This window comes from Schistocerca piceifrons, chromosome 8, assembly GCF_021461385.2.
Source record: "Schistocerca piceifrons isolate TAMUIC-IGC-003096 chromosome 8, iqSchPice1.1, whole genome shotgun sequence".
NCBI lineage: Eukaryota > Metazoa > Arthropoda > Insecta > Orthoptera > Acrididae > Schistocerca > Schistocerca piceifrons.
In genome coordinates, this window is record NC_060145.1 from 401,148,004 (window position 1) to 401,220,092 (window position 72,089).

A 72,089-nucleotide genomic window follows, 5' to 3' on the forward strand; every position below is an offset into this window, starting at 1 on the left:
TACACCCATGCCCAAGGCAGGACTCGAATTTCCGGTGGGAGGAGAGAAAATTTCACATATAGCTGCCAGCGGTTTACTTCTGAAACATGAATTACTTAGACATAAAATTTTTCTGGGTATGGTACCGCCGCGGGGGATTAGCCGGGCGGTCTAGGCGCTGCAGTCCTGGACTGTGCGGCTGGTCCTGGCGGAGGTTCGAGTCCTCCCTCGGGCATGGGTGTGTGTGTGTTTGTCCGGATAATTTACGTTAAGTAGTGTGTAAGCTTAGGGACTGATGACCTTAGCAGTTAAGTCCTATAAGATCGCACACACATTTGAACATTTTTTTGGTATGGTACCGCGTCATAATGTATAAAACTACTGCTGCTGGAGAAAAACGAACGTTTTGGCCACGGTTGCAGCTGCCCTCTTCTGGGTCTGCTGGCGCGTTCTTGCTACGCAGTGTCCCTTATATTTTGTTGTTACTGTTCAGGGCGCATGCCATTACGTCATAATTTTAGAAAGACACTTCCTTTCGCTGGTCACTTCAGTAAGAAGGAGAGGGATATTTATTTTTATAGGTTATTGTGGTGGAGGGAGAAGGTAACCTGTGTTGTCTACTGGCTCTTGTGTTATGTGCCATGATTGGTAGTCACCGTCGAATGAGAAGTTGGCTGCTGTTTACCAACTGCTGGACGTCGGCCGAGCGGGGGCAGTTACTCGCCGGTAGTGCTCGTGCCTCGTGTGGACAGTGCTGTCTGTTGGGCTCTGATTGCTGGCAGCCAAGATGGGGCAAGCCTGTCGATCCTCCCTGATCATATTATTAGGGTATTTATGTATTTCAGTGGCCTCTCTGATTTTGCGTTTCGTCATAAACGGCTGAATGGCCAACACACAGGCTTCCCTTGATTATATTTCTTTTCCGCAGTCTCGCTGATGTTCTGCCACTGTGTTGCCCTAGACGAATATAGCACTCGTGTTGCCGAATACGCGTTGCTATTGGCCTGCCAGTCTCGCCGAAGTATGCCTCTCCACATTCGCATTCCATCTTGTACACGCCTGCAGTATGTAATGCATCCACCTTGTCCTTCTTCCTTAAGTGACCAATGAAACAAACTATCTTTTTAAAATTACGAAGTAATGGCATGCGCAGTGAACAGTAACAACAAAATATAAGGGACACTGCGTAGCTAGAACCCACCAGTAGAAGGCCGCTGCAACCGTGGCCAAAACGTTAGTTTTTCTCCAGCAGCAGCAGTAGTTTCATATATTATGACGCGGTACCATATCCAGAAAACTTTTATGTCGACTGAGTCTGGCCGCAGAATCCTACCCAATTATATGGATTACTTCAGCTACGGTTGCCCTCAACAAAAAGTTGTTACTTAGCGTCTATAATACTCTTTTTGCGTACAATACTTTGCATCATCTTCTGTTAATGGAACTGGATTACTTTCATGCCTTCTATTTTTAATAGTGGCCTAATTAAAGTTGAACAAAATGTGTTGCGAAACATACGCTTCTGGATTGTTTGTGTAAAGTGCACTTCAACTAGATGAATGTGGGAAAGCTCTAAAAAGCACCCTCAAACTGGCCTATATAATTGACTATTTAGGTTAGGACTGAACCAGACAGCCGTTACCTTCCCAATTTGCCAACTTTCCAGAGATGCCAACAAAGAAGCACACTTCCTGAGTGTGTGGCTGCATGCTTGCTGTGTTACGCGTTATAGAACTCAATGTGATGTCAACTTATGGAATGGAATTCTTTTATTACTTCGATATTTCACAATTTTCTTCTCACTTCTAGCGCAGGAAACTGTTTTTCGCCTTCAGACTGTTACTTATGTGTACACCATGAAGCATACACGAACACACATGTAGTATAAGATGATGGTACTCTTGAGGATCGGGGAAACACGACTCTGTCGTGAAGAATTGAATATAGTCTCACCGATTTCCGACACGTCTTGTACGCGCATGGGGAAATATAAACTACTGTTGTCATTAGGCTGTGCAGAAGGAGTTAGAGAGGAAGTATCTTTGTGGGAATTGAGTACAGACTTTGGTACTGGGAAAGGTTTTAACCGGCGGGAGGACTGGTACAGGGTCCATTCAGCTTCTTGACACCGATTGAGGAGCTACTTGACCGAATAGGAGCGTTTCCGCAGTGTGTAAGGTCGGCATTGCAAATGGAAGAGCGGTTGCTGACCACAACAGACCCTCAAAACCGCTATAAAGTAACGTCGCAAGGCAGAGGATAACACGGCTGCCGGCAGATATCGCTCGGGCGTCCACTCCATGGACGAGGAGTTCGTTGGTCATGAGTGCTGCAGACATGTTTCTCTTGCGACGGTGAGGGACCTGAGGAATTTACAGTGGACTTCGCACCCCTGGACAACTGAATGGTCCTACTCTGCATCTCGACAGGGAATGTCCGAGGCAGCGACAGAGATAACTGTGGGACAGTATTTCGGTACTGTTCTGTGTAGGCTGTGGTCAGTCTTGACTAAAAGACAGAGGCACAGCACAATATGCCCTGCAGAGTCTGAGGTTGTAGAGTCTGAGGAATGAGTAAATTCATGTTATGCGGTGACTGATAAAGCCACAGTATTTCTCGTCGAGTTCGACAATGATAAATCAGTAGCTTAGTAGTACTGCAGGTAATTTTTCATAGAAATTCACGTGAAATCTAATGAACGAACGTACCGTTTCCGTGCTAGAAACATTTGCAAACACTTTGGCAAACGCGACCACTTTTACAAGTAACTAATTAGGCGTGGTCCATCACATCACATGTTTTACAGTTCGACTCATTAGTAGCCAAATAAAATGCTCGGCGTGTTCTCTTCAGCGTGATGCAGTACGGCTTCTTCAAATTCGTATGTGCGGCGTCTGCTTGGAGAACCAGTCACGCCTGCTGACCGTGATGGTACCCTTCCTCGAAGTCGCTGCGTAACTGTGGCGAAAAGCGAATGCGACGGACTTTGTGGAGGACGACCTTGATACAGGCGACGAGAAGTTCCTCCGTTACCGTAAACTTCATCATTTATAAGTATCGTGTCGGTGTACGCTGCAGCCATGTTCCTCTAACACAGACAATCAGGTCAGAGACACAGACAGACGTCAGATGACAGTCAGATGACGTTAGCCGATCCGACGTAACACCCCCCACCCCCTCCACCATGACAACTCCCTGTTCCATACATCTATAACAAACATGTTGTCAAACGGATGTAGCATGGACATGGGTCCTATCAAAATATTATCTGCACATTGCCCTCTACAAATCCTAGAAGTCAGTAACGGGAATTTCTGAACAGCCTGTATAGCGATTTGACCTAGAAATGCTATGCTGAATTGAGGGCAGTTTCTCTTGCTGGGTAACTGATTTTACATGCATCAGAGCCAGATGTCGTCCTTGGCAAGCGGTAAGCTTGACGACACAAAACCGTATTATTGTTAACTTTCAGTGCCAAGGAATAATTTGTGTAATAATCACGGTTTGTTGTGGAAGGGGGCGGGAGCGCATGTTTAGGTGATCGGTTTCTATTTGAGCTAGGAACGAGATAAAATGGTTGTGGTTTGGCCCTTTATAGCAGGTTTTTGTATAGTCATTCGATCATCTGTCCTACAGTAGCTATCTTACTACATAATAAGCGAGGTTTGAACGACGATCCGCAGCTGGAGCCCGGGCGAATTGTGCGAATCGATTAAGTCCTTTTGCAAAAGATTTTAATTGGGGTGTCACCAGTACGTGCACCATTCGGATATTACGAGCAAAAACAGTCATCCTTGGATAACTCCGGACTGTAGCTAGACTGATGGCTTAAATTTGGTTCACCGTTGTATCAGGGCTTAGTCTGGAATAATTTTTAACGGTTTCAAAAACTTTTGCTTCATTTGAATTTTACGTTCAAAAAACGTGAGATTTCTGAAGTGTGTCAGTCATATATTGGTAAGAATTGGTTCAAATTTCACGAAGGCAGATAAATGCATAAAATCAAAACGAATTTTTTTAATTTTTTAAATCTTATAGATATTTTGCAGCTCTAAAGGTGACTGTACTCAATAAACTCGAGGTATGAATTAAAAAACGCCTTCAGTCACAATTTTTCGTGTTTTATTCAGTACACGATGCATTTCGGACCATGTGGGTCCATCTTCAGGTGTAATTCGTCTGAATACATGATTTATTTGTTCTCTTGAATGAGACGAAATATATATTCCTGTCACGAAAAGGTCTGATGTTAGACTACGAATTTCGTACGTCAAACGCGGAAAATATGTGCGAAATAGGGGAAATGATGACTAGTGTAAACTTACCAAATAATTCGCGAAAGGCGTTTTTAGCGATTTAGTAACAGCATAAGTTTTTTTTTAACCTTACGTCAAACCTTTTCGTGTCAGGAATATGCATTTCATCTCATTCAAGAGAACAAATAAATCGTGTATCAAGACGAATTACACCTGCAGATGGACCCACATGGTCCGAAATCCATCGTGTACTGAATAAAATACGAAAAATTGTGAGTGAAGGGGTTTTTAATTCATACCTCTAGTGATTTTTTTTATTCTGTATTCTTTATCAGTTTTCGACATACGGTGGTTTAAAGTCAAGATAAATGTAGCAGGTAAAATTCGTTCTTACGTGAAACGAATGGGAGGAAACGGTTTAAAGTGGATCTAATAAATAAAAATGCTTTCTTACGACAAAATTGAAATCTGACTTTCATAAATCTAACTTCATTCGTATTTTACGAGCAAAAACACGCTTTTTGTTAGTTTCCTTAGGCATGTTACTTCTGTCTTTAGAACTTGTACGAATCGGTTCAAATTTTGTAAGAAAGTAACAAATACACTCCTGGCCATCAAAATTGCTACACCAAGAGGAAATGCTGATGATAAAAAATTGTATTCATTGGACAAATATATTATACTAGAACTGACATGTGATTACATTTTCAGGCAATTTGGGTGCATAGATCCTGAGAAATCAGTACCCGGAACAACCACCTCTAGCCCTAATAACGGCCTTGATGCGCCTGGGCATTGAGTCAAATAGAGCTTGGATGGCGTGTACAGGAACAGCTGCCCACGCAGTTTCAAAACGATACCACAGTTCATCAAGAGTAGTGACTGGCGTATTGTGACGAGCCAGTTGCTCGGCCACCATTGACCAGACGTTTTCAGTTAGTGTGAGATCTGAAGGATATGCCGGCCAGGGCAGCAGTCAAACATTTTCTGTATCCAGAAAGGCCCGTACAGGACCTGCAACATGCCGTCGTGCATTATCCTGCAGGCATCGAATGAAGGGTAGAGCCACTGTTCGTAACACAACTGCAATGTAACGTACACTGTTCAAAGTGCCGTCAACGCGAACAAGAGGTGACAGACGTGTAATCAATGGCACGCCATACCAGCACGCTGGGTGATACGCCAGTATGGTGATGATGAATACACACTTACAATGTGTGTTCGCCAAAAACGAATGCGACCATCATGATGCTGCAAACAGAACCTGAGTTCATCCGAAAAATGACGTTTTGCCATTCGTGCGCCCAGGTAAGTTGTTGAGTACACCATCGCAGGCGCTCCTGTCTGTGATGCAGCCTCAAGGGTAACAGCAGCCATGGTCATCGAGCTGATAGTTCATGCTGCTGCAAACGTCGAACTGTTCGTGCAGATGGTTGTTGTCTTGCAAACATCCCCATGTGTTGACTCAGGGATCGAGACGTGGCTGCAAGATCCGTTACAGCCATGCGGATAAGATGCCTGTCATCTCGACTGTTAGTAGTACGAGGCCGTTGGGACCCAGCACGGCGTTCCGTGTTACCCTCTCGAACCCACCGATTCCATATTCTGCTAACAGTCATTGGATCTCAACGAATGCGAGCAGCAATGGCGCGATACGATAAACCGCAATCGCGATAGGCTACAATCCGACCTTTATCAAAGTCGGAAACGTGATGGTATGCATTTGTCCTCCCTACACGACGCATCACAACAGCGTTTTACCAGGCAACGCCGGTCGACTGCTGTTTATGTATGAGAAATCGGTTGGAAACTTTCCTCATGTCAGTACGTTGTAGGTGTCGCCACCGGCGCTAAACTTGTGTGAATGCTCTGAAACGCTAATCATTTGCATATCACAGCATCTTCATCCTGTCGGTTTAATTTCGCGCCTGTAGCACGTCATCTTCGTGGTATAGCAATTTTAATGGCCAGTAGTGTACATATAGTTAATGGTCGACCCATTGTTTTGTGAAAGCTGTTCCCGTTGCCATGATATGGCTGTATGCAGATAAAATCGGGTTTTACGAGAATCGCATGTGGCCAGACAGTTTTAAGTGATACAACGGTAATAAAAGATGTATTCTTACGGTACTTAAGAAATTTCAGCAAAATGTTACGTGCGAAAAATCACACGTTTGCACGTGAAACTATTACTTAAAAATACTTTCATTTTAAGCGCTGTATGTGGATACAATTAAAAGAACTGGTTATTACAGTTAATTATCATTTCGTTATTGGTGTTATTCATCAATGGCTAAATCATTGAAAAATCTTTGGGCATGCCCTGTATAAAATGACATACTGTTTGATCGAGCTATTAAAGCTTTATCGATGGCCACGCAGAAAATTAAACTAACCTGAAAACTGCTATAAAAATAATTGGCAGAAAAAGTCACCTTTTTTTCCAAACATCAAAAGTTTGACTGCATTTTCGTCAGAAACTGTAGTACTGCATTATAGAAAATTTATTTTCGAATAAAACAAGCTTAACATCGTCAGTTTTCGTGCAAGGTTGAAAAGTTAATATCATTTTGTAGTGCATACATTGTTTCGCCCTTCTTCTGGTTACCTCATCTATCCATATCCATACTTAATTTTGATTCGTTGTTGCAACATTTCACGCCAGAATTATTCACAGGTGTTTTGTAGCAGTGGTTTCTTAGTTTTCAGTTTTTATTATTGCATACTGTAAATGAAGAACGACAACAATTTTAAGATACCATATAATAATATTTAGGCTTTTCGATAGTTTATTTTAAGTCTGTTTATGTAATATGGATGTATCGTAAGTTTATGTAAGAATATAAATTATTTACATATAATACTATCATAACCTTCGCACAGTATTTAATCTTTCGTTCGGTATCATAGTTAAGTTTGCTCTTATATTGTGCTTGAATGAGGTATTAATGGTTATTACTTGCTCAGATGTTTGCGTATACAGTCCCATGCGTACAGGAATAAAATTTGTGCAACTATAAAACAAAAATTGAAAAAATCAATAAAAGTTAAACAAAAATAAAAATTACAAACTTAAAATGGCAAAACAATAAAAATAAAAACGAAAATGAAAGATATGAGAACGTTAAAAAACTAATCAAAAGCTTCCCACGGACACATGACATCTGACGTAGTGCTGTGGCTTGTATGTTCCCAGGACACAGCAAGCTATGTTGGACAGGTTCAACCACGTAACCTTAAAGGAGCCGGACTAACTACGCCCAACTCAAGCAACATGTTTCGAAAGACAATAAAGAAACTTGCAGCAGAGCAGACGTAACCAGAGTAAACAAAAATGTTCATCTGTTGACAAGCTATGGCAGTCTAACACGAATATTATGGTAGAGTAAAAGTTGGCAGCCAGAATGAAAAATGTCCCTATCATAGCAGAAAAATGGGGAGTATGTCCTGGGCAGAGTTAGGGCTGTAATAGGAGGGAACTAGTTTTTCGACTTATCTGGGAGCTTGAAAGATATGAATACTAACATTAGCGCTTTTCTGCGAGTTAACCCTGCTTTTCAAGTGTATCTTATCTGCAAGATGTTGGCACACTTGCATCCTGCAATTTATAGGCTAAAATCCTTGCTGCTGTGCCCAAAATCCAGAAGATTCGCCGGTCTTAACAATATATAATGTCATATGGCTAAAGAGCGTACACATAATAGTGAAAATTGTTTTTCTGGAGAGATAAAATTTCTGGGGAGGGATCTGTGTCGTGGAATAGGTTTAGACAATTTTTTGATTTGTGCCTGGGGCAGGCGCAGATTTTTTGCGCGCGGGGGCCATTTCTCCCCCAAAAACACCCCCGTTGCATGTAGGTGAGAATAAATAGACACAAATTCAAGTGCTTCTAGAGAGCTGAATGCATCTACAAAATGAAGTATCCAAGAGTGGAGATGCATCTATTATGGGAAGTATTCCAGAGTGAGGATGCACGCAGCCTACACTTTAATGACAAATGCGATATTGGATGACATTATGGCATGTATCATGTTAGACGACATGGCGTCATGTAACAAGCTACTTTACTTGATATGATGCAGTGTATCACATGACTTTATTAATGCTAACAAGTAGAAATGCGCGAATATCTGAAGATGTTTTAATTTAAACGTCTTTGAAGCTGCCAGTAAGTCGAAAAGCCAGTCTCTTTTTTATGCGTACGTAATATGCCCAGAACATATTCGTCTTTTACTGTGCTGTGATAGGAGCAGTTTTTATTCTTGTAACAACTATGATCGGACTACGTTAAAGACATGGATTGCAGGCTCCACGTAACAGAGTATGCCTTAGACGGTTCTGATAAAGAAGAATATGATCTAAGTAGTTCGCGTTTTGTATTTACAACATCATTGTTGACAGTTTTTGCTTTGCGAATACAGACTTATTTATGGTTTTCCGCATCTCTGTCACAGGTGACCTCAGGGGCGTAAGATATGCATCTTGAAACAAATCTCTGTGTTCTAATGAAGTCAGCGATGAACTGTTACATCACCGAAACTAGATTCAACACTATAAACATTATCTGTATTCATCTTTTATGGTCACATGATTACGAAGAACGCATTGTTGTCTTCTTCCCACTTCTTGCCAGAGCCTCGCTTTTAGCATGTAATTTGTTAAACGAGCTCTGTATTTTAATGTGAAACAACAATTTATTTTATCTTATTTAGTAGTGGGTCTGTTACTGAGTCTATTCCTGTTCCTTACTAATGATTCACCTCTCTATTTATCAGCCTTCTAAATATACTGGTGTCCAAATTTAAATCAACGAACGGAAATTTTGCAGGGCTGCGTTTGTTTTGCCACAAAACGGTATAAAGAGATCATAGTGAATTAGAAACAATGTAAAGAATACAACACGCATAACGGCAGAAAATACGGTGTTCGTTGTTTTCCAAATTTACGCATTTGCAGACACATTCTGACAACTGGTTAATGCGCTCAGTATGGGGTGTGACCGCCTCCGGCACCAATACAGACCCGAGAACCATAGGACATGTTGTGAATAATGTCATCAATCTCATGTTGAGGCAATAACGCCCATTCTTCCTGCAGAGCTGCTCAGAAGTCTTGGAAGGTGATCGATGGATACTGACGTCATGCAACCTGTTGCTGTAGTGCATCCCACACATGCTCTATGGGATTCAAATAGGGCGATCTAGTACGCCACGGCATGCGTGCAAAATCTTCCGTTTCCAGAAAAACATCGATGACTAGTGCTCCATGAGGTCGAGCATTATCGTTCATCAATACGAAGTCGTCTCAGTTATGTGACTATAATAGCGTTTAACTGTCAGGGAGGTCACAGTTCGTAGTAACTGACGGAAAGCTGTCGAATAAAACAGAAGTGATTTATAGCATTCGCCAAGGTAGTGTTTTAGGCTCTTTGCTGTTCCTTATCTATATAAAAGATTTAGGAGACAATCTGAGCAGACCTCTTAGGTCAAAACAAATTGCCAAACGATTTAGAAAAGATATCTGTATAGTCCAAAAATTGGCACTTGACCCTAAATAACGAAAAGTGCGACGTCATCCACATGAATGCTAAACGGAATACGTTAAAGTTCGGTTAGACAACAAACTAGCCGAATCTAAAGGTCGTAAATTCAGTAAATGCCTAGGAATTACAATAGCATGCAACTTAAATTAGAAGGAAAACACAGAAAGTGTTCTGGGGAAGGATAACCTAGGACTGCGTTTAATAGGCAGAAAGAAAATGCAACAGATCTACTAAAGAGGACGCCTACACTACGTTTGTTCTTCCTATTTTAGAATACTGCTGCGCGGTGTGGGATCCTTACCAGATAGGGTTGTCACAGTTCACCGAGAAAGTTCAAAGAAGAGGAGCACGTTTTGTGTGAAAGCGAAGTAGGGGAGAGAGTGTCGGTGAAATGATACAGGATTTGAGGTGAACATAATTAAAACAAAGGCGTTTTACTTTGCAGCAGAATCTTCTCACGAAATTTCAATCAGCAACTTTATCCTCCGAATGTGAAAACATTGTGTTGACGCCGAACTATGTCGGGAGAAAGGATCACCATAATAAGATGAGGGAAATCAGAGCTCGCACGGTAAGATATGTATGTTCGCTTTTTCCGCGCACTGTACGAGATTGAAACAATAGAGAATTATCGTGGAGGCGGTTCGATGAACCCTCTGCCAGGCACATAAATGTCATTTGCACAGAATTAATTTAAATGTAGATGTAGAGAAGTCTGGGCCCATAGCATATCGCAACAATTGCGCATGAGATCCCAAGATCTCCTTCATGGTATCTGACAGCAGTTAAATGTTGCTGACTCACCCGCACAATTTCATGAAGAGGTGTTCGAGTTGTCAACATAATCCCCGCTACATACCATTACGGATCGATATCGGTCTCTTTCCACAATATTTGAGTCGCGAAATCGTGTTCCTTGTGCCCTCCATATGCGAATACGTCAGGAATCACTCTCCAGACCAAATCGCGACTCATCTGTGAAAAGCATATTTGCCAACTGTTCGGCCGACCAGGAAGCGTGTTGTCGGCTCCACTCTAGACGCTCCCTTTTGTGAAGACGCGTCAGAGGTACACATACAGTAGCTCTCCGACAATAAAGGCCACTCTGCCGAAGCCTTCTGTACACCGTTTGCCCCGGTACAACACGTATACAGTTGCACTGCAGTAGTAAGGGCGTATTGTCGTGCTCTTACAGCCAAATAACGACCACCCCTCCTGATAGCACACGTGATTGGCCCTGTCCTGCTCTCCAGGATACAGTTTCTGTCTCTATCAACTATCACCTCATCCGAGAAACGAATGATTCACATTAAGCCACAGGCCCAAATCAGTTTGCGACTCTCCTACTTGCATTCGTCCTATGACCCTCCACGGCAGAGGGTCTGTAGGAATCTTCTCTGTGCCATACTGCCCCGGCTGTGACTGTGTGCACAGCGACGGTGATGCGAGATTACCCTACAAACAGTGATCCGCATGCCTATACCAGTTTCGGTGGCGTTGGCGTTGTAGAGTACACAAACACACACACACACACACACACACACACACACACAAACTGGTATAGCCGTGCATATTCGAATACAGAGGTATGTAAACAGGCAGAATTCGGCGCTGCTGTCGGCAACACCTATATAAGACATCAAGTATCTGGCGCAGTTATTAGATCGGTTACTGCTGCTACAATGGCAGGTTATCAAGATTTAAGTCAGTTTGAACGTGATGTTACACTCGGCGCACCGTGGGCGGCGGTGGGCTACAGCACCTCCGAGGTAGGGATGAATTAGGGATATCCCCACACGACCATTTCACGAGTGTACTATAAATGTCAGGAATCGAGTAAAACATCAAATCTCCTACATCACTGCGACGGGAGAAAGATCCTGCAAGAAAGGGACCAAGGACGACTGAGGAGAATCATTCAACGTGACAGAAGTGCAACCCTTCCTCAGATTGTTGCAGATTGCAGTGGTGGGCCATCATGTGTCAGCATGCGAACCATTCAAAGAAACATCATCGATATGTGCTTTCGGAGCTGAAGCCCCACTCGTGTACTCTTGATGACTTCATGACACAAAGCTTTACGCCTCACCAGGGCCCATCAACACCGACATTGGACTGTTGATAACGGGAAACGTAATGCCTGGTCGGACGAGTCCTGTTTCAAATTGTATCGAGCGGACGGACGTGTACGGGAATGGAGACATCCTCATGAATTCATAAACCCTGCATGTCAGCAAGGGACTGTTGAAACTGGTGGAGTCTCTGTAATGGTGTGTAGCGTGTGCAGCTGAAGTGATATGGGACCCGTGGTACTTCTAGATACGACTCTGACAGGTGACACGTACGTAAGCATCCTGTCTGATCACCTGCATCCATTCCTGTCCATTGTGCATTCCGACGGACTAGGGCAGTTCCAAGGGGATAATGCGACACCCCACAAGTCCAGAATTGCTACAGAGTGGCTCCAGGAATATTTTCTGAGTTTAAACACTTCCGCTGGCCGCCAGTCTCCCCAGACATTAACATTATGGTGCATATCTGGGATGCCTTTCAAAGTGCTGTTCAGAAGAGATCTGCACCCTCTCGTACTCTTACCGATTTATGGGAGTCCTGCAGGATTCATGGTGTCAATTCCCTCCAGCACCGCTACAGACATTAGACAAGTTCATGCCACGTCGTGTTGCGGCACTTCTGCAGCGTGCTCGCGGGGGCCCTACGCGATATTAGGCAAGTTTACCAGTTTCGTTGGCTCTTCAGTGTGTATGTTTTCATTGTTAACTTGCTTAGGCTGTCTATATATCCCTCTGTAGAAGACCTTTTTATAAACGTTGAACTATGCTAATGGGGTTTTAATAGCCCTTTGACTTTACAGCTGACTATTTCTACAAGAATATGACAATATTAGTATTAAGTGAAATCATGAAACACATGGTGATGAGGGTAAGGGTTTAATAAGGGGAATGGAATCGTGAATAAAATATGAAACGACGCCGTTTATTCCATTAACTTTCACAGACAAACAAAAAAGCAATAAATTACAAATTTCACGGCCAATTTCTACGTCTATATCTATACCCCGCAAACCACCGTGAGGTGCATGGGAGAGGGTCACTCCCACTGTACCAGTTATTAGGTTTTCCTCTTGTTACATTCACGTATGGAGCACGGGAAGAATGATTGAATGCCTCTGTGCGTGCAGTAATAATTCTAATCTTATCCTCACGATCCCTATATGAGCGATGTGCGTGGGGCTGTAGTGTATTCCTAGAGTAATCATTAACAGCTGGTTCTTGAAACTTTGTTAATAGACTTTCTTGGGATAGTTCATGTCCATATGCAACGAGTCTTCTAGCTCAGTCCCTTCAATAACTCTGTGACCCCCCCCCCCCCCCATCCCCACGGATTATATGAACATATGCTGCCCTTCTCTGAACACGTTCAATATGCCTTATTCAAACGTTCTGGCCCGGGTCACACACACTTGTGCAATATTCTAGAACCAGTCGCACGAATGATTTGTCAGAATCTCCTTCGTAGACTGAATGCATTTCCCCAGTATTTTACCAATCAACCGACGTCTACCATCTGCTTTAGCCATGTGCGAACCAATATGATCATTCCATTTCATATTCCCAGAAAGTGTTACGCCCAGGTATTTGCGTGAGTTGGCTGATTCCAATAGTGATTCACTGATATTATGGTCATAGGGTACTACGTTTCCTCCTTTTTTGAAGTGCAAAATTTCACTTTACTGAACTTTTAAAGCAAGTTACCAACCTATACACCACTTTGAAACCTTATCAAGATCTGTCTGAATTTTTATGCAGCCTCTTTCAGATAATATTTAATTATAGGTAACTGCATCATCCGCAAAAATCCTGATATTACTATTACGAGGGCAGTTCAATAAGTAATGCAACACATTTTTTTTCTCGGCCAATTTTGGTTGAAAAAACCGGAAATTTCTTGTGGAATATTTTCAAACATTCCCTCTTCGTCTCGTATAGTTTCATTGACTTCCGACAGGTGGCAGCGCTGTACGGAGCTGTTAAAATGGCGTCTCTAACGGATGTGCGTTGCAAACAACGGGCAGTGATCGAGTTTCTTTTGGCGGAAAACCAGGGCATCTCAGATATTCATAGGCGCTTGCAGAATGTCTACGGTGATCTGGCAGTGGACAAAAGCGCGGTGAGTCGTTGGGCAAAGCGTGTGTCATCATCGCCGCAAGGTCAAGCAAGACATAGAAAGAAGGATCCTTTATTGTATGATTATATGATAGCGGAACAAACACTGGCAGCAGTTACGTCTGTAAAATATCTGGGAATGATCACCAGGTCGGGTTGACGGAAGAGATAGAGAAGATCCAAAGAAGAGCGGCGCGTTTCGTTACCGGGTTATTTGGTAACCGTGATAGCGTTACGGAGATGTTTAATAAACTCAAGTGGCAGACTCTGCAAGAGAGGCGCTCTGCATCGCGGTGTAACTTGCTCGCCAGGTTTCGAGAGGGTGCGTTTCTGGATGAGGTATCGAATATATTGCTTCCCCCTACTTATACCTCCCGAGGAGATCACGAATGTAAAATTAGAGAGATTAGAGAGATTAGACTTTCAGACAGTCGTTCTTCCCGCGAACCATACGCGACTGGAACAGGAAAGGGAGGTAATGACAGTGGCACGTAAAGTGCCCTCCGCCACACACCGTTGGGTGGCTTGCGGAGTATCAATGTAGATGTAGATGTAGATGTAGACTGTCTGATCTCCCGCGTGTGGGCCGGCCGTGCACAGCTGTGACTCCTGCAATGGCGGAGCGTGCGAACACACTCGTTCGAGTTGATCGACGGATCACCATCAAACAACTCAGTGCTCAACTTGACATCTCTGTTGGTAGTGCTGTCACAATTGTTCACCAGTTGGGATATTCAAAGGTTTGTTCCCGCTGGGTCCCTCGTTGTCTAACCGAACACCATAAAGAGCAAAGGAGAACCATCTGTGCGGAATTGCTTGCTCGTCATGTGGCTGAGGGTGACAATTTCTTGTCAAAGATTGTTACAGGCGATGAAACATGGGTTCATCACTTCGAACCTGAAACAAAACGGCAATCAATGGAGTGGCGCCACACCCACTCCCCTACCAAGAAAAAGTTTAAAGCCATACCCTCAGCCGGTAAAGTCATGGTTACAGTCTTCTGGGACGCTGAAGGGGTTATTCTGTTCGATGTCCTTCCCCATGGTCAAACGATCAACTGTGAAGTGTATTGTGCTACTCTTCAGAAATTGAAGAAACGACTTCAGCGTGTTCGTAGGCACAAAAATCTGAACGAACTTCTCCTTCTTCATGACAACGCAAGACCTCACACAAGTCTTCGCAGCCGAGAGGAGCTCACAAAACTTCAGTGGACTGTTCTTCCTCATGCACCCTACAGCCCCGATCTCGCACCGTCGGAGTTCCATATGTTTGGCCCAATGAAGGACGCAATCCGTGGGAGGCACTACGCGGATGATGAAGAAGTTATTGATGCAGTACGACGTTGGCTCCGACATCGACCAGTGGAATGGTACCGTGCAGGCATACAGGCCCTCATTTCAAGGTGGCGTAAGGCCGTAGCATTGAATGGAGATTACGTTGAAAAATAGTGTTGTGTAGCTAAAAGATTGGGGAATAACCTGGTGTATTTCAATGCTGAATAAAACAACCCCTGTTTCAGAAAAAAAATGTGTTGCATTACTTATTGAACTGCCCTCGTAGTATTGTCTGCAAGGTCATTAACCCCTACTTATACCTCCCGAGGAGATCACGAATGTAAAATTAGAGAGATTAGAGCGCGCACGGAGGCTTTCAGACAGTCGTTCTTCCCGCGAACCATACGCGACTGGAACAGGAAAGGGAGGTAATGACAGTGGCACGTAAAGTGCCCTCCGCCACACACCGTTGGGTGGCTTGCGGAGTATCAATGTAGATGTAGATGTAGATGTAGACTGTCTGATCTCCCGCGTGTGGGCCGGCCGTGCACAGCTGTGACTCCTGCAATGGCGGAGCGTGCGAACACACTCGTTCGAGTTGATCGACGGATCACCATCAAACAACTCAGTGCTCAACTTGACATCTCTGTTGGTAGTGCTGTCACAATTGTTCACCAGTTGGAATATTCAAAGGTTTGTTCCCGCTGGGTCCCTCGTTGTCTAACCGAACACCATAAAGAGCAAAGGAGAACCATCTGTGCGGAATTGCTTGCTCGTCATGTGGCTGAGGGTGACAATTTCTTGTCAAAGATTGTTACAGGCGATGAAACATGGGTTCATCACTTCGAACCTGAAACAAAACGGCAATCAATGGAGTGGCGCCACACCCACTCCCCTACCAAGAAAAAGTTTAAAGCCATACCCTCAGCCGGTAAAGTCATGGTTACAGTCTTCTGGGACGCTGAAGGGGTTATTCTGTTCGATGTCCTTCCCCATGGTCAAACGATCAACTGTGAAGTGTATTGTGCTACTCTTCAGAAATTGAAGAAACGACTTCAGCGTGTTCGTAGGCACAAAAATCTGAACGAACTTCTCCTTCTTCATGACAACGCAAGACCTCACACAAGTCTTCGCAGCCGAGAGGAGCTCACAAAACTTCAGTGGACTGTTCTTCCTCATGCACCCTACAGCCCCGATCTCGCACCGTCGGAGTTCCATATGTTTGGCCCAATGAAGGACGCAATCCGTGGGAGGCACTACGCGGATGATGAAGAAGTTATTGATGCAGTACGACGTTAGCTCCGACATCGACCAGTGGAATGGTACCGTGCAGGCATACAGGCCCTCATCTCAAGGTGGCGTAAGGCCGTAGCATTGAATGGAGATTACGTTGAAAAATAGTGTTGTGTAGCTAAAAGATTGGGGAATAACCTGGTGTATTTCAATGCTGAATAAAACAACCCCTGTTTCAGAAAAAAAATGTGTTACATTACTTATTGAACTGCCCTCGTAGTATTGTCTGCAAGGTCATTAACATACAACATGAACAGCAAGGATGCCAACACATTTCCCTGGGGCACACCATGAGTTATTTCTACACACGACGATTACCCTCCATTAAAAATAACATGGTCTGTCCTCTCTACCAAAAACTCCTCAATCCAGACACAAATTTTACGTGATATCCCATATGATCGTGCTTTTGAGAATAAGCCTAAGTGTGGTACTGAGTCAAATCCTTTTCGGAAATCAAGAAGTACCATCTCTACCTGACTCCCTTGATCCATAGCTTCCAGTACGTTACGCGAGAAAATTCTGACTTGAGTTCCATATGATCAATTTTTACGAAATTCACGCTGTTTAGCATTGAGGACTTGGCCATACAACCGCCAGCAAACAAATCTCACGCCGCCCGTACTAACGCGGGAAATGATAGCGAGCGACAAGACGCCACGCGCAAGGCAGCATCCGTGCCCACCCCTCTACCACAGAATGTGCCCTGTCCCCTTGTCTATGGTAATACAATTTATAGCCCACAAGAAACGATTTAATAATGGCACTAGTTCAACGCAAGATCAGTTAGGTCCAGTGAAGATTTACCAACGGATTTACCTTCAAACCAACTTCCGGACCACAAGCGGAATTTAGTAAACTTGGCATAAGTTTTCACCAGACCGATAAAAAAGAAATCAAATTAAACAGTTGCCAAAAATACAGTCACGATACGCAAGCCCTTCAATACCTTACTATCTTACGCACAGTTATCATTAACGTCGAAACATACAAAAATGAATGACAAGAATTTCACCATTGAACGCAAAAAAACAACACACCACAAAGGTTAAATTAATTAATTTGCAGACGAGCCAGTCACTGAAAGCTCAGTTCCACAAGATTAGGACTAACCTCACTCGGCAGCAATACATTTGTGTGCGTGATAACTAGGTTGCCGAAACAGGACTCCAATACCCAAAACAACAGGTCACACGTTAGCTGTCTTGTTCTAGGATACTAGGCACCACCGGGCTAAGACAATCGCGACAAAAAAATCTCTGAAATTACAGCTGCCTGCAGCAAAACAAATGAGTCAGGGTGCATGAACGTAAAGCACAAGCCACTGTTCCAGCCGGAGCGTAACCTTTTCAATGCACATACGGACAGAACAACACACCTGGGCATAAAGGGAGCAGCAGATGCGTACCAAGCAAACTATACTGCTCCAAAATAGGACCCACGTCACGTCCACAAACCGGAGCACTGCTCCCGGAGCTGGTGTCTGCTCGCTGGACTGCCGCAACTCTGTCCCCCGGAAAGCGATGCTGACTGCCGCCTTGCTCAACGCACCCTTCTCGGCCGTGCACAACAACTCTTCTCTTGTCGCTTCAGAGTGCAGCCGCGATGTCCATTCTCCCCTGCTGTCCGCCCCAGACTCCCGTACTCGCCCTCACTCCCTCGTTAGGACCCGCTCCGACAGGAGGCGCTCGCTATTGCACATAGTGCCAACCTCAACCAGAGGAGTAATCGATAGCGTCTTGCGCCCGAGAGCCGCGCCACGGCTCAGACAATGCCCAGTTATTAAGGGGAAGAAAGTGGAAATGAATCATCTCACTATTCTTCACTGTCGCGTGGTGATGGCAGCGGCAGGCTCAGGGTTGGTACAGCGCGTCGCCTCGGAGCTGTGCGGTGGCGAATCGACAGGTGTCCTCCGTGTCCCGGCTTAGCGGCGAGGCGGGGACAGGTCTCGGCGTAGACACCTTGTTGTGGTTTACGTGGTGGAAGCTGCTATATCGCAGTATCGGGAGACAGATGAAGGCAATGGAAGGAAGAGCCCCCAAATCCTTTCGCTTCTGCGCTGTGTCACTGACTCTCTTCCGCCCTCCTCAAATTCTGTGAGCTCATCGACTTGTTGAATTTTTCCTCTTTCGATTTCATTGGCGGACTACATTTGCAATGCGGTCCAATGACTCGAAAATGATGCAAATCGCTCTGAGCATTATGGGGCTTAACATCTGAGGTCATCAGTCCCCTAGAACGTAGAACTACGTAAACCTAACCAACCTAAGGACATCACACACATCCATACCCGAGACAGGATTCGAACCTGCGACCGTAGCGGTCACGAGTTTCCGGACTGCAGCGCCTAGAACCGCTCGACCACTCCGGCCGGCTGGTTCAATGACTGATCGCCCTTTCATGAGCAAGCTTCCCAGCGCACTGCGGAATATCTCTACGCAGGATCGAAATTTTCTACCTTTTGTGGGCTGGTGAATGGCTCGTAATTTGGCCTCTTTTTCTCGTCCTCACTGTCAAGGCTGTTCCAGCGTTGATCGCAGATTGTCTCGTTCCTACGTTGCTGTGGAAGCAGCCACATAACGCTTCTTTGTAACAGACTTCTTTGCAGAAAGCCTGGACAATCTCATGTCTGTGCTTCGTCTAAGAACCTGTTGGCGTTCGTGATTTATAAGCAACATCTTTACTGTCCAGCAAACATTTCTTTTGAGCCCACTGATTCTTTTTTAGTGCCAAACGGCTTCCTGTGCGAATTCTTGGTGCTTTGTCCGCATTCCGTCTCAGTGCCTGCGAGGTGTTGGAATTGTCGATTCGTTCTCGATTTCTAAGGCAGATAAAATCGCCTGCCGCCTGCCAGATAATCCACACGCCTGCACGTGTGCGTTCTCGATGCTTTTGTGTCTATTTTCCACCACAGTGGTTGCAGGGGTTCATCAGTTTTCGGCACGTTTCTCATTGTCCGCCAGGCTCTTCGCGAGGTGTTCAACCTCAAGCGTCCCGAGGGAATCCTCAATGCGTATTTGCAGAACGCATCTCTGGCGCTTGCCATATGACGTCCGACTTCCCTCTCGTCGTGAGTAGCTGGCGCTGTGAATCATCGAAAGTGGCCCCCGGCGGAGGTAGTATGATACGTTGTCCGTACACTGCATACCACGTGTACCTCAACTTGTATTAAATGTCGACAGTAGTCTCAGAGCATCTGTTGTTAAACTATTAAGAAATTAAATTTATTTGTTTTTACATTCCGTAATTTACACACAGTTTACCACGACATCGCTAACCGTATTCCTGTTACATCAACACCTTTCAAAGGCCTGTGTTTCCTTTGGTAATATTGAGACACACGTTGGGAGGTTATTTTATGGGCGTGTGCTGCTTAGAAAGTGGCCAGTGGCTTGTCACACTTTTCATAATTGGACAGCAAAGCAGCAATAACGACGCAATCGCTGCATTCATTATACAAACATGCCATCTTAAGGCACACTAATTTTGGCGACCAGTAGCGTGTTCTGTGGAAGGTTCATGAACAGTCTTCTGATCAAGTAAGTGCTTGTTAAGACAAATTTTCTAGTAATATCAGTCTATTATAGTACATCTCACTATGATTTTAGGTGAAAGTGTAATAAATGTGGGAATAAATAATTTTGTAAGTAGGAAATGGGACACAGTGTGTCTGTAAGAAAATCATAATGAACCTTTAAAGCTAGTATCTGGTTTAGGTTAAAATTCTGTTCCATGTAAGACAAACACCGCGGCATATCATTAATGATATCGAAACAAGATTTTGACCGGTGATGATAAGCAATAAGCGAAGATGCTGCTATACGATTAATATTCTCGAACATATCATTTACCGAGATATTCGTATTGAGACAAATATTTTATGAATTTTTTTTGCTGGAGACATGACACCTTTTGAAAATAAGAGCAAGGGATATAACCCTATCTGACATTTGCAGTTGCACATCTATCAAAAAAGGAGGAACAACCGGGAAAGAGGCGGATTCCAAGAAACAAGGATGTCAGGGTAGCCAGTTTTTGTTGGTCTGAGCTGTAACCTATGCTCAACGACCCTCGAAATAATATTTTCTGCGTATTTTCGTACAAAGACTCTCATAAAACATTAATATGTCACTGCACACCTCTTTCCAAAGCTCCAGATACGATTAAAACCATATTGTAAAATTGTTATATCGGCAACGATATCAAGATAAATTCCACATTACGAATATTGTATGTATAACGGAACACTCCCAGCTTCGTGTGCAGTCGTTAATTAAACACCTTGTTTTGATATGTTTAGGCACTTATGAAAGATTGCGGGTATCTAAACGACACGAAGGGACTCTGTGCTATATGAACAAAAGTCTGAGCTTATGACGAAACACGATAGGAGCCAAAAGATTTGTTCACATTTTGTAGGTCCACGTACAGTTCGCTCTCAGTGTCACGGTTAATTGCGCTCGTCTCAAGAATGTACCACAGAAGAGGCGAAAGAATTCTACAGAAGACAACGAAACTTAAATTTTTTTAAATAAACTAGGTGAAATTACTGAACTGCCACCATCTTAAAATGCATAAGTAAGTCTCTCTTTCATTTCTGCAACTGAAGTGGTATGAGCACATCCGCTACAGGGTAAAATTTCTTAACAAGTGAAACAGACTCGGCGTAATATAAAAATAACCAATCATAACCAATGAAGAAATTTAATGACAGTGTACATCCTACTAAAATGGTAAAGATGAATTTTGTAAAGAAGCCATAATAAAATCTGAAAAGACTCAAAGAAAGGCAAAACTACAACTGTGACTTTGACAAACCTGAACGTATAAACTGAACACCGATTTTAATTTGGAAACGCTGTACAGAATTTAGCAATGACAACATATAATTAACTCGCTTCAACATGGTTTAAAGGAGCCGACACTGCATAACTATATTACATGTCCGTTGTGTGTACCTGAAGACATTATGGCACAATTTCTGAGTGATAAGGTCGCTGAAGGTACTAGTCTCCTATAAATACACACATCAGCCAAAGATTGGCATGAACAATTTATTTCTAAATTCATTGTATAGAAAAGAAAACCTGGTTATCTGGCATTCGTATATCTTTAAGTTCAACGTGTCCAGGTCACCAAATCGAAGAAACAAACATTTGTGTAGTGACTAAATACTTTTTCCCCCATAGAGATTTTTCGCAGATCTCCAGAAGTGCATCAATACGTGGATGAACGTTCCCTTGTTCGGATACAGGCTTGAATCTGTTGTGGTATACCAACGATGAAATCAAGCCAGCCCTGGGCACAATTAACCCATTTTTCAATGGCGATTTTGCGTTAAGTCCCGGACAGTACGTGGTCGTTGTCGACGTTCAAGCATAACTCGCTTTCGTTGATCCCATATATATCCCATATTTGTTCAGTTGGGTTCACGTCCGGAAAAATGGCAGGACACTCCATTCTGGTGGACGTACTATGCTGAAGGAACGTGTTGAAGAGAACAGCACGATAAGCACCCGAGTTATCCATCTATGAGGATGATATTGACATCAAAATGTTGACGATACGGTTCCACAATTGGTCGCAAAATCTCGTCCTTGTTCTGTAGAACGGAGAGATTGCTCTCAACGACCACAAGAAGTGTACAATGACACTACGTAATTCCACACCAGAACATCACTCGACATGTTTGTTGCAGATGGGACGTAGGGTTGAAGGCGGTCAGTATTGCTGGGTTGTACCAAAACTCGTTGTCTGCGAGTATCAGCGAACAAACACATCCTAGTTTCATCCATAAACAACACCAATCCTGGTCCGTCCATTCAGCATGATATCTTGTTCATCTGTAACGGAGTCTATCGCGCTGAAATGTAAATACGGTTCTCACCATGGTCGTTAGGAATGGAGATCTACACTGCTCAATCGTCTCCTACCAGTTATAAGCGATAAATAACGTCCTGAAGACAGTTATAACGACGAACTGAGTTTAGGAGCACTCATACCAGAGTTATTTTGGCTCAAAAATCGTTATCTATCATTCTGTGCACCTGTCGAATGTGGGCGACTGGTGCGGTTTAAGTCCTCAACACTACCTGTCGACAGCAACTGATTCCATGTCCACACCACATCACTTTGGCTCCGGTGCGCACGACGAGCAACTTTCCTGGTTGACAAGACCTGCGCGTAACGAAATCATGTAGATTATCATTAGTCGTGGATTTTGTTCTTACCGTGATTGATGTTGTCATCCCTGTTTCGCAGACGTCTCTAAATCGTCTCTACTGGTACTTTACTTTCAATTGAAATACGGCAATCCATTCCGATGGGACGTTCTATCCAGAGGTAGCATTATTAGTAACTGGTTGTTTACAAACATTGTCAAGGGTGAACTGTGCGATCGGAACAGGAGCAGTCAGAATAACAACACACCGGCACGACCTACCGGGGTGATGATACACCCTGTGTATTATCGCCTAATCGGCTAGCAGGATCTTGTACCTGGGAGGGACAATGGCAGACACATCTGCAGCCGCGTTAAATATTCCGTTTAAGGTTCCCAACAGACTTCCCCTCTACTTGTCCGCACCCATTCAAGAGAATACATTCACCATCTGCATGGACGTTGCCTCATTGACACAGTATGTGTCGCCATATGTGCTTTCCGACTATCCGTTTCCTTTCTTCGACGTGTACAGATGTGTCATAGGTAGAAAAAACTAAGAAAAAGGAGAAAGAAGAGAAAAAATGTTCATTAGAGCAGGTGTTCTTAATCCATGCTTCGAGCTTGAAGTGCTCCTGAGCAAATGCTAACCTCTCTGCTGTGCGTTGTTGATCGGTGGCTTCTGTGCCAAATAGCTTGGCGCTGATTATCGATGGTATTTCTGCTCAGGGGTCCTGTTGTACAGTATTGGATTTTTGAGTGGACTGGTGTGTCGAGAAGCGTCTGTCCTTTGAAAAAGTCGAAAACAAATCTTATTTTGCTGTCCACCGCACTTTTATTTTGGCGATGGCGGTCTCGAGGTGGTCCGTCAGCACCATTGAGCACTCATAATTTGGCTGTAATCGAAGAAACAGATATTGAGCGGCGTTTCTAACGTTCAATTGCCATGCTGAAGCAATTACAAAGTCTTACTACATGCTAGTCACGTGTAGTGCAAAAAATAATCCATTCCTCCTAGAGCGAGTGCTGTCTTTAACTGAGTTGCTGTCTTTAATTATATGCTTCATGGCTGAATGAAAGTGAAATGTTACATGGCCATGTGATCGTGTTATCTTACAACAAAATGTTACGATAGTTGTCGCGGTTGTATTGTTAGTGAACAGAAGGGAATACTCTTTGTAAAGTTTTAGCTGCTATACTGCAACGGTATTGACAGGAGACTGAGGAATAGACAGGTCGATTATAGGTTTCCTCCCTCTTTACTAAAGCCCTACATTTACGTATCGCTCTGGAAGCAGCGCAGTCACCGTACGTCAGGTGAGTTTGTATTTCCTGTTACAGTAGATTAGATTACCTTTGTGGCGTGGAAGTGTGTTCTCAGAGATAGTGTTTCACCCTGAACAATGAGACAGGCAATAATAACTAAATTCTTGGGCAGTAATTTGGTATTGCAGAAGATGCACCTATAGCAGAAGAATGTGTTATTTAAGAACAAATAAAGCATCAAATATTGACAGAAAAGGATGCTGTAATAGCAGAGGTTAGTACACTTTTAATAGATAACGAGGCATCTGACGAAAAAAAATGATAGTGTCATGGCTGTGAGAGATGAAGCAATGTCACCAATGGCAGAGTTCCTGGGAAGCAGCGGTTCATTTTATCAGCTATCTACTCCGAGAAAATAAACGAAGTTTCCAGAAGGGTACCGAGCTGATGCGTACAAGATATGGACGAAAGAGCAAGGGGAAATGATGAAAATGTTCATCGTCCCCGTTTGTGACGTGATAGATTGTGTGACACCGTGCGTGAAATTTACAACTGTTGAGACACATTACCGCTCATAGAGATTTAGAAGAGTAACGACCCTCACAATTCATATTTGCATGCCTTTGTACTATGTGGTCATTCAACTTAAGGCCACTCTGGATAGTTACCGAGATGTTTTACGGCAGGCGCAGTCTGCAGCTGTTTGTTATTAATAGTTTTAGCTGTATATTAATGGTTTTCCTTTTTATGCGCAATATGTTACATTTACTTACGTTCAGGGTCAACGGCCAGAGCCTGCACCATTCATCAGTTCCCTGCAGGTCGTTCTGCAGATTCTTACTGTCTTCTGGCGTTGCTACTTCGGTATAGACAACTGCATCACCTGCGAATAGCCTTAAAGAGCATCCGACTCTTTCTACTAGATCGTTTATATATATTGCAAACAGCAACGTTCCTATCTCACTTCCCTGTGATACTATGGATATTACCTTTACATCTGTCGATTTTGTTCTGTTGAGAGCGACGTGTTGAGTTCTATCAGCAAGAAAGTTTTGAATCCAGTCGCAAGTCTGCTTCGATACTCGGTATGCTAGTATTTTTTTTTTTTCATCAAACGGCGATGCGGGACTGTGTCAACTGCCTTACTGAAATCAAGGAACACGGCATCAGCCTGAGCACCGTTGTCCACTGCGCTGTGGATCTCGTGGAGGAACAGAGTGAGCTGAGTTTCACAGCATCTCTGTTTGTGAAAACCATGTTGATTTTTGTAAAGAAGACCTTCATTATCCAAAAACCTCATAATTCATGAGCATAAAACATATTCCATAATTCTACAACAGACTGACGTCAACGATGTTGTTGTTGTTGTGGTCTTCAGTCCTGAGACTGGTTTGATGTAGCTCTCCATGCTACTCTATCCTGTGCAAGCCTCTCCATCTCCCAGTACCTGCTGCAACTTACATCCTTTTGAATCTGCTTAGTGTGTTCATCTATTGGTCTCCCTCTACGATTTTTACCCTCCACGCTGCCCTCCAATACTAAATTGGTGATCCCTTGATGTCTCAGAACATGTCCTACCAACCGATCCCTTCTTCTGGTCAAGTTGTGCCACAAACTTCTCTTCTCCCCAATCCTATTCAATACTTCCTCATTAGTTATGTGATCTACCCATCTAATCTTCAGCATTCTTCTGTAGCACCACATTTCGAAAGCTTCTATTCTCTTCTTGTCCAAACTATTTATCATCCATTTTTCACTTCCATACATGGCTACACTCCATACAAATACTTCCAGAAATGACTTCCTGACACTTAAATCTATACCCGATGTTAACAAATTTCTCTTCGTCACAAACGCTTTCCTTGTCATTGCCAGTCTACATTTTATATCCTCTCTACTTCGACCACCATCAGTTATTTTGCTCCCCAAATAGCAAAACTGCTTTACTACTTTAAGTGTCTCATTTCCTAATCTAATTCCCTCAGCATCACTCGACTTAATTCGACTACATTCCATTATCCTCGTTTTGCTTTTGTTGATGTTCATCTTATATCCTCCTTTCAAGACACTGTCCATTCCATTCAACTGCTCTTCCAAGTCCTTTGCTGTCTCTGACAGAATTACAATGTCATCGGTGAACCTCAAAGTTTTTATTTCTTCTCCATGGATTTTAATTGCTACTCCGAATTTTTCTTTTGTTTCCTTTACTGCTTGCTCAATATACAGATTGAATAACATCGGGGAGAGGCTACAACCCTGTCTTACTCCCTTCCCAACCAATGCTTCCCTTTCATGTCTCTCGACTCTTATAACTGCCATCTGGTTTCTGTACAAATTGTAAATAGCCTTTCGCTCCCTGTATTTTACCCCTGCCACCTTTAGAATTTCGAAGAGAGTACTCCAGTCAACATTGTCAAAAGCTTTCTCTAAGTCTACAAATGCTAGAAACGTAGGTTTGCCTTTCCTTAATCTTTCTTCTAAGGTAAGTCGTAAGGTCAGTATTGCCTCACGTGTTCCAGTGTTTCTACGGGATCCAAACTGATCTTCCCCGAGGTCGGCTTCTACTAGTTTTTCCATTCGTCTGTAAAGAATTTTTGTTAGTATTTTGCAGCTGTGACTTATTAAACCGATTGTTCGGTAATTTTCACATCTGTCAACACCAGCTTTCTTTGGGATTGGAATTATTATTTTCTTCTTGAAGTCTGAGGGTATTTCGCCTGTCTCATACATCTTGCTCAGTCCGGAAACGCGCGACTGCTACGATCGCAGGTTTGAATCCTGCCTCAGGCATGGATGTGTGTGATGTCCTTACGTTAGTTAAGTTCAAGTAGTTCTAAGTCCTAGGGGACTGATGACCTCAGATGTTAAGTCCCATAGTGCTCAGAGCCATTTGAACCATTTTGTCTTACGGCCTTCCTTAAAAACGGGAATGGCCTGCGCTTTTCTGAAGTCGTTAGGTACCTTCCGTTCCTCAAGCGATCTACGATAAATTACTGCTAGATGGGGAGCAAGTTCTTTCGCATAATCTTTATAGAATCTTATAGGTATCTCTACTGATCCTGACGCCTTTCCACTACTAAGCGATTGTAGCTGCTTTTCAGTTCCGCGATCGGTTACCTCAATAGCCGCCATTTCGACGATCGTACGACGATTCAAAGGCGGGACAGTGTTACGATCTTCCGCAATGAAATAACTTCGGAAGATCGAATTCAATATTTCAACCCTTGTTATTTTCCGTTTCGGTGCCGGTGTGAACGCTGAGGGAATGAATAGATGATTTTGACCCTCTTACTGATTTTATGTGCGACCAAAATCGCTTGGGGTTTTTACACAGGTGGGTTGACAACGTCTTACTTTCAAAATCATTGAACGCTTCTCTCGTTGCTCTCCTTACGCTCATTTTCGCTTCGTTCGGCTTTTGTTTGTCCGCTAGGTTTTTACTTCGCTTGAGTCTGAGATGAAGTGCTCTTTGTTACGTAACACTTTTCTAACACGGCTGTTAAACGATGTTGGATCTTTCCTATCCCTTAAAACCCTACTCGGAACATACTTGCCTATGACACATTAAACGATGCCTTTGAATTTTTTCTATATGTTCTCTACACCTTCGTCCTCATCACCAAATATTTGTTCCTGACTGCTGAGATATTCTGAAATAAGAGATGGCACGAACACGAGCCACGCACGGCTCAGAATGTTAAGAAAGGTAGGAGGATACATTTTCACAGCAATGGTGACTATACTGTCACCATTGATGAGCAAACGACGACCGGGAAGTAATAGCAGTCCAGCAAAGGTAATACGTAGGGCTTATATCGATAAGCGCTGCTGCTGCCGCTTACGGGCAGGCAAGCAGCAACTCAGTGACACAAGTAATTGAAACTATCATAACGAGGTGGCCCGACATTACTATACTGTCATCATTGCTGAGCAAATGTATCCTCCTACCTTTCTTAACATTCTGAGCCACGCGTGGCTCGTGTTCATACCATCTCTTATTTAACATCTTTTTTCGCCATACTGCCACCTCGTTATGTTAGTTTCAATTACTTGTGTCACTGAGTTTCTGCTTTGCCTGCCCGTGAGCGGCAGCAACAGCGCTTATCGATATAAGCCCTGTGTATTATCTCTGCTGGACTGCTATTACTTCCCGGTCGTCGTGTGTCGACCTGTCAGTTCGAACGTGCCAGCAGTTACACTCCTGGAAATTGAAATAAGAACACCGTGAATTCATTGTCCCAGGAAGGGGAAACTTTATTGACACATTCCTGGGGTCAGATACATCACATGATCACACTGACAGAACCACAGGCACATAGACACAGGCAACAGAGCATGCACAATGTCGGCACTAGTACACTGTATATCCACCTTTCGCAGCAATGCAGGCTGCTATTCTCCCATGGAGACGATCGTAGAGATGCTGGATGTAGTCCTGTGGAACGGCTTGCCATGCCATTTCCACCTGGCGCCTCAGTTGGACCAGCGTTCGTGCTGGACGTGCAGACCGCGTGAGACGACGCTTCATCCAGTCCCAAACATGCTCAATGGGGGACAGATCCGGAGATCTTGCTGGCCAGGGTAGTTGACTTACACCTTCTAGAGCACGTTGGGTGGCACGGGATACATGCGGACGTGCATTGTCCTGTTGGAACAGCAAGTTCCCTTGCCGGTCTAGGAATGGTAGAACGATGGGTTCGATGACGGTTTGGATGTACCGTGCACTATTCAGTGTCCCCTCGACGATCACCAGTGGTGTACGGCCAGTGTAGGAGATCGCTCCCCACACCATGATGCCGGGTGTTGGCCCTGTGTGCCTCGGTCGTATGCAGTCCTGATTGTGACGCTCACCTGCACGGCGCCAAACACGCATACGACCATCATTGGCACCAAGGCAGGAGCGACTCTCATCGCTGAAGACGACACGTCTCCATTCGTCCCTCCATTCACGCCTGCCGCGACACCACTGGAGGCGGGCTGCACGATGTTGGGGCGTGAGCGGAAGACGGCCTAACGGTGTGCGGGACCGTAGCCCAGCTTCATGGAGACGGTTGCGAATGGTCCTCGCCTATACCCCAGGAGCAACAGTGTCCCTAATTTGCTGGGAAGTGGCGGTGCGGTCCCCTACGGCACTGCGTAGGATCCTACGGTCTTGGCGTGCATCCGTGCGTCGCTGCGGTCCGGTCCCAGGTCGACGGGCACGTGCACCTTCCGCCGACCACTGGCGACAACATCGATGTACTGTGGAGACCTCACGCCCCACGTGTTGAGCAATTCGGCGGTACGTCCACCCGGCCTCCCGCATGCCCACTATACGCCCTCGCTCAAAGTCCGTCAACTGCACATACGGTTCACGTCCACGCTGTCGCGGCATGCTACCAGTGTTAAAGACTGCGATGGAGCTCCGTATGCCACGGCAAACTGGCTGACACTGACGGCGGCGGTGCACAAATGCTGCGCAGCTAGCGCCATTCGACGGCCAACAACGCGGTTCCTGGTGTGTCCGCTGTGCCGTGCGTGTGATCATTGCTTGTACAGCCCTCTCGCAGTGTCCGGAGCAAGTATGGTGGGTCTGACACACCGGTGTCAATGTGTTCTTTTTTCCATTTCCAGGAGTGTAGTTCGGACCTGGCAGTGTTTGAGTTGGCATGTGGCACAAGTTCAGTCGGGGCGCGGCAGCAGTGAGGTCCGGACCGCCATGACTCACCGGACGGTTGCCGACACACATGATTGGAGTAGCGACGCCTTTGGTTGGTCGTCGATCGGCCGTATTGCCGGATGACGTGTATTTGGCCGGCGATCGCTTATGGGTTGGGTATGTGTGCCGACTATTGATTCGTCCCTGTTATTGTACAGTCACTGCCGTTAGCATTGTCTAGTTCTTTGTGCAAGTGTTCGTGAAACTGTGTGTAGTTTGTGTGATTTTGGTTGAGAAGTTATTTTAAATGTTGTTCGATTGAACTCCCTGTTGTGCCCTGGTCGGGTGAAGTGTAAGTTATCTTTTCAGTAGGTCTGCTGACTGACTGTCGGTCGGTTGGGTTGTCGTCGAATCGTGAATGGTTGGCCCGACTGCCTGTCTCACCTAAGCGTGCGTTAGTGTTTGAATTACAGGTCGACCCACGAACATGTGGGTGACCTTGTGGACTGCCTTATTTTTTTTTCTTAATTTGTTCTTGTTGTTGACACTTGTACGGCTTCTAGGCGGTTTTGTGTTTTAATTTAGAGTTGATTTACTCTTAAGGCCTTCAGCCTAGTTTAAAGTACTGTTTCACGTAAGCCCTTTGGCATTAAAAATTTTTTTTTCAATTTTTAAGTCTTCGGCCTTCAGCCCAACTAAAGAACTGTTTTATGATAAGGCTTGTCTTTTCAAGTTCTGATTATGCTTGCGTTTTAAGTTATTGACCATTAGCCATTTTAAATTAAAATCGCTTTCAGCCGGTAATTAAGGCCCCAAGGATTAAAGCTGTGTGTTTAAAAAATTTATGGGCTCTTGTAATGTTTGAACAAATAATAAAGTTGTATGTTCGAGTGTAACTGACAGCGTTATTTAGGCCCCTTTCCACAATTTATTCTATGTGTCCTTTCCTGCGGGTTTAGCAGAGTGTATCACATTCCTTGTAGGACCCGTCATCATAGGTGATGTCACAGCCTTATGATTACCTTCCCCTAATAAACTGATTCGATATGTTCAGGTCTATTGCCAGGAGGTGTAAGTCGTTACCCTCTCAAGTTAGTTGTCTATCTTCTCAAGGTAATTTTCGGACAAGACATTCAGACCAATGCCACACGAATTAGCATAATACTTCCAATTTATACCTGGCAAGCTGAAGCCACCCCGTATTACAACGTTCTGTCTGAAGCGCTCTACATCTATACATCCTGACCCAGGTGGTCTATAAAAGCAACCGATCACCATTTTTGACCGTTCTTTGATGTTCAGTTTGACCCAGATTAATTCATATTCGGAATCCGTGAAAACTTGTCTTTATTTTATAGAATTTCTTACTGCAATTAACACGCCACCGCTATTGGCGACTAACCTATCCTTACGATAAATATTCCAACCTTAACTTAGGATTTCTTTGTCATTGATCTCTGGTTTCAACCAGCTTTCTGTTCCCCATACTATCTGTGAATTACAAACTTCAGTAGGCGATAGTAATTCTGGGATCTTTCCTTGGATGCTCCATCAGTTTACAAAAATCATATTAATCTTTTCTGTCTCTGATATGCGAGGACCAAGATTCTCTGCGGTCGCTGTGACTGATTTAACAGGCAAATCGTGTATGATCCCAAGAGAGGGGTTCTCTAACCTAAAGCCCCGTGTACTTGCCCCACGTACTCCGCTGCCCTAGCAGCCACTTTCTGCGTGTAGTGCACGCCTGACCTATTAAGGGGAAACCTACAATTCTGAACCCGATAGCGGAGGTCGAGGAATTAGCATCTGATACCGGGTCTTCTGAGTCTTCTGAGCCTGTGGCTTATACCTTCCACATGGCTCCAAACCAGAGGACCACGATCAACCCAATGTGCGACACTAAAAATAGACAGATTAGCACCATGCGTGCGTTGCTAGTTGCCTTCACCAAATCAACCAGCCGCCTAAAGGAACCGAGAGTGGCCTCAGAACCTAATCGGCAGGCGTTATTCGTGCCGACATGAGCCACCACATGCAGCCGGTTGCGCCCAGTGCGCTCGATAGCCACCGGCATCGCGCATAAGATCTCCCGGCAAACATACTGGATGCACACTCGAATTCTTTCCCGCCTTGCCTGCTATCTCCCTGAGGAGATCCATCACACGTATAACGTTGGAGCTCCCAATGACTAGCATACCCACCCTCTGCACTTGTCCGAACTGCGCAGGAAATTCCGTAGCTGCTGCATTTTTGTATGAACTATGCATATTTTGTTGCTTTATTAACTGCGCTATGTATGAACACCATTTTCGAGACAACATTATCTTCCCTCGTCGCGTGAGAAAACAGAAAAAAAGATACGGCATTTATATGTGCCTTAGTGTGTCTGCTTACGCTTACGACTTTACTGCAACAACAGCAAACACTGTGGATAACCGTTACTACATTAGTGATTTGCGAATATAATAACTGGAGAAAGTGATAAATTGACATCGTTCTTTTATCGTGTATAATCTGGAGGGGTGAAACTGTATTAGTAGTGTAATAACGAAAAAATTTCATTTACATCTATTCGTAGGAACACCTTTGAAATTATGAAACAGTCCTACAAAGAAATATGCAAAATGTACAAATGTATAAGTACAGTATCCCGAACAGTTTCTGTTCGCTTAGCGCAGCTGATTCGTGTGTCTGCAACGTGATTTTGTAAACGTTACTTCATAGCGCTATAGACGACTACCGTTTTCGCCTACAGCAGTTTGCGCTTAGCAGTTCAAAGATGTCAGAAACGCTGCCAGGTGTCAGTGGTTCCCTGATGTTGGCTGCAGGAGTGACAGAAAGCTGGTTCTTAACCCCCCGCCCTGTTGCCTCTCTGTAAGGGATGTGTGTACAAAATTTGGTTGAAATCGATGTAGTGGTTTATGAGGTGATTGGAACTCACACTGTCACTTAACACACACACACACACACACACACACACACACACATTTCTTACAACATGTATGGATGTTTCAAGTAGTGAGTTGCCACTTGAAAAGGTGTCTAATAGTTTCCTGTTGAAGCTCCTAAATGTGTATGTGTCTGGAAAATCCCATACATCGTAAACCGTAAGTATCGTAACAAGTGATACGTACTAGTGTTTCTGTATGACAATAGTGTGCCGCAGATTAGAGGTAATTTTTAGCTGCCGGAATCGACGCATCGAAGTAATTGGAACTATTAGTTCCCTCAGTAAAATCCCAAAGGAAAAAGAAGTATGGGCCAGCCTATCTTCTTTTTTTTTAAAAAAAAAAGAGGATGTGAGCGGTTCTGACGTCGAACAGGCCGATAACTCCACTTTTTATTTTAATGGCAATGATGATAACGTTTCTCTTTATCTGACGACTTATTTATGGTGTACTGGTTGAAACTAATTAAAAATGTATGTTAACTTTGTCGACAGTGGCCACCAGTCACAAAGGTCATCGGAACGAATGACCCCCCGACAATTTTATTTTATATCTCATGCGTTTCCTCATACTTCATTTTCCTAAATATAATTGAAATTGAAAATATATTTGCGCAATACGCTTACAAGTATGAAATGTGTGAGATAACAAACGAGATGAAATTAAAATTGCGGTACCGGTGTAACATAACAGTGCTTATTTAAAAGCTCAATAACAATCGTATATTACCGAAGTGAAACAAATACATTATGCTTCTTAGTATATGGAGTACGTTCCGTTTATTCCGAAAGCAGAAATAAATTCAGTTTTCATAATTCTGAAATGGGGTTTTCTGTATTTTTTTTTGATGTTCCTGTATCGAATAAAGTAAATCCAGAGAGACAACGTTACAGCTGTCATTACTACACTGGATGTCCGCCCCGGTAGCTGAGTGGTCAGCGTGACAGACTGTCAATCCTAAGGGCCCGGGTTCGATTCCCGGCTGGGTCGGAAATTTTCTCCGCTCAGGGACTGGGTGTTGTGTTGTCCTAATCATCATCATTTCATCCCCATCGACACGCAGGTCGCCGAAGTGGCGTCAAATCGAAAGACCTGCACCAGGCGAACGGTCTACCCGACGGGAGGCCCTAGCCACACGACATTTATTTTCACTACACTGGATTACTACACGTGAGGATTGTGTGTTTGTGTGTGTGGCCAGGGGTGGGGGAAAGGAGGGAAGGAGGAGAGGAGCCCCAGTTGTCGTCGGTGTGTACTGGTTCAGTAGATGGGTAATTTTGGAAGTCGATTTAAGGAACGTATAAAATGCTACAGTCTGGATAAATGTAAGAAATCAGCAGTAGTCTTAAGACAATTTTAAATCAATAGACATAAGGTGTGCCAATCTAAACAAACGACTGCCAGACTGTCAGTATCCTGTACATTGCTGTAAAATGAGGTGATGGATACTCCTCCAGGCTACAAATCCGCCATATTGTATTAAGTACACCGTGTTTACGTGTATGTAGAAAATATTATACAGCGAATTATGGCAAAAAACAGCGACAAAATAAATAATACACAGCGTAATGTTACACAACAGCACAGCAAGTCTACCAAGGATAAAAACGAAGTCTCCGGGCGCCAAAATCGAAAGTGAACAACTGTCATGCAGAAAAGTGTCTCATACGGTTACCGTAACACAATAACTGATGCAATACTATCTTGTATCGCACACAAGATGTAGTGCCAATCATAATAAACAGCAAGACACGGCTCCACCCAAGCAGAAGATATAGCTGGACGTCAGTCTCTGGCCAACCAGTGCTCGCCCCCCCCCCCCCTCCCTCCTAATACACAACAGCCCCCATAGCAAAGAACAGTTAACAAAAAGCTCTATGTTTATGTAGTGCAAGACATTTTTCCGTATGCATAAACGCGTGAAGATGGGCAGAATATACTTGAATCGCGCTGCGTTATGTGAAATTAAACATAAAACAAAAAAAAATGACTGGTGCAGAAAATACAAATACATCATTATTTCACTCAGTCAACATTCCCAAACATAGCCAGTATGGGAACAGTTAATTAATATTAAAAACATGAAATGCTTGCAAAGCACTCGATTTGCTCCAAGGGGCCTAATTACCACTTAACTAAAAGGCAGACTTCTATTTCTATTTGGATGGTATTCGTACTGATCCATCAGAATTATTCGAGCGAAGTTAATTTTCTCTTTAAGTCACAAGTCGTCTGACACATTTTTTATGGGGCCTTCCCAGCTGCCCATCTAATTTACTTTGCTGTCTTTCACAAAAGCTGTCATCTGAGCCATTATTGTCGTTAGTTTTTTCTATATATTCATTTCCCTGTTGAAATTACAGAGATTTCTCGTGTTTCATTAGTCCGCCCACTTAACTCTTAGCATCCTTCTTAAACACCAAGTAACATTCTCTTCTTTTATGGTTTTTCCACAGTCCGTGATTCACTCATATACTCAAATGTATAATCTCAGACATTTATTGCTCAAGTTAAGGTATATTATTGATTTTAGTAACCTTCTTTTGACAAGAGAAGCTCTCTTCTCGTCTGGTAAGATGTCTACTTGCTTTATTCACCACGCATTAGCATTCTTCCAGGACACCAGTATTCGTAGCGCTGTTTGGTAGTCTTCAGTTAGGCAAGTTTGCTGCTAACGTTATTTCTGCAAATCCCCAATATTTCGGTCTTACATTGTTTCGTCTGCTACGTCGAATGTACAGCTCATTCAACAGGCTCTGTAATTCCTTCTCACCTTCACAGATAATAGTAATCTCAGCAGTGATTGTTATTAATGGCTCCGAGTGCAACATGTGAATCTTTCTACATCTTCCTTAAATGTTTCTTCGATGTAAAGGATCGGTAGTAACTAGGAAATATTGCATCCCTGCTTTGTGCCATTTTTAATCCCGAAACTTCTCTGACCAGCTCCACTCAGATCGACCCTCTTGGTATGTAATCTATATTACACAATAAGCCCTAGCATTTATTTTCTAAGTTTTCATAGTGACCAGTAAACTTCCTGTCGTTAGTTCTGTTTAGCTTTCTATGTGGTGCAAATATATATTTTGCAAAGGCTTTTTCCCCCAAGGATTTCGGTGCTTGCACTGTAAGGTAACAACATACCGGTACATTTCTTTGAACGGATACATGCCTGTAGTTGGTCAAGTAACCAACGGTTCACTTTGCCGAGTAATACCTACTGTACTCTGTTTGTGTGTACCACTTTGTCATTTGATAAGAGTCGAGTGCGAGTATGACCAGACTCTGTAAGATGAAGGATTTGTAGCTTTTCCGCACCCCAGTCGGTTAATCAATCAACCGTACGTGGATGCGTTTTAGGATATGGTGAATACAACCAGCTCTAATCAGGAGACGTGTATCACTTACAGCCCAAAACGATTCCAACTTACACTCAGCTGTAACAGTTTCGATATGATGTTCTAATTAATCAACTCGTTAATTATAATGCTGACTACGAGTAGAGCTGAAACTGGTCAAAGTGTTTGTAATAAACGTTTTTCGAAATAATGTCAACACTTTTAAAGCAATTATATAAAGAAGGGACTGCAGAACTAGCCAATTGTAGCGGCAGTGTTTGTATTGTACTACTTCATGTGCATAGCGATTTCTTATTTTCTCAACAAGTATAAAGCCACTCCTAATAATAAATTTAATTTCACTGAATCACATAGATCGACAATTTTGAAAACACTCAGTTTTAGGTTGCAAACTATATCGTGACTTATAATATAGGGACACAAGCTAGTGACTTGATGTAGAAACACTCATACAATCAACTCAGATATTTAATTTTTCGCAATCTAACCAGAACTTGTATTTTCTTCGCCGATTAGTAATGGAATACAGACAGAAATTAAAAGAAAAATTCTAAGCTATGCAAGAATGTTGCACATAGGTGAGGAACAGAGAAAAGTAAACATAAAGTAGAGACACATTAAATATATAACTATAAGGTGTCTGGGACATAAGTGCAGGTATTTCCATTATTAGAACCTTAAAATGTTCTTTTTTTTCTATGTCTAGCAGTCTTCCCGCAAACTCGTCACGTACTGTGCCAATTTTCTACTTGATGTTTTCGGCACAGTCGTAAATGCAACACTAAGTGAACTACGTCTGTCAATATAGACAAACCATTTGGTATATACGTGTATATAGGGGAAAATAAGCATTTAGGACTTCCCACATTTGGTTGGAGGTACTAAACAGCCTAAAGTCATGTTACTCCAAATAGCTACAACCATTAGGCTACAAATGAAGTGAATAGTGATGTAATGTTGTTCAGGAGGGTATCCGCAGTCATCAGTATCTGCACTTATACCCTCAAAATTCTACATTAAGGAAAATAAGATCAGAGCTTTGGTTTCGAGCTGAAAAAGTTTATGGTGTATGAGTCAGAAGTCGACTTAGTTTAGAAACGTAAAAGCCAGCTTAGATTACCTTATTTTTACATAAATACATTGCAATTTTCTAACAACGCTGGGTTCGGAAAATTATTCTTCTGATTCATTCCAGTTAGCGATTCTCGACTCAAATGTTAGTATCTATTTGGAAGAAAAATGTAGACGCTTACTTGTTAGTTGTGTGACATCGCAACGGCAGTGGAGGAAAGGTATACGCTGTTGCTAATATAGTTACTCGTCATCCATATTGTGACACGACAGCTTACTGTATAATAATTACATGTGCAGTATTTGTAGCAGTAATCTGGAAAATAACAGTGTCGTGTGACCTTCTGCTGTCATTTGACGTAAAGATATGCTACATCACAGGTAAGATGGTGGTAAGTAACAATAGGATTTTCAAGCCCCAGTAATCCGACTTGTGATGATAAATTCCTTTAGTTAAAGTGGTATGAGCTGTAAGTATTGAGAGTTGATCTACTGACGAACCGCGACTTCATCCTCGACTTAAGACGTATTTAGAGGACAATATTCGATGGGCATGGGATAAGCGCACTTCTCTCGTTTCGTGTCCTCCAACGCCGATCATCCTGTATGTCGATCTGCAGCAGATGTTGGCAAAGCTCAGCTCTCTGACATTTTCTAAGTCGTGACTTCCTTCTAAGGGTAATAACTGCTACTTTAACTAACCACGGGCAGTGACTGGCGGCAGGACAAGGAAGCGATCGTTTTTTATGACATGACCTGAATAAGCAAGATAGTACAATGACCATTTCATTCGACTACTCATGATCATATCAGACTGCAGTTATCCTGCGTCAGCGTCCGATTCTCAGTCAACGTTTGAGGTCCCATTTCTGTTTATTTAAGTCATCAAACATTGCAACGGTTTGACGCTGTCCTACAGACTTTCCTATCTTGGGCTAACATTTTCATATCTACTAAATGGTTCACCCCGTAACTTCTTTATTGTCCTGTGTGGACGTCATCCACCAGTACGTAGCGGCTGCAGACGCCCTGGCTGGTGACGTGCGAGCCGCCTGTTGAGTCGTTATGCTTTAGTAGGAGTTCGGAGGGCATCTGAAAATCGAACAGGGGAGTGTCCATGACACAGGCCTGCGCACGATTCTAAGAAAGTTCTTCTTTATCGCCCAAGAAATATCTAGGGGCACATAGTTAGTGTAAAAGGAGTCTTTCTTGACAGGTACAGTCATGTTCAAAAGTATCCGAACGACCTGAATTGCATTTCGCCTGATTCGCATGCAACCCACATAACGCAGCTGTCTAGCAGGTCCTCTAACCGCTCCTTGGTACAGTCGTTTGACTATTGAAAATGGTTCCAACCAGTCACCACTAGAAAACACTGCTCTGTGTCCCAAGTAATACCACGATACTACAAATATCAGGGAACACCTTATCGCAGATAAGACTGTCCTTAAGGCTCGTAAGCTTACACTTATTACAATAAATGACATACACGAAATGTTACCACTCTCATTATTACGTCAGATAGGTAATGCAAGTAGTAAGTTCGTCGTATTCATGATTTCATCTTCAAAGTAACATACCGTATTTATAATTTAACACAAAATGACATTAAAAATTTGTTATTCACGAGCAGCTTGTTGAGAATCTGTATGAACTTCATATGAAGTACGAACCGTCTCGTTCTGCATTTGGATTCAAACCCACGTCATGCAGACTAAGCAAAGATTTCGTGACTGACGGAAACTAACAGTCATTCCTGATTAGGCATACGGAGAGTTATTTACCTAGATTTCAGACAGTATAAGTTAGTAAATATCAACTTTAAATTACATAATTCAGACATTTTTAAAGGACGCGAATTTCTACCCAGCATCTATTGTCCCTGTTAACGAATTACGACAGATGTTAAATATTGCTTCTTAACAAGTAACTTACTTGAAATGCCGTGAGTTAAAGCCTTGTGTTGGACAGGGATTCGAACCCAGAACGTAATCGGAATGATATCGAAGCACAATCAACTGCCACATTTCGGATTTTCTCGGCAGTAGCTAGATGTTTTAACTGGAATGACGAGATGAAACATTAACTTTTTCCTTCCCAGGACTCCAACCCGGCACCTATCGCTGTTATATTACAGAGAAAACGAACGTTAAATATGGGTTGGTTGCACTTAGCAGCGACATGTGAGCATGCTTTTTGAACTAGAAATAATATGACGAAGAGTTCAGTGCTGACTGGGAATAGAGCTCCACGCATATCGTTGTTGACTACACACAAAGAGACGTCAGCTACCATTTTTTTCTCCACCAGCAGCTTGGAATAACATCTTGAACTTACAGTGATCTCGCAAATAGTTCTGTGTCTAACTGGGAGTCAAAAACGTCAGATATCGTTAGTGTTGACAACGAATGAAAATACATTTAAAATCAGCAGAGAGGTGATCTCATGCTAGACCTTGATAATACGTAATAAAATATTTAGTGCCGGGCCATGATTCGAACCCATTCACGCGCAATATGTGGAGATGTTGAGGAATTTGCGGTTTTAAACAAACAACAAATTATAGCCGAGCTGTATTGTCACGAAGGAATCAAATTCCGCGTATAGGGCGGTCTGAGTTGCATTCCCTGTTCAGAACCAATTGTATCGACATACAGAAGGTCAGATAAAAGATGGAGTAAGTATCCTGTGAGCCAACATAGCATTTGTTTCGTCACTAGAATTAAATAACTAGTATAAGATAGGTTACTAGTGATAGACTTACTACATGTTGCCACTCCTGGCTTTATTGTGGTCGAACCTAAAGTCTACTTGGTAGAGAACGAATATCATTTTTAATGTGAATTTCAGACCACAATGCTATTATATCTTCTTCACTCGGTGTAGCCAGAAGAGAGTGGAATCTGTCCCTATCTAAAATCATTGACAGAAGTTGGGATTGAACCCAGACCATAGGTATATTAACCTAAAATCAGTCCAACAGACCACAAAATCCATTTCCTTGTGGCTCCGTTTCTTATCATAACGCCGTTGCGCCACACTGGATGAGAATTCTGTCACACAGGCTCCCTGTAGTAATTTGCAGCATGTTCAGTACATTCATTTACTTGGTTGACCTAATCGCCATGAACTAGCTACCTCGGCTACCCAGTGCATTCATTCGACTCTAGTTTGTAATCACCGAAATAAAATCACGTAACTGCAACCTACACAGAAATGTCAACAGTGTAGGATGCAGAAATTTAAATAGGAAGTGTTCCTTTCCACTTGAGCTACTGTATTGCGCTATCTGTTTGTTGAAAACATCGTGCACTGCAAAAGAAAAGGTGTCACTGTTTGTCTCTCAGAAGTCTAGACCCGGCCATATGCATTTTCTCACAGCGCTGTGGAATGCGGAAGTTCTGGAGGCATTGTGTTTGAGTTCTTGAGATATTATAGCTACCTCTCAGCTAGTAGCGTAATGATGAGCGTCGCACACTGTAGATAAGATGTCGCGAGTTCGAGTACATTCTTTGCTACGTTTTTTAAAACGCAGTTCTGCTGTCTGCTAAAGTTAACAATCTAATGGAACTTGTAACATAATTCCCCTCACTTCTCAACCCAAAATAGTCGAATGTGAAAAAAGGGGTAACTTCTGCGACATTTTGTTCTTTTCAGGTTTAATAGACAGCCAGGCAGCAGATGCATCTCGAAACTTTTGTAGTATGCATGGGGAGAGCGCATTAGCTGCCGTCTGGTAGGGTCATTTTGTTTTTCTTCATACCTTGTTTGACAGCTTTAACTCAGAACAAGTTTTCTACATGCATGTAATCAATAAACAGCATGTGCATGTTCAGACTGTTATAGATAACAGCAGAGAATTCGAATATATCGTTGCTTATTAATTTCTCTCTCATGTTTACTAAAGGAAACCTAACGAAATTGTGAACTGTATCCTAACAAATGAAACAAAACTCCCCACGATAACCTTTCGACGAAAGTTAGTTTTTTAAAACTGAGTACCTGTACACAAGCGTGCCTCTATCGACACAAATTAATAAAATAGTACTCACTTAGATTTTGATTGGGTTTGTGTTTAATTGGTATGCTGTGCCATACTCAAGAAGTATGCAAATGTATTCCTAGAAACCCAAAATGTGCTTGTCAGCAGCAGAAAGAGGCGTTACCCGCTGTGCAGCATTGCAAGTTTTTCACTATTGCACAATGAGCCGAAAGTATTTTCTTGAGATTTCCTTATCGATGTTTGATCTGAGTGCTTGTAGCTCTTTCACAGAAGGGATACAAAATCTACACTCAGTGCGACTTGGTCTGCGAACCATAACAGATGCTTTTTATAGGTTAGCGCGTTACAACAGAGTTGGCAAAGGCTGATGTGTCTCACTCCCCTCTTCCGAGTCCAATAGTGGCTACAATTCGTAAACTGCTATTTAAAGGACGAGATTAGCTGCGATTTAAATGTGCATCGAGTTTCCTGGGCTGAACACCGTAAATTTACAATCATTTGGTTACACCTCAAGCGATAATAACTCAGAAAATGGTTCAAATGGCTCTGAGCACTATGGGACTTAACATCTATGGACATCAGTCCCCTAGAACTTAGAACTACTTAAACCTAACTAACCTAAGGACACCACACACATCCATGCCCGAGGCAGGATTCGAACCTGCGACCGTAGCAGACGCGCGGTTCCGGACTGAGCGCCTAGAACCGCGAGACCACCGCGGACGGCTAATAACTCAGATTATACAATGGAAATGACAGGTAAAATCAAGTGAACTTTGAGGCTTAATTCCGTGCACACCAGGAAGTAACTCGTCGATCACAGAGTTGCCAAACATACGTTGCCTTAATGCCAAATCTCAGTTACAGTGCCAGCAGGACGAAGACGAACCGATGTGATCCTACAGCAGGCTGGGAAGTGGCCATAACTGGTGTCTCCAAGTCGCGGCTGCTACGGCCTGGAATACGTAATGCGTTTGATTCGCATTTCTGTAACTAGGTTTAGGGACTGTAGCCTAGTTGCTAATAATACTCAGAACTGACTGCAAACTAAGCATCATAAGTCAGTAATTCTCATAGTTGTTTTTATATTCCTTTCGTAAGTGTACTCAAAACGAAGAAACTCATTCACAGACGTTTTCGTGCCTCGCCGATAGTGGAGCAAAACAAACAAATAAAAATAAAAAAGAATGAGTATGTATACATGTGTGTGTGTGTGTGTGTGTGTGTGTGTGTGTGTGTGTGTGTGTGCGTGACAGAGAGAGGGCCATAAAAACTAAAAAGAATGAGAGAATGATAGTAAAAAATTGTTGTAAGGAAATTGAATCATGGTACGTAAAGAAATCTTTCATTAAAATGACACGTTCCACATCATTACGAAATATCGTATTCATGATCTATTGAACAAGAATTAATCTAATCTAAACATATCATATTGATGAGTAGCTATGAGGAGTCATGAATTCTAGAATTTTTTGCCAATACCAGTAACGAAATCTAAACTTGAAAATGAAAGAGGACAGGTTTTGTAATAAACCGGGACTCCTACCAAGACCATTTCGTCCCTGAACTAACCACGAAATGTGTCTGGTATACCTCCATTCTGAAGTAACAAAGTGTGCATGCATTTAAAGATGAAGTGCATGATGAGATGTTCTGTGATGGAGATACGAACTCAACACGTAATCGGATTGTTAACTAAGTAAAATCAAATGTTACGTATCGGTTTTTCTTACCAGCTGCTAGGTGTTTGAATCTAAAATAAGGATACAAACTTTTGTGCCTAAGCGACAATCGAACCGCCCACCTATCGTGCATCCACGAATATAGCTTAAGTATCAGTTGCTTACTCACCAACAGTAAGATGTGTGCGTGTTTGACCAGAAATAACGACACCTACTGCGATTGTTGGCGATCTTTGTACTGGGTCAGGATTCGGACCCACATACTTACCTTTGGAGGAGAACTAGAGAAGATTGCAGTCTTGGGAAAAGGAACTAAATAATTGAACTATTCTGTTCCGAGAGATTCAGATCCTCGTAAGAGGAGATAAGAATTCGAATCAGAGTCCAGCACCAAATTTTTCAACGTCTCTAGTGCAATCAAGCCCTGTTCCTCTAAATGGCTACCGGTTTATCAAATAAAATAAAATTTTCTAATTTAAGTAAGTTTACTGGCGACTGTATTTCTGTTTACCATGACTTTCGCTATGTTATTGGCTCTGCCCAGTTGGTGATGAAGGAACGTGATGTTTAATGCGGATTCTGGATTATAACGTTTTCTCTTGAGGTTACCAGAGGCAAAGTAAATCTGTTTTCGCCTCTTAAAAGTAAATGCCTGAACCCACGCATTGCACCTGTGATAGTTCGTTCCACCAGACCACTGTGGCAACATTTCCCAGCCCCAGGAGTTTGCTGTAACGGATTATGTGCTTGGCTTACAAAATTAGTCACGGTGGAATAAGTACGAGTCTATTAAATGGCTAAGTAGAAGCAAGCTTCTGACGCGGAGATTATGATGTTCTCATGTCAGCAGGATGTAAAGACTCATCTAGGAATCGTAGTTTCGATGTGAAGCCATTTTGAAATTTTCACAAATTCAGCAAATTTCTTAGTTTTGAGGAAATCCACTGGGAAGTGTGAAGTTACCGAATAATTCGATTATTACCGTCATTATTACTATCATTTTCTTCATACCGCTGCTGGAACACTGTACTTGAAGATCATTTGATGCCTTTTGGTCACTATAGAAGTAGTTTCCCAAGAACAGGTTCTTTCCCCGTCTACGGAATCCTTTTCATGTTAATATCAGACATCAGCAATTACTCGTAGATTACATTAAAACTAAAGTAATTGATGAAAACGTTGCTTGATAACAAAAACACGCTGCCTTTCTTCATTTACTTGAGCCTAGAAATGGCTATCGAGTACTGCCAAACCAAAAGGCAAGAAATCTTACTGCCTTCCGATATACGTCGCTGTCAGTTCTTCCATATGATTTGGTCGACATGACCTGTTTCAAGTTGTGTATGACAGACAATGTTTTAGAAAATCAGTTGTTTTCCTATGCAATAAACAGAAAGATTTTCATTCTAAGCTATCCAAGTACAAAGTTTTCGCGATATTACTTCAAATTTAATATTCGGTTCTGTAATGTAGGAAAGTATTTCACAACTCCAACTCATTGACCTTACACTTAGTCGCTGACCAAAAATTCTAACTCAGAGTGACACCAGATTAAGTAACCTAATGTAGCGAAGACTGTTTGCCAGTGCTCCTTCTAACTGGAAAATATGCAATTCACTCATTTGGCTCCATGAGTACACTGTAACAGTAATTACTGTGTGTATGCAATGCATACGGATTGTAAAATTTTGTGGTGCTCTCTCTTCCACTTCTGTATACAATATGCCTGCCCTAAACGGGCGCCGGCTGGGCTGGCCGTCCGGTTCTAGGCGCTACAGTCGGGAACCGCGTAACCGCTGCGGTCGCAGGTGGGAATCCTGCCTCGGTCATGGATGTGTGTGATGTCCTTAGGTTAGTTAGGTTTAAGTATTACTGAGTTCTAGGGTCTGATGAGCTCAGAAGTAAAGTCCCATAGTGCTCAGAGCCATTTTTGAACCTAAATGGGCCCTTTATCATTACAGGCCCTGGGCAGTTCAACATCGTACTGACAACTGTAATGTGCTTATACTGACAACTTGACTTCGTCTTACCTGATTTTGTTATCATTTAAATATAACAACAAAACCTTCCAGTGGGAGACGTTTCGTCCCCCTTTTCCTTCTGTGAAATTTCTCGGGAAGCTTTTCGCCTTCCGACCAGCGAAATACTGCAGAGTGCGGCCCGTAAACGATTCACAAATCACGACTTAGTGCCGTTAAGACGATTAGTTTAAACATCACAATACTGCACATAGATGCAATCGATTTCGATGTGAAAGTGTTTGTTATCTTACTTTCGTGACAGGTGGGCATAAGTGATTCCCAAAGACTTTTTATTGTACTGAAATAATCTTTTGTCACATAGTCACAAGGTACGTGTTTTATTCGTATATATTTTGTAGGAAATTGTAATCGTAATTTAAGATTATACACCTGAATGTTTGACACAACTGGTAGGAGAAAACGCTGCATATTAACCAAATCCCGCGCCTCCTCTCCATATCCTCCTGTATCGCTACAGAGCTCTTCCTAGCACAGCTGAGAATTGGCAACATCGTCACAAACATTAGGCAACACTGTGACAGTGCAATCACTTCCGCGTATGGTACTGAATTGACTCGCTAAATTCGCTTGATATTCCCTTTCCATTTGAATAACTCGTGCTATATAATCCTCATGTGCCGGCCGGTATGGCCGAGCAGTTCTAGGCGCTTCAGTCTGGAACCGCGCGACCGCTACGGTTGCAGGTTCGAATCCTGCCTCGGACATGGATGTGTGTGATGTCCTTAGGTTAGTTAGGTTTAAGTAGTTCTAAGTTCTAGGGGACTGATGACCTCAGATGTTAAGTCCCATAGTGCTCAGAGCCATATGAACCATTTGAACCAATCCTCATGTAAACTAAGACACTGAGACAGAAAATTCCATTTTTTGGCTTAAGAAATGCAATTCTTCACATAAGTGACATCTTTTATTATCTTTCACGATGCGTTATGAGGCTGAGCGATCAATACCATGATGAGAGTGGCCCACAGGCAGCAGTGTGTCCGTGGCCCGGTGGTACCGCACGTGTCTCGTGTCAGAACGGCTCCGTCAGTCGTCAGTTCTAACCGTGGTAGAGGCCAGCGTGTACAAGCTTTTTTTGTGATATATTTTATGGAGCTGCGAATTTCCAGAAAAAATTCGGTAACGAAATCGGAAGATAACCTTTACACATCAAATCCTATTGGTAGCTCGACTCAGTAAGTTGTGTTAGTGATGATAGATCTTGCCTTTCTGACTGCCAAGCTGCTTCGCAATGCCAGCGTCTCTGAAGAAATTCGAATCGACCATCAGCGATACGAATTTGAATATTGTTCTTCACTTAAGACTCACATGCCAGGGTGATAAATATGAAGGAAATGAACCTCTTGATTACCATAGGGCCTCTATGCTAAATTTCCACAGTAGCAATTAGGAACACTATGCAGACATTTGCTAACAGCAGCTCTAGCAACTTACTTTTTCTCTAGGTAGCTTCAAATATCGGTAATTTTGTTGCCTTAAATCTGAGTATTTTAAATATCACTTGTGAACAGCGTTCACTTCTCCATTAATTAATGTATAGACCTCAAAACAAGCAATTTGCCTGAGTAGCTATGGAGCAGGTTCTGATATGTATTGACACAATCTTTCGCATCCATTTACCATAGAGAACCAAAGAAAGAAACCAAACACATCACATTGCATTTACTCTCTGTGCCTTGACTAGTACATATGAATCCATGATAATAATAAATTATTTGAAGAATCTCCTGTGAAAGGAAAAAGAACAGAATGTGACGCTTTAATTACAGTGCACTGGGTCAGAAACAATTAAATTAATTCTGTGCCACATTGATGTATTGCAGGCTAGTGTAATAAAATAATCATCAAATAAAAACGGTTTTGTGCCTCCGTTGCTATCAAGAGTGAAACACAAGTTGTAGATAGATTTTATGGGTCGCCACTCACCAACGTTAAAGCATTTTACATGGTCAAGAGTGCGGAGTGGAGCAGACGTCGGCAGAAGGCGAGACAATGCAGTGCCTCAGCCCCCGCCGGTAGGCAGCAAACGGGTCACAGAGAACTCAGACGCATGCGGAGTTTAGAGGCAGATGGTCGGCAAAGAAATCTTTCGCTAAAGCATTGTTGAACCAAATTGTTATTACCAGTGTGACAGAAAGCGAAATATATTGTAAATTGTCTTGAATTACACTCATAGCTTCAGCACCGAGAGGAAAGGGGCGATAAAAATTTTGTCGATGTGTGCTTTCGGTCGGTAGACATCATATTAGCTAGTCTCGCGTTTTACCTCAAGACTACGGTCGTAGTCAAGCATAGCGTACTAAGACTGAAGTCAAGACTATCTGGGAAGTGCCGCAGTCTACAATGTTGCCAGATCGAGCATATTGCTCGACGTAGGATTCTGAGAGGAGCACACTGTATTGTCCACCTTACGTGAACGAATTGGAGGTCAATTTTTTGCTCTAAGACTGTATCTACAACACATATTGCACGCTGAAGACCCAGAAGAATTAAAAAAAAAAGTAGTTTATGAGAGCAACGTTAACTATAGCGTTCGAAGTATTCATAGTATTGTATACGTGTGTGTAAACGCCTTCCAATGCCCACTCAAGGAAGACAAGGATACACAGTCTAGCTTCCATATTATAAATACGCCTCATTTTGCGGATGAACTCAGACATAGGTTGATAATCATTTTGAATATTTAGCAGTACTGTACCCATTAGTGTTAAACTTCTTTTCAACCAATGATTTCCATAGCTACAGGAACACTATTTGTGATACTTCTTAGACAAAATACTTACACAGTGCTATCAGACGAAAAGATCAACCTGACACAAAGCGTGGGAAGTTTGTTTTACAACCTTCGTACCTGGATAATGAGATTTTTCCTATTTGAGATGTCCCTGAACGTTGCTGCTTAAGACAATTTAAGACGAACCTAATATCCTTCAACTACGACAATGTTTAAATAAATCGTCTTAACGACACTAAATCGTGGTTTGTGAATCGTTTACCGGCCGTACTCTGCCGCATTTCGCTTGTTGGAAGGCATAGAGCTTCCTGACAAATTTCACAGAAGGAGAATGGGGACGAAATGTCTCCCACTGGATGGCCATGTTGTTTTATTTAAATGATCACAAAATTAAGTAAAACGAACAGTCAGGTTGTCAGTATAAGAACATTACTGTTGTCAGTATGATGTTGCTCTGCCCAGAGTCTGTAATGATAAAGGCCCCGTTTAGGGCAGGCATATTGTATGCAGAAGTGGAAGAGAGAGCACCACAAAATTTTACAATCCGTATGCATTGCATACACACAGTAATTACTGTTACAGTGTACTCATGGAGCCAAATGAGTGAATTGCGTATTTTCCAGTTAGAAAGAGCACTGGCAAACAGTCTTCGCTACATTAGGTTACTTAATCTGGTGTCACTCTGAGCTAGAATTTTTGGTCAGCGACTAAGTGTAAGGTCAATGAGTTGGAGTTGTGAAATACACTCCTGGAAATTGAAATAAGAACACCGTGAATTCATTGTCCCAGCAAGGGGAAACTTTATTGACACATTCCTGGGGTCAGATACATCACATGATCACACTGACAGAACCACAGGCACATAGACACAGGCAACAGAGCATGCACAATGTCGGCACTAGTACAGTGTATATCCACCTTTCGCAGCAATGCAAGCTGCTATTCTCCCATCGAGACTATCGTAGAGATGCTGGATGTAGTCCTGTGGAACGGCTTGCCATGCCATTTCCACCTGGCGCCTCAGTTGGACCAGCGTTCGTGCTGGACGTGCAGACCGCGTGAGAACAACGCTTCATCCAGTCCCAAACATGCTCAATGGGGGACAGATCCGGAGATCTTGCTGGCCAGGGTAGTTGACTTACACCTTCTAGAGCACGTTGGGTGGCACGGGATACATGCGGACGTGCATTGTCCTGTTGGAACAGCAAGTTCCCTTGCCGGTCTAGGAATGGTAGAACGATGGGTTCGATGACGGTTTGGATGTACCGTGCACTATTCAGTGTCCCTTCGACGATCACCAGTGGTGTACGGCCAGTGTAGGAGATCGCTCCCCACACCATGATGCCGGGTGTTGGCCCTGTGTGCCTCGGTCGTATGCAGTCCTGATTGTGGCACTCACCTGCACGGCGCCAAACACGCATACGACCATCATTGGCACCAAGGCAGAAGCGACTCTCATCGCTGAAGACGACACGTCTCCATTCGTCCCTCCATTCACGCCTGTCGCGACACCACTGGAGGCGGGCTGCACGATGTTGGGGCGTGAGCGGAAGACGGCCTAACGGTGTGCGGGACCGTAGCCCAGCGTCATGGAGACGGTTGCGAATGGTCCTCGCCGATACCCCAGGAGCAACAGTGTCCCTAATTTGCTGGGAAGTGGCGGTGCGGTCCCCTACGGCACTGCGTACGATCCTACGGTCTTGGCGTGAATCCGTGCGTCGCTGCGGTCCGGTCCCAGGTCGACGGGCACGTGCACCTTCCGCCGACCACTGGCGACAACATCGATGTACTGTGGAGACCTCACGCACCACGTGTTGAACAATTCGGCGGTACGTCCACCCGGCCTCCCGCATGCCCACTATACGCCCTCGCTCAAAGTCCGTCAACTGCACATACGGTTCACGTCCACGCTGTCGCGGCATGCTACCAGTGTTAAAGACTGCGATGGAGCTCCGTATGCCACGGCAAACTGGCTGACACTGACGGCGGCGGTGCACAAATGCTGCGCAGCTAGCGCCATTCGACGGCCAACACCGCGGTTCCTGGTGTGTCCGCTGTGCCGTGCGTGTGATCATTGCTTGTACAGCCCTCTCGCAGTGTCCGGAGCAAGTATGGTGGGTCTGACACACCGGTGTCAATGTGTTCTTTTTTCCATTTCCAGGAGTGTACTTTCCTACATTACAGAACCGAATATTAAATTTGAACTACTATTGCGAAAACTTTGTACTTGGATGGCTTAGAATGAAAATCTTTCTGTTTATTGCAAAGGAAAACAACTGATTTTCTAAAACATTGTCTGTCATGCACAACTTGAAACAGATCATGTCGACCAAATCATATGGAAGAACTGACAGCGACGTATATCGGAAGGCAGTAAGATCTCTTGCCTTTTGGTTTGGCAGTACTCGACAGCCATTTCTAGGCGCAAGTAAATGAAGAAAGGCAGCGTGTTTTTGTTATCAAGTAACTTCATCAATTACTTTAGTTTTAATGTAATCTACGAGTAATTGCTGATGTCTGATATTAACATGAAAAGGATTCCGTAGACGGGGAAAGAACCTGTTCTTGGGAAACTACTTCTATAGTGACCAAAAGGCATCAAATGATCTTCAAGTACAGTGTTCCAGCAGCGGTATGAAGAAAATGATAGTAATAATGACGGTAATAATCGAATTATTCGGTAACTTCACACTTCCCAGTGGATTTCCTCAAAACTAAGAAATTTGCTGAATTTGTGAAAATTTCAAAATGGCTTCACATCGAAACTACGATTCCTAGATGAGTCTTTACATCCTGCTGACATGAGAACATCATAATCTCCGCGTCAGAAGCTTGCTTCTACTTAGCCATTTAATAGACTCGTACTTATTCCACCGTGACTAATTTTGTAAGCCAAGCACATAATCCGTTACAGCAAACTCCTGGGGCTGGGAAATGTTGCCACAGTGGTCTGGTGGAACGAACTATCACAGGTGCAATGCGTGGGTTCAGGCATTTACTTTTAAGAGGCGAAAACAGATTTACTTTGCCTCTGGTAACCTCAAGAGAAAACGTTATAATCCAGAATCCGCATTAAACATCACGTTCCTTCATCACCAACTGGGCAGAGCCAATAACATAGCGAAAGTCATGGTAAACAGAAATACAGTCGCCAGTAAACTTACTTACATTAGAAAATTTTATTTTATTTGATAAACCAGTAGCCATTTAAAGGAACAGGGCTTGATTGAACTAGACACGTTGATAAATTTGGTGCTGGACTGTGATTCGAATTCTTATCTCCTCTTTCGAGGATCTAAATCTCTCGGAACTGTATGGTTCAATCATTTAGTTCCTTTTCCCAAGACTGCAATCTTCTCTAGTTCTCCTCCAAAGGTAAGTATGTGGGTCCGAATCCTGACCCAGTACTAAAATCGCCAACAATCGCAATAGGTGTCGTTGTTTCTGGTCAAACACGCACACATCTTACTGTTGGTGAGTAAGCAACTGATACTTAAGCAATATTCGTGGATGCACGATAGGGGGGCGGTTCGATTGTCGCTTAATCACAAAAGTTTGTATCCCTATTTTAGATTCAAACACCTAGCAACTGGTAAGAAAAACCGATACGCAACATTTGATTTTACTTAGTTAACAATCCGATTACGTGTTGAGTTCGTATCTCCATCACAGAACATCACATCATGCACTTTATCTTTAATTGCATGCACACTTTGTTTAGATTTCGTTACTGGTATTGGCAAAAAATTCTATAATTCATGACTCCTCATAGCTACTCATCAATATGATATGTTTACATTAGATTAGATTAATTCTTGTTCAATAGATCATGAGTACGATATTTCGTAATGATATGGAACGTGTCATTTTAATGAAAGATTTCCTTACTTAGCATGATTCAATTTCTTTACAACAATTTTTTACTTTCTTTCAGTCATCGTTTTTATTTTTATCGCTCTCTCTCTGACACACACACACACACACACACACACACACACACACACACACACGTAGAGACACACATTCTTTTTTTATTTTTATTTGTGTGATGTGCTCCACTACTGGCGACGCACGAAAACGTCTGTGAATGAGTTTCTTCGTTTTGAGTACACTTACGAAAGTAATATAAAAACAACTATGAGAGTTACTGACTCATGATGCTTAGTTTGCAGTCAGTTCTGAGTATTATTAGTAACTAGGCTATAGTCCCTAAACCTAGTTACAGAAATGGGAATCAAACGCATTACGTATTCCAGGCCGTAGCAGCCGCGACTTGGAGACACCAGTTATGGCCACTTCCCAGCCTGCTGTAGGATCACATCGGTTCGTCTTCTTCCTGCTGGCACTGTAACTGAGATTTGGCATCAAGGCAACGTATGTTTGGCAACTCTGTGATCGACGAGTTACTTCCTGGTGTGCACGGAATTAAGCCTCAAAGCTCACTTGATTTTACCTGTCATTTCCATTGTATAATCTGACTTATTATCGCTTGAGGTGTAAACAAATGATTGTAAATTTACGGTTTTCAGCCCAGGAAAGTCTATGCACATTTAAATCGCAGATAATCTAGTCCTTCAAATAGCGATTTACGAATTGTCGCCACTATTGGTCTCGGAAGAGGGGAGTGAGACACTTCAGCCTTTGCCAACTCTGTTGTAACGCGCTAACCTATAAAAAGCATCTTTTATGGTTCGCAGACCAAGTCGCACTGAGTGTAGATTTTGTATCCCTTCTGTGAAAGAGCCACAAGCACTCAGATCAAACATCGATAAGGAAATCTCAAGAAAATACTTTCGGCTCATTGTGCAATAGTGAAAAACTTGCAATGCTGCACAGCGGGTAACGCCTCTTTCTGCTGCTGACAAGCACATTTTGGGTTTCTAGGAAAACATTTGCATACTTCTTGAGTATGACACAGCATACCAATAAAACATAAACCCAATCAAAATCTGAGTACCATTTTATTAATTTGTGTCTATAGAGGCACGCTTGTGTACAGGTACTCAGTTTTAAAAAACTAACTTTCGTCGTAAGGTTATCGTGGGGAGTTTTATTTCATTTGTTATGATACAGTTCACAATTTTCGTTAGGTTTCCTTTAGTAAACATGAGAGAGAAATTAATAAGCAACGATATATTCGAATTCTCTGCTGTTATCTATAACAGTCTGAACATGCACATGCTGTTTATTGATTACATGCATGTAGAAAACTTGTTCTGAGTTAAAGCTGTCAAACAAGGTATGAAGAAAAATAAAATGACCCTACCAGACGGCAGCTAATGCGCTCTCCCCATGCATACTACAAAAGTTTCGAGATGCATCTGCTGCCTCGCTGTCTATTAAACCTGAAAAGAACAAAATGTCGCAGAAGTTACCCCTTTTTTCACATTCGACTATTTTGGGTTGAGAAGTGAGGGGAATTATGTTACAAGTTCCATTAGATTGTTAACTTTAGCAGACAGCAGAACTGCGTTTTAAAAAACGTAGCAAAGAATGTACTCGAACTCGCGACATCTTATCTACAGTGTGCGACGCTCATCATTACGCTACTAGCTGAGAGGTAGCTATAATATCTCAAGAACTCAAACACAATGCCTCCAGAACTTCCGCATTCCACAGCGCTGTGAGAAAATGCATATGGCCGGGTCTAGACTTCTGAGAGACAAACAGTGACACCTTTTCTTTTGCAGTGCACGATGTTTTCAACAAACAGATAGCGCAATACAGTAGCTCAATTAGAAAGGAACACTTCCTATTTAAATTTCTGCATCCTACACTGTTGACATTTCTGTGTAGGTGGCAGTTACGTGATTTTATTTCGGTGATTACAAAATAGAGACGAATGTATGCACTGGGTAGCCGAGGCAGCTAGTTCATGGTGATTCGGTCAACCAAGTAAATGAATGTACTGAACATGCTGCAAATTACTACAGGGAGCCTGTGTGACAGAATTCTCATCCAGTGTGGCGCAACGGCGTTATGATAAGAAACGGAGCCACAGGGAAGAGTATTTGGTGGTCTGTCGGACTGATTTTAGGTTCATATACCTATGGTCTGGGTTCAATCCCAACTTCTGTGAAAGATTTTAGATAGGGAGAGACAGATTCCACTCTCTTCTGGCTACACCGAGTGAAGAAGATATAATAGTATTGTGGTCTGAAATTCACATTAAAAATGATATTCGTTCTCTACCAAGTAGACGTTAGGTCCGACCACAATAAAGTCTGGAGTGGCGACATGTAGGAACTATCACCAGTAACCTATCTTATACTAGTTATTTAATTCTAGTGACGAAACAAATGCTATGTAGGCTCACAGGATACTTGCTCCGTCTTGTATCTGACCTTCTGTATGTCGATACAATTGGTTCTGAACAGGGAATGCAACTCAAACCGCCCTTAACGCCGAATTTGATTCCTTCGTGACAATACAGATCGGCTACAATTTGTTGTTTGTTCAAAACTGCAGATTCCTCCACGTCTCCATATATTGCGCGTAAATGGGCTCGAATAATCGCCCGGCACTTAAGATTTCATTACGTATTATCAAGCTCTAGCATGAGAACACATATCTGCTGGTGGATAATAAATCTGATTTTTAATGTATTTTCATTTGTTGTCAACACTAACGATATCTTGCGTTTTTGACTCCCAGTGAGACACAGAACTATTTACGAGATCACTGTAAGTTCAAGATGTTATTCCAAGCTGCTGGTGGAGAAAAATTTGGTAGCTGACGTCTCTTTGTAAGTAGTCAACAACGATATGTGTGGGGGGTCCCAGTCAGCACTGAATTCTTCGTCATTTTACTTCTAGTTCAAACATGCTCGCATGTCAGTGCTGGTGAAACAAACCCATACTGAACGTTCGTTTTCTCTAGAATATAACAGCGATAGGTGCTGGGTTGGTGCCTGGGAAGGAAAAGATTAATGTTTCGTCTCGTCATTTCAGTTAAAACATCTAGCTACTGCCGAGAATATCCGAAATGTGGCAGTTGATTGTGCTTCGATATCATTCCGATTACGTTCTGGGTTCGAATCCCTTTCCAATACAAAACTTTACCTCACGGCATTTCAAGTAAGTTACTTGTTAAGAAGCAATATTTAACATCTCTCGTAGTTCGTTAACAGGGACAATAAATGCTGGGTAGAAATTCGCGTCCTTTAAAAATGTCTGAATTATGTAATTTAAAGTTGATATTTACTAACTTATACTGTCTAAAATCTAGGTAAATAACTCTCTGTATGCCTAATCAGGAATGACTGTTACGTTCCGTCAGTCACGAAATCTTTGCTTAATCTGCATGACGTGGGTCGAATCCATATGCAGAACGAGACGGTTCGTCGCGTCATTTGAAGTTCATACATATTCTCTACAAACTGCTCATGAATAACTTAAATTTTTAATGTCATATTGTGTTAAATAATAAATTCGGTATGTTACTTTGAAGATGAAATCATGAATACGACGAACTTACTACTTGCATTACCTATCTGACGTAATAATGAGAGTGGTAACATTTCAGGTATGTCATTTATTGTAAAGTGTAAGCTTACGAGCCTTAAGGACAGTCTTATCTGCGATAAGGTGTTCCCTGATATTTGTAGTGTTGTGGTATTACTTAACATCTTGACTTATTGCGACACAGAGCAGTGTTTTCTAGTGGTGACTTGTTGGAACCATTTTCAATAATCAAACGACTGTACCAAGGAGCGATTAGAGGACATGCTAGACAGCTGTGTTATGTGGGTTGCATGCGAATCAGGCGAAATGCAATTCAGGTCGTTCGGATACTTTTGAGCATGACTGTACATACAGATGATCGTAACAGATTTTCCAATTTTTTGCAGTTATGTCAGGAGTTACGTGATTGCGTTGAAAACGGTGATGAAGTGATTTTCAGGCCTCCAGACTACTAAAAGCTTCTAGATGAACTACCGAAATGAGAAAGTTGGCAAACTGTCCTCTGGGCGATCAGTAAGTTCAATCGTATTTATACTGCAGACCATTCAGTGCAGTGCTCTGACAGAGTAGCAATCTGCATGTTGAGTGAGAAGCCTGAGGGATCCATCGGGACGTTTGGGAAACTGGGGATTTAAGTTTCATTTTGGAAATTTGTGGTAAGGTCTTATGGATCCAAGCTGCTGAGGTCATGGGTCCCTAAGCTTACCCATTACCTAATTCAACTTACGCTAAGGAAGCACACATTCCCATGCCCGAGAGTAACCTCCGAAGTGGAAAGCTGCGTGGACCGTGACATGGCGCCCCTAGACCGCGCGGCTACCCCGCGAGGCTAAGTTTCATTAATAGGCGACTAGGTAGAGTACAAAAATGAATGTGTGCTGGTCGCCTGAGCAGAATTCATATGATTCATCTATGCACTAACGAACATTCCATCTGAACATAAGGAAGATGCAGCATTACTGAAGGAAAGGACTTAGACAAGATGGATGCTATCGAAGCAGAACACTGCATGGGAGGAATTACACCTTCTTCAAGAGTAGCATTTACACCCAAATTCGCTATTTGTTTGCTATATTCCTATGACTGTCTTCCCCTAGAGTTTTTTTGTCCTATGCGGTAGCCCTTTCTTCCAGTCAGTAGTTTCGACATTAATATCCTTTACCCCGAATTTTAATCCCACTCCTGAAACTTACCTTAATATATGTCATTGCTTCTTCGAAGCTTAGTTTGAACTGTGTGGAAGATACTGTGATCTACGCCATTCTTATTCCAGTCATAGCTCTTAGTGTCTTCCATCCTTTGGTTCCCTCTTGGTTATTGCATATTTTGTATATTATCTGTTTTTCCTGACCCATGATACCAAAAACCAATACGGTAATTCAAATATTACTTTAATTTCAACCTGAAGATGCTTCGAATGTTTACATCAAACAGTTCATCATCCAGACCAAAGAGCTAAGGCATGTTGCACGGACACGGACTTATGCCGCCGCCCCCCCCCCCTCCCCCCCGCCCCGGTTTCTAACGTCCACAACAAGCTGTAAGCTAAACATATATTTTTTCATACGTACGTCAAATCGATCAATAAGAAAAATTAAAGAGCAGCTTTGGTCCGTACTGAATGCAGCGTCGCTTCTCAGACGCTACCAATGACAACTGGAACGAAATTTTACATGAAGGATGCAAATGAAGAGACATGTCGCACATGTACTTTACATGAAATTTGTAAATAATGGATTTCAGCTATCAGTCGTCCCTTGTAATTTTTATTGGCAGATCTAGATTTACGCTGGAAACTAGCCACTCTCAATGCACTATCATTTTTGGTCAATGAATGTAATGCATGTAGTGCATTGAGAATGGCTAGTTTCTAGCTGAAATCTAGATCTGCCCATAAAAAATTCCAAAGGACGACTGAGAGCTGAAATCTATTATTTACAAATTTCATGTAAGGTATATGTACGACATGTCTCTTCATTTGCGTCCTTCATGTAAAATTTCGTTCCAGTTGTCATGGTAGCGTCTGAGAATAGATAGTTTAGTAGCTATCAGTCGTCCTTTGGAACTTTTACTGGCAGATCTAGATTTTTGCTGGAAACTAGCCATTCTCAATGCACTATCATTTTTGGTCAATGCATGTAATGCATGTAGTGCTAGTTTCTAGCTGAAATCTAGATCAGCCAAAAAAAATTCCACAGGAATTTACAAATCAAAATAACGGTCGCTGGGTGCAACAACAATAGAGGGTATCCTGATTTACATGAAATTTTCCCCTCCATGCGCTTTAAACCTCTCCTGAGAGAAACGCACGTGCTCCCGCGCTCGCGGAGTGGTTTCAGAGCTTCACATTAAGTTGAAAGTTAGGTCTGTGTAACACATTTTCTTGCAGGCCCTCCCAAACCAGACAACCTCCAGCAGATAAACAAGACAACGTAACTTGCACGACACTCAAACTCAATTTTTATCAACTGATCCTAAGTATCTTTACAATAGCATTGAGTGTAACGTATTTGACAACCTGATTTTGAAAGTCCTCTGCGCGATCACAGCTGGTGTTAAGATCTCTTATCAAAATAAGTCACTGTTGTAGACGTGTAGTTAATGATCCAGCCACATCCAACAAACAGCTATTTGATAAGATGAGGGAACAATGGCTAAATGAGATGCCGGTAAGAGTACAATAAATCCTATACACTAGGGATCCTTTACCAAAATATGGAAGATTCGGCTGTGATCAGTTGTTAGGGAGGTAACGGAAAAGACTGATTAAAGACATAAAAGTCCGTCCTCAAGACATGTGGTCGTCTAATAAAGCTTTATGTTGTCCACTTGCTTTGCAAACTACTTCTTTCCATATATCATAAACAGTCGCTATTGCTGAGACATAATGAGCCTCACCTTCATCTGTGATAATAATGTAGGTTAAAGCAATGAATTGGTAATGGCCTAGCCGCAGCTGTAACATCGGTTCCCATCAAATCACCCAAGTTAAGCTATGTTGGGCAGGGCTAGCACTTGTACGGGTGACCATCCAGTCTGCCGAGCGTTGTTGACAATAGAGGTGCACTCAGCCCTGGTGATACAAGAGTTGTGATTGAGAAGTTGTGACGCTGCATCAGGCAGCCTTCACCATACTGACAATTTAAGGAGAAAATCAAAATGGGCTGAGGCATGAATTGAAGTTTGTGTTAGGATGGGCATCGGACGAGCAGTCCGAGCAGCTCTGTTATTCTCAGTGCCGATGTGGTCTTGTACATAATACATCTGCCTAGTGAGCAAGAAATCTGTGTTCGTGTCTCACCCATAGCACAAATTTTAATTCACTACGTCAGCTTGTATATTTACCGAAGGCTTTTTTAAGTTGTACATCCGATTATATGGACTCAACCTGCTCAGGAAGAGTTTATCGTGAGTAACAGTATGAAGCTTGTCTTTCAAGTGTTTTAGGGATGTTAGAATGTCTCAACAGAGTTAGTTGTTTCGAAGTAAATAGAAGCTAATAAAGTGGGGCGCAAAGAAACGAAAGATTAACCAGAAGACACTAAGACAACACGAAAAGCTTCAGCGAATTTTTGAACAGGCGATTTGTAGCGTTACGAGTTGGGAACTTCGATACAAAGGCAGTTACTATTACTTCTATGAACTAAAACGAGTCAACACCACTGCACAGGGCTATGGGCAATTCAGAGCTGATGATATGTAAGTGGAGAATATGTACAAAGTAGAGTGAACATGTAACATTTTACGTGTAACGAAATTCTCATTGGCCTGTGAGGTTATAATAGTATATCAGCAATGGTAACTGGAAGGAGTTGAGAACAGGAAGAACAGAACAAGGAATAACTTGCAGAGTACAATAATTCATTTCATTTAGTTGGAGCAAACACCGTTATTTAAACCAACAAGAAGACTATATATTTGGAAAAGACTAGGATACACAGTAAGATTGAAAGGTAACCACAGTATGATCAGACAAAAGTTTACGGACTGAATACGGTTTCGTATAACATAGGAATGTATAAACACTAAGAGCAACTCTGTAGTGATGAATAGTAGTCAGCAACTAATAAAAAAAAGAAATGTTGGACATTTCGAAGTTAAGGAAGAATGAGACGAAACAGAAACTTTCGTAATTGTGCGTTGCGGAAGGGGACCAAGAGGCGCCTCACCGGCTTCCACTGGTAATGCTCTGGCTACGAGGGATTTCCAGCCACAAATCGTGACCCGTCGTCGTAACCTCATTTCTGGTAGCATATTACTTTTACTTTCACAACTGTGCTGAAGCCCTCCTTCATATCTTCCTCCACTGGAGCTCTGAGACGAAGGGGTTCCACGTAACTATAGTCTACGGGTAGTTTTCAGAAACTAAACTTTCACTCTGCAGCGAAGTGTGTGATATGGTGAAATACCCTACCAAGGGTATATGTGGGTGCTGGACTGAGAATCGAACTTAGCCGCTAGCGTTTCGCAAGCGAAGATGTTACATACTGTGATATGCGGTTAAAGCAATCAGTCCGCAGATTCAATTTTATCAGTAACTCTCTCCTACTCTTCCTAGGCGCTTCAGTCTGGAACTGCGCTACCACTACGGTCGCAGGTTCGGATCCTGCCTCGGGCATGGATGAGTGTGATGTCCTTAGGTTAGTTAGGTTTAAGTAGTTCTAAGTTCTAGGGGACTGATGACCTCAGATTTTAAGTCCCGTAGTGCCCAGAGCCATTTGAACCATCTCTTACTCTTCGGAATTCCTCATTAAAAAAATTAATAAAAGGCTAGAGTTAACAAGAGAGAAGTAACCTACAGGAAATTGTAGTATCATGGAAGAGAAACTGTCGGGATGAATAAGAAGTTAAGATATTTGAAGGGAACATGTCAAATTTCAGATAAGTGCAAATGAAAGAACCGCTACATATTCACAAAAGCGATAAGATAGTTACTTGTTGCCGAGAGCCTTAGAGAAGCAAGTTGATGGAAAGAAGCGCGAAATTCAACGGTGGGCTCAGATTTTGCTGCAGCTCTGGATTATCTGACCTGTCACACGTTAAGAGAAGTCAGTATTATCACGGTTACATTAAATCCACGTAGGTTCTTTTATCTAGCGTCGAAACAGTGGAACAGATTTCAAATATATCTTAATCATCTCTTCATCACAATGAGAGAAAGGGATGAATGTGAGAATACTTGAACAATCATAGGTTTCTGAAATGATATTATGAATAATATATTGAAGACTTACAAGAAACATTCGAGTGAGCGAAGACCACTCTAAGTTCACAGAATTAAGATATACATAGGAAAGTAACATTTCGAAACTTACACTTAACAGCTAACGGATATTTAATGGAATGCCTTTTAGCGTGCATTACATTTGTTGACCAAGAAAAGGTCATTGAAATAATAAGGTGCAGTACGACGTTCGTTTAGTAGAATAGAGATGAAATGCAGAGAATGTAGAATGACGCATAACAGCTACTGAAGAGAGAATGATGTAGTTAACTTTGAAAAATCTATAAACTCAATCTGATGTTGGGGGGCGTAAAGCTTAAAATTCAGCACAATTTTATATCTATGACGGTAGCATCCACCAGTGTTAAAATTCGTAGACAACGTCGTCCGGTTCAAAACAGAATTAGATACGGAAGGAATGAATTGTTAGTAGAACGCAGTGTAGTAAAGAAGTCCATACAAATTGCACACGAGACAGAACAGAACTGTGGAACGTGTATTATGGTGATTCTGAATGCACTTATCTCGAAACGTACTTTTTTTTGGAAATGAGAGGAAAGAGTGTTCGGTTAAATTGGAATGAAAATGTCTGATTACAGAAAATCTCTTTTACGTTCATTAAAACCCACAGCTAAATTTTCTCAAGGCACTATGGCCAGAAATACCATGCGTATTCCAACGTGAAGACATCCGTCTTACTCACGATGAGTAAAAAAAAAAAAAAATCTTCCTTTACTATTAGGCGATAAGCAAATTAAATATAATATGCAAATAATTATTTTTCTCTGTGAGGCTTGATGCCCTAGTATAGCTGCCGACGTACAATGGCAGCGTACACGATTAGAATACTTTATTTCAGTAAAACTGTACCTCTGGTCAAAAATGAAATGGAAATTATTATGAGACGCCGTTTTCCTTTTACCGAGAACAAATTCTCTCAATACTTTCAGAATTAGATAGCTATGAAAAAGTTTTTATCAAATTTATCAGCAATGGTCAAGGCAACATTTAATTGTTGCGTACTTAAATGAAGAGGGCAGGGAAGGTACATTCTTGCTACTAACAAAAACACATAATGCATTACTTCATTAGATATTGACATATATATTTTACAAAAATTTAAATACACTGCGTATGATAGAAATGATTTCTTTTACCGACCGTAATCTCTATCTTCGACATCAGAACAAAGCAGGCACAGAAGACAAAGAAGAAGAAGACAAGAGAAAACAATGAAATCTTTTCTTATACAGGGTGTCCCAGCTATCTTGTCCACCCAAAATATCTCTGGAACAATAACAGCTATTGGAAAACGACTTTCAACGGTATCAATGTAGAGCTGGGGCCCATGAATGTACATATTTGGAAACATTCTAAAACGAAAGCATATGTGTTTTTTAACACAAACATGTTTTTTTAAATGGACCTCCTATATTTTTTCTTCAGCAATCCATAGCATGACAAAGCACATACACAATGGCGTTTATTGCATCGCAATATTCCCATTACATCCCGAGATATTGAGACGCGAAGTTGACGCTTGAAACACCCGACGTGCGGTGCTAGCGCACGTCCTGAGGCTCAGGCGTGAACCCCATGCTGCCCGTACTAGCGATGTGATTGACATGTGTAATCACACCTCCATACTTATCAACAGGTCCGAAACGAATAATACGGTCTGCTGCTATCAACTCTCATAAGCACATAATGGTTTACATCTTGCACGTTTTACGTATCTACGTACACAATATGAACCAGTACCGATCGGTGTACACCCGTCAGGTTGTCTTATTTATCCTGCACACCCAAAATAAGGTTTATCTAATGCGTTATATGACCCATTGTGCCTGTCGCGCAGGGCCTGGGTCTACCTAGTCAAGTGTCCAACGTAGTTCCCACTACTGCCACAGTTACCACTTCGCCTTGTTTATGATTTGCGACCCATGCAAACTCCTGTACTCCACCACCCTCCGAGCATCTCATTTGTTGTTGCTTTGGCGTGCAGTACACCGCTTGCCAGTGTAGTCGTGCATCAGAGTAATCTAGTGACGGCACGGAGGTAGTACACATTGTGAATAAACGTTGTGTTGTGGAACTTATACTGTACAGTATAATGTACACACATGAAGATATGGTAGAAATGCTGCTGATCTATGGAGAATGTACGTTGACGGGAAATACGTTATGAGATTGCTTGTTTGTTGATAGTACTGTTAGCGAACATTATGATTGTTAAGTTAATATGTCTGTTTTCTACCCTACTCTACATACGTGTACTGTACCCCGTTGTAGGTGGACGAAATGCTGTTCAGGCAGAACGACTGTACAGAAGACGATTCCCTGACAAGCCATCGCCTTCGCGCCGGATGTTTGGTCATCTCACATCTCGTCTACGTGAAACGGGAAGCTTAAATCCAAGACCTCGACATCGTCCTAGAACACGCACAGATGAACGTGCTGAAGTTGCTGTGCTCGCTACCATAGCTGTGATTCCTCAAATCAGCACACGTGAAATTGAACGTGAAGTTGGTGTGTCGAAATCAAGTGCACAGCGTATTCTTAAACGTCATAAATTTCATCCTTACCATGTTCATTTACACCAGGATCTTCATGGAAATGGCTTCCGCAATAGGGTAACATTTTGTTGGTGGGCTCAGTAAAAACTTCTGACTAATCCAAATTTTTTTGCACATGTTCTCTTTACCGACGAGGCATCATTCTCCAACAAAGGAATTGTCAATATGAGGAATATGCATTATTGGTCCGCAGACAATCCAAAATGGCTCCGTCAGGTAGAGCATTAACGTCCGTGGAAAGTTAATGCTTGGTGTGGGATTATTGGAGATACCATCATCGGACCTTTCTTTATAAATGGCATCCAAAATGGCAGACAATACTCCAGATTTATACGACACAATGTTCCTGTTCTCTTGGACACCGTACCTCTGAACCGGAGAATGGTCATGTGGTATCAGCATGACGGATGCCCTGCACATAACGCCTTACGAGCACGACGACTTCTGAACCGTAAGTTCTCTGGTAGGTGGATTGGACGAGGTGGCCCAGTTAGGTGGCCTGCCCGATCTCCGGACCTTACACCGCTGAATTATTTTCTTTGGGGAGCAGTGAAGGATGTTGTTTACCAGCATGAACCAACAACACCAGAGGACATGAAGCAACGCATTATTGATGCTTGTACAGCCATCAAAGAGGAAACAGTAGCACGAAGTAGGGCATCCTTCATCCGCAGAGTGACCCTATGTATGCAACCCAATTGGCATCACTTTGAGCATGAGATGTGAACGCTGTGTTTAGTATGTAGTGCTGGTATCACAGTGGAAGTTTCTACAAAGGGCCATTTTACCCAGTGATGTTAAGAAACATTTCTTTACAACAATTTGTCATTTAACGCATTAGATAAACATAACATTGATAATTATGTGATAATAAAACTAATTGGTTAAACATGTTTACATTCATCTTCTATGTCCTACCTGAACTTTCCAAAGCAAAACATTTTTACCTAAACAACGGTAAAACTTTTAGTCCACTTGCTCGTTTCACTAAAACCATCAACATGAATTTTACTATTGTGAGTGAATGATTAACTGTCACTTGCACTAGATCCGCAGTAAAGTAAAGTTTTAACGGTGAACGGCACTATCTTTTTAGTAACGGATTAACGATAAGCGAAGATAACTTTGTGACTAACGTTGCGGTACACAGATGTGTTACAGAACCGCATCACCCCTAGCCTATGGGATAAATACCTGCTGGGATGTACGACGTTAATGCAGGATGGCAGCAAACCGTATTATTCGTTTAGCACCTCTTGATAAGTATGGAGGTGTGATTACACATGTCAATCACATCGCGATTACGGGCAGCATGGGGTTCACGCCTGAGCCTCAGGACGTGCGCTCGCAGCGCATGTCGGGTGTTTCAAGCGTCAACTTCGCGTCTTAATATCTCGGGATGTAATGGGAATATTGCGATGCAATAAACGCCATTGTGTATGTGCTTTCTCATGCTATGGATGCAATGCTGAAGAAAAAATATAGGAGGTCCGCTTAAAAAAAATTTAAGTTTGTGTTAAAAAACACATATGCTTTCGTTTTAGAATGTTTCCAAATATGTACATTCATGGACTCCAGCCCTACATTGATACCGGTGAAAGTCGTTTTCCAATAGCTGTTATTGTTCCAGAAATATTTTGGGTGGACAAGATAGCTGGGACACCCCGTATACTACGATACAGAGATAATATTAGCTACAATTCTCTGAGCACGTATAGCGGTTCCATTCTAGTCATATATCGATAAAACAATTTACATTACTTTTTTCAATTAGCGATGCTATACACAGGAATGTGCAATGGTGAGGAAACGTCGTGTCAGCAAACAGGAATTTAAATAGTAAGGTAGTTTAGGGAAAATATCGCGTGTATTTACTTGCTAAAGCAGAAGAAGTATAAGACAGATGACGTGAAACAGGAAGTAAATTAATCCATAGCAACACAACAAGTGAGAACTCATATATATATATATATATATATATATATATATATATATATATATCTTTCATCAATCAGTCACGTGAAATATTCGCTGAATAAGAATAAGAACTCCGTCTAACAAATATGTTCCACGTAAAACCGTAAATATAGACTATAAATTTCAGTTACGTGCTGATAAGTAGAGATATACCAGTTTAAATATCATCTATGAGTTCTTCTGAAGAAATAAAGATTACGTAACGTAATCGGTTTCTGATCTGCTGAGGTGTAAATTTAGTACAATGTTTATGTTTAACAGAGAATAAGTTCTGCGATAAAGCCAGTTTTCATGGCATGAATGGGTACTATCCCTCCTAATCACGGATTTGACGCGATAAGCTTCGAAAGCACATGTTCTCAGCAGGCGAGGCTGAGGCTGAATAACACAGAGCATCGCGGTAACATTCCTGAACACCCCGGCCGCCAGCGGTGTTTCTGGTCGGTGTAGTCGGAAGCATGCAGAGCAGAGGTGGCAGGGTGGTGACGAAGACGCAAAGTGTCGGCGCAGCAGATGTTATCAGAGGGCCTCGTTAGTGCCCTAGGCAGGCGTACTAACAAGGTGCCGACAGGCCGGCTGGCGGGCCTGCAACAAAACGCGCCGAGCCGTGCGGTCCGTTCTGAATTTCAAATTCTGCTTCTGCTGCAAGACTTCCGCCGCTCTGTCCACCTGGACCGAGGCCTCTGAAAGAACTCCCGTGAGGGACGGCACTACCTGGGTGGCGGGAACCCTTTTTAGCCAGTGAGATGGTGCGCTTACCTTTTGTACATCTACCAGCTTGAACACTGCAGACAACATCATGGGTGTGTGGAATTCGATCGGTATCTTGATGTACTCGCAGTATTTCGCAGGGGAAGGTCAGTTCACAGCTAGTATGATGCGGTTTTAGGAAGAGCTACCAACAAATGGCCCATCGTCTTGACTCTGCTCGCTTTTAAGGTACCTCAGCTGCGTGTTCTCCCGCCGATGACTCTGCGACATTTTTGACAGACTGAGCGTTGGCATAGTCGCTTCTCAACATGAAAATTGTCAGTGGCGATAGGATGGATTACTTTTTGACAGCCGGCCAGAGTAGCCGAGCCGTTCTAGGCGCTACAGTCTGGAGCCGCGCGATCGCTACGGTCGCAGGTTCGAATCCTGCCTCGGGCATGGATGTGTAATGTCCTTAGGTTAGTTAGGTTTAAGTAGTTCTAAGTTCTAGGGGACTGATGACCTCAGATGTTAAGTCCTATAGTGCTCAGAGCCATCTGAACCATTTTGAACTTGTTGACAAACAAAGCTAAGTATGTCACTCGTAACGGAGATGCCTCGTCAGAAGCTAAGTATTGACCGACGTACTGCAACCGCCGCTCCTGTTCACTATACATGGTACTTAAAAATATAGTGTCACATATTCCCAGAAGAGGAAGTACTGGTCAAAACACGAAGAAAGTTTCCCGAGGCGGTACGTCCAGAAACTAACACCTGTCAAGATATGGGGCAATCTGTCCTCTTATCGCCACGTGTCTGTTACGTAGAAACAGATACTATAGGCAGAGCTGCAGGTGGCTACCACGCATCCTGACGCATCCTTCAGTCCCCCTTCGCATGAATCGTGCACACTTTCAAATACACCTGTTCCAGTCGGACTGCATTACTTGCATCGGTCACGTGCTCCTGTAACATCTGCATACTGTTGACGTGTTGGGCACACGCCAATGCCGTTAAATGTCCCCATAGCCAGAAATCCAACGGATTCTCGTCTGGTGAATGGGTAGTCTATGCTAATGGATCTCCTTAAAAAAAAGGTCATTTTGTATAAACTATTTAGACTAACTTACGCTAACTTAAGAACAACGTACACATCCTTGCCCGAGGGAAGATTCGAAACTCCGGCGGGAGCACCCGCCAGTCCGTGACATGACGCCTTAAACCGCACGGCCACACCACACCGCGCGGCGATGGAACCCCTCGATCAATTCATCGTCCATGACGGATTGGCCGAGGAAATTCGGTAGCGCGGCCTACCTGCTCACTGGAGCTGGATTTCTGGTAATGGGGACATTTAAAAGTTAGACATTGCTACACGATCCGCAGAAAATGAGGTGCGTATACCACAGTCATTGTCTTTCTGCGAGGATAACGTTCTCCAATTGCGCTGGTAACTCATAGCGCAGATCACGATTATACAAAGTGTCTGTCAACCTGTTTGGTAAAGTATATGGCCCCATGAGTCTGTCACGGAAAATTCGTGGCCGTACACTGATAGTGAAGTTGTCCAGATGTCTGACCTCCATGATTCATCTAGGATTTGCATCAACCAATACGTGCATATCGTGGTGATTTACTATGCCATCTGTTACAATCTTACCACAGCTGTAAAAAAAATACAGTCTCTGATCTGTGGGTCTTTAAGGGCCCATATCTCAAAAGCTGTATATTTTCGGCAATATCATTATGGAATTTTTGGCTATATATTACTCATATGGATCAAATGGCTCTGAGCACAATGGGACAACATCTGAGGTCATCAGTCCCCTAGAACGTAGATCTACTTAAACCTAACTAACATAAGGACATCACACACATCCATACCCGAGGCAGGATTAGAACCTGCGACCGCAGCAGCAGCGCGGAACCGGACTGTAGCTCCCAGAACCCCCCGGCCATTGCGGTAGGCGCTAATACTACTCCATTTAGGAATAGTAAATGGGAAAAACGATGAGCCAAAACAATATTCCCACTGGCTATCGCAAGACTCGACACCTCTCAATGGCGCAAGACGAGCTAAGCATAGCTGAAATGAATGGGCAATTGTTCTAGCGACGATATGGGCCACAATCCACTAGTAAAAGCAACGTTGACAAAGGGCAGATTCCTATGGATCGGCGGCTTTGAACAAGTGTCTCGGAAACGACGAAGATTTTTGGCTATACTTGTGCAACTGTCGTCAGCATCTATGGTTGAAGGACGGTGAAACCGCGAACAGGTGGCTAGGTGTTCGACATCCAGGCCTCATCACGGAACGTGAGCGCCGGTAGAGTCTTGTCTGGTCTGTAAATCAGTATACACTGTGACCATAACTGAAGTTCCAGTTTTAAAACAATGTAGAAGCAGAACCACTTCTCAGAATGACTTAAAATTTGGTCAGCATATTCTTGACGCAAGGGGAAACGACGTGGAACAAAATAAATGTGTAAAGGAAATTTGATCAATAGACGAACCTGTAAGAGTCAGGAAACGATTATGCACACCAACGGAAGCGCAGAACACAACTGCTCTTCAGTTTGCATCCGAGGCGCCCAGCTTGGCTGTCTCCATGAAAGATGGCGCGCCGCTGGTAAAGCTCTTTTACAGGAACGGTGATTGTGCGCCAGTAACCCTGTAGAGGTCCCGGACACTCAATGACATTGAAAAAGAAGCATTGTTCTCTTGTGTGCTAAGGATCTGGAGGAAATGATTACGAAATTCTAAAAGATAGGTTCTTTTTAACTGCAATGTGGCAGAGGGAGGAAAGCGGTTGATCTGACATCTGATGAAGATGTAGCCACAGCATTGCATAAGTGGTCGAGCGGTGGTGTGCAAACGTGCAGCTCACGGGGAATTGCCCGAACATTAGACATGTCTGCCAGCACGGTGCATAAAATCCTACTAAACGACCTGTTTTGCTATCCGTACAAAAACACCCACATGCAGGAGTTGATTCCTGCTGATCTACCAGCAAGACACAAGTTCGCTCTGGAATTTCTTGCTCGCATTGAAGTGAACAAATGGCCATGGAATATTCTATGGACAGACGAAGCGCGTTGCCATGTTCAACAACATATCAATACGCAGAATTGTAGAATGTGGGCAACGGGAAATCCGCATGCGCATCAACCTGTAGCACTTTATTGCAAAGGTGACTGTGTGGTGCTGGTTGACTGCATTATTTATCGCATGGCCGTGTGTTTTCGAGAAGGTGAGTCCTGTGGGTTACCCTTACCGTCACTGGTAAACGGTATGAGAGTGTTTTGCGCACCAGTGTCATTCCAGCCCTTGAAATGCTTGGTTGTGTAGGTAGGATCATTTTTTTATGCAACATGAAGCTCGTCCGTACATTGCAGAGCCAGGGAAGCGCAATGCTAGAATTATCAGCCGTAATTTTCCTGCAACCTTGCTTTCTAGATCACCTGATCTTAATCCACGTCTGGCTGCGGGGTTATCTGAAATTTGTTACACTCTGTGCTATAATTACGAACGTAGTTTAGCTGAAGGCATGCATTGCGCTACGCATTATGAACCGCCGCGCGGGGTAGCTGCGAGTTCTCAGGCGTCTTGTCATAGTCCGTCGGCACCCCACGTCGGAGGTTGAGTCCTCCGTTTGGCGTGGGTGTGTGTAGCGTAAGTTAGTTTAAGTTAGATTAAGTGATGTGTAGGCTTAGGGACCGATGGCTTCAGAAGCTTGGTCCCATAAGAACTTACCACAATTTTCCAATTTTTTGCATTATGAACGTGTCTTCTAAGACTCGCCGATCTGTTGTGGAACATGCCGTTTCTCGATTTCAAGTTGTGGTGGAAAACGGAAGACAGGATACTGCACATCTTACGTCAGTCTCACGACAGTTAGAAACAGATGTCGTTTTGTTTTTTATGCAGTTTTTAGACATAGAACAATTAAAAATGGATATAATTTTATTTTTATGTCTTTTTGTTTTCAGGACACTGAAAAATCGATTTTTCCCAACCGATTTGGTGAGACCTTGCGTGGTGATTAGTTTTACCTAACAGAGCCTTAACTATTGATTGCTGGAATTGTATAGTTATGCACACTGAACAATGTAGATAGTGTAATGTCCAACTCAAACTGTAGATTGAAGTCCAACTTTATACAGATGCTTGCGGGGCATCGGCTATTCAGTATAAAATGTCGAATGAAAACACCTTCAGCCGTCTAAATCTTCAGTTGTTACGTTACTTGAGCAATCAGTTTCAGTGCTACATTACGCTGTCTTTTTCATACCATTGTTTTTGTATAGCGATTCATCTATCATTTTTAGCCAACTCCACTTACGTTAGGAAACTTATAGAGCCATCCATTCGAAAAAAATTGTTTACATTTTCTTCTTTTTGTTCTGTAACATTTTCCAACGTCAATAATATGCTGTTTAAATTTGACGACATTTTGAGCAATAGTTCTCTTTCTGCAGCGTTTCGAAACTGGAACTTTGATTATGAAACCTATATCTTCCTGGAAATAATGAAATACACTGGAATTCATTTGAAATTTAGGTACTTCTATCTAATAAAACTATGTAGTAAATGAGACTCATATGAAAAGGGTGGGGACAATAAAATGTAATCTAATTATGTAAGAGAGGAGAATAGTGTAAAAATCATCAATGAATGCCGTGGGTTTGTTGAACTTTGGATGAAAAATGTATGTGAAAATATTAATTAACAGGCTCAAAAACGGCAGAGCCTGTGTAGATTTCATACGAAAACGTAACTTCAAACATTTGTTGTTCTTGCTGTCCTCAGTTCGCACACTGGTTTGATTTGGTTCTCGATGCATATCCTCCGCAAACCACATATATTTCAATGTTGTTGTTGTTGTTGTTGTGGTCTTCAGTCCTGAGACTGGTTTGTTGCACCTCTCCATGTTACTCTATCCTGTGAAGCTTCTTTATCTCCCAGTACCTACTGCAACCTATATCCTTCTGAATCTGTTTAGTGTATTCATCTCTTGGTCTCCCTCTACGATTTTTACCCTCCACGCTGCCCTCCAATGCTAAATTGATGATTCCTTGATGCCTCAGAATATGCCCTACCAATCGACCATTCTTCTTTTAGACAAGTCGTGCCATAACTTTCTCTTCTCTCCAAATCTGTGAAATACCTCCTCATTAGTTCTGTGATCTACCCATCTAATCTTCAGCATTCTTCTGTAGCACCACATCTCGAAAGCTGCTATTTTATTCTTGTCTAAACTATTTATTTTCCACATTTCACTTCCATGCATGGCTACACTCCATACAAATACTTTCGGAAACGATTGCCTGACACCTAAATCTATACTCGATGTTAACAAATTTCTCTTCTTCAGAAACGCTTTCCTTGCCATCGCCAGTCTACATTTTATACGCTCTCTACTTCGACCATCATCATTTATTTTGCTCCTTAAATACCGAAACTTATTTACTACTTTAAGCGTCTCATTTCCTAAGCCAATTCCCGCAGCATGACCCGATATAATTCGACTCCATTCCGCTATCCTCCTTTTGCTTTTGCTGATGTTCATCTTATATCCTCCTTTCAAGACACTGTCCATCCCGTTCAACTGCTCTTCCAGGTCCTTTGCTGTCTCTGGCTGAAGTACAATGTTATCGGCGAACCTCGAAGTTTTTATTTCTTGTCCATGGATTTTAATTGCTACTCCGAATTTTTCTTTTGTTTCCTTTACTGCTTGCTCAATATACAGATTGAATAACATTGGAGATACGCTACAACCCTGTCTCAGTCCCTTCCCAACCACTGCTTCCCTTTCATGTCCCTCGACTGTAATAACTGCCATCTGGTTTCTGTACAAATTACTCCCTGTATTTTACACCTGCCACCTTCAGAATTTGAAAGAGAGTATTCCAGTCAACATGGTCAAAAGCTTTCTCTAAGTCTACATATGCTAGAAACGTAGGTTCGCCTTTCCTTAATCTATTTTCTAAGATATGTCATAGGGTCAGTATTGCCTCACATGTTCCAACACTTCTCCGGAATCCAAACTGATTTTCCCGAGGTCGGCTTCTATCAGTTTTTCCATTCGTCTGTAAAGAATTCGTGTTAGTATTTTGCAGCCGTGGTTTATTAAACTGATAGTTCGGCAGTTTTCACATCTATCAGCACCTGCTTTCTTTGGGATTGGAATTATTATATTCTTCTTGAGGTACGAGGGTATTTCGCCTGTTTCATACATCTTGCTCACTACATGGTATAGTTTTCTTAGGCCTGGAGCTCCCAAGGCTGTCAGTAGTTCTAATGGTATGTTGTCTACTCCAAGATCTTTGTTTCTACTTAGGTCTTTCAGTGTTCTGTCAAACTCTTCACGCAGTATCATATCTCCTATTTCATCTTCATCTACATTCTTTTCCATTTCTATAATATTGTCCTGAAGAACATCGCCGTTGTGTTGACCCTCAATATACACATCCACCTTTCTGCTTTCCCTTGTTTGCTTGGAACGGGGTTTCCATCTGAGCTCTTGATATTCATGCAAGTGGTTCTCATTTCTCCAAACGTCTCCTTAATTTTCCTGTAGGCAGTATATATCTTTCACATAGTGATATGCACCTCTACATCCTTACATTTGTCCTATAGCCATCCCTGCTTAGCCATTTCGCACTTCCTGTCGATCTCATTTTTGAGATGTTTGTATTCCTATTTCCTGATTCATTTACTGCATTTCT